The sequence below is a fragment of the Bombina bombina genome, chromosome 1 (genome assembly GCF_027579735.1).
Source record: "Bombina bombina isolate aBomBom1 chromosome 1, aBomBom1.pri, whole genome shotgun sequence".
Lineage (NCBI taxonomy): Eukaryota > Metazoa > Chordata > Amphibia > Anura > Bombinatoridae > Bombina > Bombina bombina.
The window spans coordinates 129,063,247-129,135,335 of record NC_069499.1 but is presented as its reverse complement, the minus strand read 5'-3'; positions in this window follow the sequence as shown (position 1 = coordinate 129,135,335).

The window sequence follows — 72,089 nt, the reverse complement described above, 5'->3', positions numbered from 1 at the left end:
AGCTCACTGGATAGGAACGCGTTGTAATCCCAATCAAGAGGGTTCCAGAAGATTCACCACCAACACCTATATGAGAATATAGTGCAAACTTCCATGAACTAGTACAGTCTGGTAAGGCAGGACGGTAAGATAAAATTGCACTTACAAGATGGAAAGCACCTCCAGGTGCAGTACAGGCAGACTGGGACTTCTCAGCCACCCAGCAGACTGAGCTCTCTTGCCAAACAGGATACACTCAGGTCCCAAAGCAAAGGATAATAACATCTATAACATTTATATTACACTTCATCACTAACCTGACACTCACCTATCATGTCTCGTTTTCTGGAGAAAATAGATTGGGTGAGTTTGTCTCTTAACATTTAGTGGTCACACTGTTTTATGTAGACATATCAACACAATATTAGTACATTTTTAGCAATACATTCATCTCAGATGGCTTTCTTGAGCAATTAGGATAATTGTATCACATTAAACATTCTAGTTGGTCCACCTACTCTGGGCATTTAGAGCTATTGCTCTGCTCTCTATCTGAAAATAAAGCGTTTGGTTGATTTAACGATGTATGGGGGGGGGGGTTGAGTCACACATAGCCATACAGCGATTCCGTTCCCAATCAGACCAAGCCCTTTTCAGCTTATCGGCCCTGACAAAGCCTTTCAGGTAAAACGATTGTTGGCTTCAACAAACTACGTCTACCCTTCCTGGTGGTTTTGAGAGGAGGACTCTTTCCTAACATCACGTACGCTGACAACCCTGACTTGTCTAATACCTGCCTCTTTCCATTACATCCGCATATTGGCCTGTGCACTGTGATCAGTAGAGCTGTGTGGAAGTACTCCTGCCCCTCGGCTGTTCGGCATTGTGGCAGCTCACCCCGCTCTCAACAAGCAACAATTAGGGGAGGGCTTACTTTGACGCAGTACTATCGTAGTCAGCGGTTATGAGACGCGGTAACATCTAGAATCCCTACATGATTCTGTGAGCATTGTGCTCAATTTCTCCAGCATTTTGATGTTTAGTGCATTGTTTTCCAGGAGCTGCTAAACAACGGAACATTATACCGGTGGGGATATCACCCAAGACTCAACAAGGACACTGCATCGGCAGCACTGGAACAGCATCGTATGTGATTTGGAGCTTCCCTGTTTCAGCCACTTTGTATCTCTCTTTTTTAGTTGGATCTTTCCCTTGATACATTTGGTGGCTATAGTATCATATTTTTAATATACCTCTTATGGACTAGGGTCTCTGAGTGTTATGCCAGGAACTTATTCTGTTGTTAATATGCACTATCACTAATGTTTTTGACACTGCTAATAAAACAGTTTATTTGGCATTGAGGTTGATATTGACTACAGGGAGTGCAGAATTATTAGGCAAATGAGTATTTTGACCACATCATCCTCTTTATGCATGTTGTCTTACTCCAAGCTGTATAGGCTCGAAAGCCTACTACCAATTAAGCATATTAGGTGATGTGCATCTCTGTAATGAGAAGGGGTGTGGTCTAATGACATCAACACCCTATATCAGGTGTGCATAATTATTAGGCAACTTCCTTTACTTTGGCAAAATGGGTCAAAAGAAGGACTTGACAGGCTCAGAAAAGTCAAAAATAGTGAGATATCTTGCAGAGGGATGCAGCACTCTTAAAATTGCAAAGCTTCTGAAGCGTGATCATCGAACAATCAAGCGTTTCATTCAAAATAGTCAACAGGGTCGCAAGAAGCGTGTGGAAAAACCAAGGCGCAAAATAACTGCCCATGAACTGAGAAAAGTCAAGCGTGCAGCTGTCAAGATGCCACTTGCCACCAGTTTGGCCATATTTCAGAGCTGCAACATCACTGGAGTGCCCAAAAGCACAAGGTGTGCAATACTCAGAGACATGGCCAAGGTAAGAAAGGCTGAAAGACGACCACCACTGAACAAGACACACAAGCTGAAACGTCAAGACTGGGCCAAGAAATATCTCAAGACTGATTTTTCTAAGGTTTTATGGACTGATGAAATGAGAGTGAGTCTTGATGGGCCAGATGGATGGGCCCGTGGCTGGATTGGTAAAGTGCAGAGAGCTCCAGTCCGACTCAGACGCCAGCAAGGTGGAGGTGGAGTACTGGTTTGGGCTGGTATCATCAAAGATGAGCTTGTGGGGCCTTTTTGGGTTGAGGATGGAGACAAGCTCAACTCCCAGTCCTACTGCCAGTTTCTGGAAGACACCTTCTTCAAGCAGTGGTACAGGAAGAAGTCTGCATCCTTCAAGAAAAACATGATTTTCATGCAGGACAATGCTCCATCACACGCGTCCAAGTACTCCACAGCGTGGCTGGCAAGAAAGGGTATAAATGAAGAAAATCTAATGACATGGCCCCCTTGTTCACCTGATCTGAACCCCATTGAGAACCTGTGGTCCATCATCAAATGTGAGATTTACAAGGAGGGAAAACAGTACACCTCTCTGAACAGTGTCTGGGAGGCTGTGGTTGCTGCTGCACGCAATGTTGATGGTGAACAGATCAAAACACTGACAGAATCCATGGATAGCAGGCTTTTGAGTGTCCTTGCAAAGAAAGGTGGCTATATTGGTCACTGATTTGTTTTTGTTTTGTTTTTGAATGTCAGAAATGTATATTTGTGAATGTTGAGATGTTATATTGGTTTCACTGGTAAAAATAAATAATTGAAATGGGTATATATTTGTTTTTTGTTAAGTTGCCTAATAATTATGCACAGTAATAGTCACCTGCACACACAGATATCCCCCTAAAATAGCTATAACTATAAACAAACTAAAAACTACTTCCAAAACTATTCAGCTTTATATGAGTATTTTGGGTTCATTGAGAACATGGTTGTTGTTCAATAATAAAATTAATCCTCAAAAATACAACTTGCCTAATAATTCTGCACTCCCTGTATATACTTCGGCAGAGTTCTTGGCGATGTGAGTGACAGTTGTTCTTATAACATTGCCACTATTGGTGTTTTTACACCGTTATTCTTGTGGCAAGAGTGCTAATTATAAGTAAATTTTTTCCTCTTCTTTTTCCTCCTTTTCAGCTTATGATTGGCTGCCAATGTACACACCCATTGTGGCTAAGTAAGAAGGACTGGGGTTTGATGGCGACATGATCGCTGAATATTATAACAAGTTTCCATTGGATTCTAAAATAGGTGCATTTCCAATATCCCCAATTAACACACACGGCTCTCATATGTGTACATGCAGTTAATATATATATATATATTTAGAGAAACTAGATTTTACCATTATTTATGATGATCCAGCACTCACAAGGGATCATATCATGTATTGTGCTTTTTTTATGATTGTTTTCAGTTATCATGGTCATCATATCAATTTATAACATCTTGCCTGGAGAATTTGTGCATATTAATATATTCATGCAAAGATGTATCATTATCATTTTATTATTTGGGTTATTTTTACAAAAATATTTGTATACTGTTATCATTTGGCTATGTTTACCCCTTTGTTAAATGTAACGCTTGTGGGATACTCCTCTATTAGACCAAACTCGGCCAGTAGTCTTGTTATCCCGGCATCGAGCCGGAATAAAAGGGAATATCCCAGAGCAGAGAAAGTTAGTGAGATGAGGATGGAGGCACTCACCACAGGCAGGACAGTCCCCAGTGGCAACAGCAGAGCAGTCCAAGGATGAACCACTAGAATGGTCAGGCAGGCAAGGTCTGGCAACAGCAAAGCAGTCCAAGGATAAACCACTAAAATGGTCAGGCAGGCAGGGTTTGGCAACAGTAAAGCAGTCCAAGGGTACACCACTAGAATGGTCAGGCAGGCAGGGTTAGACAACAGTAAAGCAGTCCAGCAGCTAAAGGGGTAAGGCAGGTAGAGAAGTCAGACAGGCAGATTCAGCAACAGTGATCAATCCAGCAGTTTCAGGGTTAAGGCAGGTAGAGTAGTCAGACAGGCAGGTTCAGCAACAGTTATCAGGCACAAGAAAGAACGATATGTCACACCCAGGAGCACACAAAGTAACACCTATACTTGGGCAGTGACAGATCGTTCTTTGGGCATTTAAATAGGCACAGATTCACGGCACAGAGCTCAGACGGGCATCCGGAGTGTGCGGCGATGATGACAGTGCCGCACGCACCCAGAGCCGACACTGCCCCTGGCAACGAGCAGGGAAGGAGACGCCGTGTCCCTAGCAATGGCTAGAGCGGTATGGCGTGACATAGCCCCCCGAACCAGAGCGGTGTGGCGTGACATAGCCCCCCGGGAACAAGAGTTGGCCTCAAAGGATGAGCAGCATGGAATCTGGAGACTAGAGATGGAGCATGTACATCACGGGCAGGAACCCAGGAACGATCTGCCACGGAGTAACCCTTCCAATGTATCAGAAACTGCAGTTGTCTGCGCCTGTATCTGGAGTCTAGAAACTTAGCTAACTCATATTCGGGGTCACCATGGACCAAGAGTGGAGGAGGAGAAGCTTGGAGCCGGGTATATCTATTCTTGATGTAAGGTTTCAGTAGTGAGATGTGGAAAACTGGATGTATGTGTAGGGTTTTGGGCAAGGCCACTTTGTAGGCAACAGGAGACAGTCTATTCAGGACTTGTTAGGACCGATAAACCTAGGCCCCAATTTGTGACAGGGTTGACGTAGACAAATATGTCGAGTAGAGATCCAAACACATTCACCCACTGGAATGGCACGTACAGAAGCCCTATGACAATCAGCAAACATCTTATATCTAGAGACAGCTGAACGCAGCTGAGAGCGAATATATTGCCAATGAGTGGTGAGTTCAGTGACGTGTCGGTCTGCGGCAGGGGCACCAGTGGACTGAGCTGAAAGAGGGAAGACACAAGGTTGATACCCTGCTGTGGCTTGAAATGGAGAGCTTCAAAGAGAAGAGTGCCAATGAGTGTTTCTTGCCAGCTTAGCTAGGGGTAGCAATTCAGACCAGTTGGTATGGCGAGCGTTGACAAAGGCTCTAAGGTAGGCTTCAAGATCCTGGTTTGCTCTCTCAGTTATTCCATTGGTCTGAGGATGGTAGCCAGATGACAAGGAAACATTGGTTCCAATCAACTTACAAAAGACTCTCCAGAAGGCAGAGATGAACTGTGGACCTCTGTCGGAAACAATATTCACAGGAATGCCATGAAGTCTCACGACATGCAAGAGAAAAAGGGATGACAATTCCTGGGCAGAAGGCAGTTTGGTTAGGGGTACGAAGTGAGCCAGTCTGGAAAAGCGGTCCACCACAACCCAGATAACTGTGTGGTGGTTGGAAGAAGGAAGGTCCACAATGAAATCCATTGTTATGTGTGTCCAGGGTCCAAGGAATGAACAATGGTTGGAGCAAGCCAGGAGGCAAGGATCGGGGAGTCTTGTTGGCAGCACAAATTGTGCAGGCTTTCACATATTCCTGAGCATCAGACCTCATAGTAGGCCACCAAACATGTTGGGAAAGACACCTAAAAGTCCTAGTCGAACCAGGATGTCCTGAGAGTTTGCTATCATGAGCCCATGCAAACACAGGGATATGTAGGTTCAGATGTACAAAGAGGATATCGGCGACCATGGGGGCACCAGGATGTTTACTAGACTGAGCATGTTGCAATCTTTGCAGAAGGGTGGTATTTAGTGGAGCGACTACACAGGAGGGGGGTATGATGTGTTAAATAGGAGCTTCTGAGGCATCACTTGAGTGAGGAAACTGACGGGAACGGGCGTCCACCTTCTTGTTCTTAGTCCCAGGAAGATAAGAGACCACAAAGTTAAAACGGGAAAAGAACAAGGCCCACCTGGCCTGTCGAGGATTGAGTCGATGAGCAGTTTCTAGGTAAGTCAGATTATTGTGGTTGGTGAGAATCTGAATAGGATTGCTGGTGCCATCTAACCAGTGACGCCATTAAGTCAAGGCCATCTTAATGGCTAAGAGTTCACAATTACCCACATTGTAGTTCCTCTAAGCAGGAGTAACCTTTGGGTAAGAGCTGCTCCAGCCCCTATCTCGGAGGCATCTACATCTAAAGTGAACTGAAGGTCAGGATCAGGATGGCAGAGCACAGGAGCTGAACAAAAAGCATTTTTCAGACAAGAGAAGGCATTTATGGCCTCAGGAGGCCAATGTTTACAGTCTGTGTTCTATTTTGTCAACTCAGTGAGAGGAGCTACTGTTTGAGAAAAGTTCTTTATAAATTTGTGGTAATAATTGGAGAACCCCAAGAACCTCTGCAATTCCTTTAAAGAGGTAGGTTGAGGCCATTTTAGTACTGCGGTGAGTTTAGCAGGATCCATGGCAAAACCCTCCTTCGAGATAACATATCCAAGGAATTGGATCTGGACTTGATCAAACTCACACTTTTCTAGCTTGGCTACAAAAGAATTATCTCTGCAATGAAGAAGCACCTGTCTCACGTGCCTATGATGCTCCTCTAAAGTGGAAGAGAAAAAAAGGATATCATCCAGATAAACGATGACAGTGCGGTTGAGGAGGTCACAAAAGACATCATTGACAAATGCCTGGAAGACTGCAGGGGCGTTACACAGCCCAAAGGGCATTACAAGGTATTTGTAATGCCCAGATCTAGTGTTAAAGGTGGTCTTCCATTCATGGCCTGGAAAGATGAGAATCAGATTGTATTCCCTATGTAAGTCCAATTTGGTGAAAAAGCGTGCATCCTGGAGTGAGTCATACAGTGCAGTGATCAATGGTATTGGATAGCGATTCTTGATTGTTATGTTGTTCAAGGCCCTGTAGTCAATGCAGGATCTGAACCCTCCATCCTTCTTACTGACAAAAAAGAAGCCAGCCCCTGCAGGAGAGGAGAAAGGGTGAATGAAACCTTTATCTAGGTTATCTTGGATATACACCTCCATGGATTTATTTTCAGCCTTGGAGAGTGGATAAGTCCTCCCTTTAGGAAGTGGGGCTCCAGGAAAGAGGTTGATCTTGCAGTCATAAGGATGGTGGGGTGGCAGCACGTCGGCTGCTTTTTTCTCAAACACATCCGCAAAGTCTGTGTATAATGAAGGAAGGTTTGAAGATTCTGTATACTGGCTATTGGAATACGGGACAGAGGAATTACTTTAGCAAGGCAGGAGTGGAAACAGGAGGTACCCCAGGAGGCCAGTTGTCTCTCAGCCCAGTTGAGCTGTGGATTGTGTACCCGAAGCCAAGGAAGACCAAGGATGACAGGCTGTGCTGAGCAATGAATGACCTCAAACCGGCCGAATGTCACAGTCCTTGGTGGGTGTTAGATCCACAATAAAAACATAATCTCAGTCTCCTTCTCTGCCTTCCGGACTCTGAAGGTTTGAAAGAGGAGAGATCCATAGGTTCCTCTACTGAGGTAACTGGAGCTGCTGAAGGGATAGCGGATGCTGCTGAAACTGGGCGAATAGGAGGACAGGAGGGAAGGACCCTCCTTGTTCTGTCTCTCTTGGCTTGCCTTTCCTGAAAGCGAGAGTCCAGATTGATACAAAGCGCTATAAAGTCATCCAAACAAGAAGGAACATCATGATAAGTGAGTTCATCTTTGATGCGTTCATGGAGACCCCTCCTAAAAGCTGCCTTGAGAGCACTGCCATCCCAAGTGGTTTCAAGTGCCAAGGTGCGGAACTAAATGGCAAATTGTGCCACAGTTTTATTGCCCTGGCGGAGATCCAGGAGAGAATATTCCACAGCAGAGGTATGGCCAAAAGTCCCATACACAGAAGATAAAGCAGAAATGAAGAAATCAGCATCATGCAGGAGTGTAGCGTTCTGGTCTAAAAGGGGAGAGATCCAGGCTAGGGCCTTGTCCTTTAGCAAGAAAATTATAAAGGTGACCCTTGACTGATAAGTTGTAAGGATCATTGCGGAAGTGCAGCCTGCATTGGTTTAGAAAGCCCCTGCAATCAGTAGTACCATCATACTTGTCAGGCAAGGGTATCCGGGGTATATTTCCAGAAGCAGAGGAAGAAGTCACAGTACTAGGAGTAGGGGCTGGTGGTGTAGCAACAGGAGCGGCATCCCTCACTGCAACTAGTAAGGAGAGTTGAGCAGTACTAGCCTCTAGCTTGGAATCCATATTCTGCAACTGTGTGGTATGGGTTCCCAACATCTGTCCCTGAAGATAAACAACTCATTCCACCTCATATGGTTGCATGGCCCAAGTATAATGTAACGCTTGTAGGATACTCCTCTAGCAGACCAAACTCAGCCAGTAGTCTTGTTATCCCGGTGTCGAGCTGGAATGATAGGGAATATCCCAAAGCAGAGAAAGTTAAGATGAGGAAGGCGGAAATCACCACAGGCAGGACAGTCCCCAGCGGCAACAGCAGAGCAGTCCAAGGATGAACCACTAGAATGGTCAGGCAGGCAACGTCTGGCAACAGCAAAGCAGTCCAAGGATAAACCACTAGACTGATCAGGCAGGCAGAGTTTGGCAACAGTAAAGCAGTCCAAAGGCACACCACTAGAATGGTCAGGCAGGCAGGGTTTGGCAACAGTAAAGCAGTCCAGCATTCTAAGGGATAAAACAGGTAGAGAAGTCAGACAGGCAGGTTCAGCAACAGTGATCAATTCAGCAGTTTAAGGGTTAAGGCAGGTAGAGTAGTCAGAAAGGCAGGTTCAGCAACAGTTATCAGGCACAAGAAATAATGATCTGTCACACCCAGGAGCACACAAAGTAACGCCTATACTTGGCAGTGACAGATCATTCTTTGGGCATTTAAATAGGTGCCACAGAGCTCAGACCGGCATCTGGAGCATGCAACGATGACGTCAGCGTTGCACGCACCCGGAGCCGACACTGCCCCTGACAATGAGCAGGGAAGGAGACGCCGCACCCCTAGCAATGGCTAGAATGGCGCGGCGTGACACTAATATTGTTTACTGCTTGGTAACCATGGTGGCTAAATAAAATGGAGACACAGTACACAGATGTAATTCATTACCCAATCAACCAATTAGAGGGTGGAACACCCCTTAAATAGCAAGTGTACTTTTTAATGTTTTATTATAGCCTGGGGAAACAGCCCTATAGAGGCTGAGAAACGCGTTGCTTTTAACATATAGATTTGTTTTTAATATATACACTTGCTGCTTTTTTGGATCTTTAGTATCCTTTGTGTTGGGACCTGGAGTGTATCCTGTTTGGCAGGAGAGCTTAGTCTGCTGGGTGGCTGAGAAGTCCCAGTCTGCCTGTACTGCACCTGGAGGTGCTTTCCATCTTGTAAGTGCAATTTTTTCTTACTGTCCTGCCTTACTACTGTACTAGGCCATGGGAGTTTGCTCTATATCCTCATATAGGTGTTGGTGGTGAATCTTCTGGAACCCTCTTGTTTGGGATTACAAAGGGCTCCTATCCAGTGAGCTGGACTACTGTGAAGTTCCAGCCTGCCTCGATAGCACCATTGTGTCAGACGATCTATGAATGTGATTTAAATAATATATATATATATATATATATATATATATATATATATATATATATATATACATATTATTATTTAATATATATAGATGGTTGTATACACCAAATAATTCATTTGTAAAACTTCAAATGTCACTGTGTGTAATTTAGCACCCACTTCTTTTGAGTACACAAGATACAGCATAAGCCTGTGTCCCAATCGTCAAAAGAAATTGTTTTCAAAGTAATCTTAGAAAAGACAATTGGCCTAGTTAATCTCAGACTGTCATTTCAAAGAAAGGCAAATTGCTTCAAAAGTAATGACCATGTATATTTTGTATATCATAAATCTTGGATCAAGCGTGAGCATACCCTTTCCTGATTACAATGCATTCAGGTGAGATCAAAGAAAAGACATATGGTCTAATCAGATCAGGCAGTTATTTTGAAAGAAGATGTCACCTTGTGGCTGCTCTGTTTGAAGTTGATTTCCGGCCCAAGATAATGATAACTTATCAGACCCTGGTAAATAAACAGACATGGCCCGTAGTGTATGCAAAGATATTAAGGGCCCCCTATTGTGTTTGAATACACGAAACTCAGACATACGTCTGGGGGAGGATAAAACCAAGCAGAGACACATATGACATTACAGCCTGCATAATTTAAACAATATAACATATAGCAATATTTAATCTGCTGTATTTTATATGAATATAAGGAGATGCTCAAATGAACATGAAGGCATGAGAGTTAAGATTTTAGCGTGTCTTAACCTATGTATATTATTTTTTTTCCTTTTTAACATAGAATATATTAAGGATTGAAAATGTCTCAAAATTAATAACACTATTATTTTTATTCCAGATCTGCATCTGGTATTGCCATGCATTCAAATATGCATTAGAAATATGAAATACATTGCGTTCCTATTGAGATACAATACAATATCAGGATACTAAATGCTATTTTAAATGGATTTTAAGCTAATCATTAGCAGTATAAATTCTTTATTAATATGATTATAAAAAATATGCTTATGTCTGATATTCAAGTGATCAGAGAAAATAGCACTATATGATCCTATGAATATTAAACACATAGTTTATTAATATCAAATTATAGTGTGCATATTAAAAATATACAATTTGTAATTTTCTGTTAGCAGTATAAAATGAAACTCTTTGTCTGTCTGCTGCCCCCGATGGCCAAAATCCAGTATTTCAGCCAGAAGGCCTTTGGCTGTTAAAAATGAAATTCCCCAGGGCCAATCCATGCTCAGCTCCGTAAGGGCGAATCACAAAGGAGATCCAGAGGGCCTATCCAATTCACCAATGATGGTACATAACAAAAAGGGGTGGGGTTATATCACATGATTTAACCCCAAGCATAGAGAGAGAAAGAGGCTGTTGGCTAAACTTGTAACTGGTAACTGAAATTTGCTGCTGGAACACTGTTACTATTAAGCTAATAGCTATTTTTATTCTCCATATGCAAAATACTCCCCTTTAGTATTCTGAGGTGAACTGGACGTACATTGGAAATTTTGGAAACAGGAAAATATTCTTTGATCCCCTGGTGATGTATGATTGTTCTAATTTTTGATATTTAAATCAAAGGTATTAGTAACTATAGTCAAATAGCAGATTTAAAAGAACAATTGTATTTTAAAGTTGTATTTCATAGTCCTATACAGTGTTAAAGGGACACTGAACCCAAATTTTTTCTTTTGTAATTCAGAAAGAGCATGCAATTTTAAGCAACTTTCTAATTTACTCCTATTATCAATTTTTCTTCGTTCTCTTGCTATCATTATTTGAAAAAGAAGGCATCTAAGCTTTTTTTTGGTTTCAGTACTCTGGACAGCACTTTTTTATTGATGGATGTATTTATCCACCAATCAGCAAGGACAACCCAGGTTGTTCACCAAAAATGGGCCGGCATCTAAACTTACGTTCTTGCATTTCAAATAAAGATACCAAGAGAATGAAGAAAATTTGATAATAGGAGTAAATTAGAAAGTTGCTTAAAATGTCATGCTCAATCTGAATCACAAAAGAAAAATTTTGGGTACAGTGTCCCTTTAAGGTTGTCTGTTGTATGTAAGTAATTAATCTTTGTAAATAATATAAACAGTTTCTGATGTTTTAAATTGGAATTATATAGGATAAAGTGTGGCTAAATAACTTAATTGTACCAGTCTGAATGTTAGTGACATATCTTGGTCTCATTATGGTAATTAAATACAATTCAATTGTGAATAAATAAGGTAAACATTTATGATCTTTGCATAGCATATTTTAATAAATTAAACGTGTATAGTATTGATTCACATCTGGCTTCCTACAAATATATTTCAATGTGTTTATAAATATTAACTAATAAAAAGAACTTAGGAATTTATATTAATTTTATGGTTTATTATATGCATTTTATTGGGGTTTAGTTTAAAGGATAATTATTAAATATATTGTGTTATAACCCGGCCATATACTGACAATTGGGTGCCCTATGTATGTGAGTTCCTTAATATTCTTTGGTTTAGTGGTACTAGGTCATTGTGGTGCCTCTGTTCTTTTCCTTTTAACAGATCATCTTTCATCAGGATTTGACCATCCTTCGACAGAGTGCTGCCTTGAGTTTGGAGATTATGGACTTTTGTTTGTATTATATTGGTTGACTGTGCTTATTTGATTGTAAGAATGTTGGTTAGGAAGCGCCCCCTATAGGACTTTTGCGTTAGTGCAACTTTCCTATTTTTTTTTATATTTTCTTGTCAGCTTTTTGCTGTTATGCTGCATCACTTTCAAGTGATTTAGCATATGAGTATTATGTCCCTTTAAACTACCAAATATCAGTTATAAACCTTTGAAAATCTGCATATTTATCTTAGAGTAGCACTTTTTCAAATGTAAATTATGTCTTAACCTTTGTCTTATACATATGCTTATATGTTAGCATATGCCCCAATGTTCAAGTGTGACCGCAGCAGAGTTTTTTACTTGTTTATGTGAAGCTGGTTCAACAACAGCCAGTAACCAATAACATAATCATTGGGAAGTGCCTTTCTATTCAGTTTTGTACTCATCTATCCAATGTTTTGTTCTGCTTGCTTTGGAATACGACACAATTGATCATGTACTGGTAAGACTATATTTATTGCACTTTTTACTCAATGCTCTGAAACATGAGTAAGGGGAAATGTTATAGCAATAAACTTGCCTCACTTTTTTCCACACTCGCGCTCTGAGTGCTAATTTATCACTTTTCATGAAGGATGTGCATGTTGAAAGTCAGTGGCCGGTGGCCAAGAATATGTTAGATGCACATTTATAAGCTTTATTGTGTATATATGTTTTCTTCTCATCAAATATATATATATATATGTGTCTATCTATCTATCTATCTATCTATATATCTATCTATCTATCTATCTATCTATCTATCATCTATCTATCTTCAGTTATGGCCAAAAATATTGGCACCCCTACATTTCTGTCAGATAATGCACCACTTCACCCAGACAATTGTTGCAATTACAAATGTTTAGGCATTCTCGTGTTTATTTATTTTGTTTGTATTGGTATCACAGAAAAAAGTGGAGAAAAAAAAGCCAAATCCGACACATTCCATGCAAATCTCCAAAATGGACTGGACAAAATTATTGGCACCTTATCAAACTTTTATGAAATAATTGCATTTAATTTGTGATGCTCCTGTAATTTGTAATTAAACTCACCTGTATCAATTAACAGTTGCTGACAATATAGAAATCCCACCGGCAACCATTTAAAATGGTGAAAAATGTACTCAACCTTTCTGTTGTGTGTCTCGGTGTGCCACACTGAGCATGGAGAAGAGAAAGAGCAACAAGGAATTGTCTGAGGATTTGAGAACAAAAATTGTGGAAAAGCATGGACAATCTCAAGGTTACAAGTCCATCTCCAGAGATCTTAATGTTCCTGTGTCCACTGTGCGCAACATTGTCAAGAAGTTTATGTACAAGAGATGCAAAGAGATTTGCAAAACAGGAGAAAAAAGACTGCCCGTCTCTAAAAGGGTTACATCAAAACCCAAATACAAATGGATGTGAAAGAAAGTGAGTGTTATAAAAATAGTCTCGTAAAAAAAAGAACACTTATACTAAATAACTTTCGGCTAGATTACGAGAATTTTGCGGTATGAGGGGTGCAGTACTAACTTGCATGTTATTGTCACCGCTCACTTACCTACAGCGCTGGTATTACAGGTTTTCCTAAACCCAGCGATAAAAGACAAGAAGTGAGCGTAGAGCAAAATTGAGCTTGATACCGCACTCCAATACCAGCCCTGCTTAAGTCAAGGGTGAGCTGGTTGTACGTGCTTGTGCACGATTTCCACATAGACATCAATGGGGAGAGCCGGATGAAAAAAAGCCTTACACCTGCAATAAAGCAGTGTAAAGCTCCGTAACGCAGCCCCATTGATTCCTATGGGGAAACAAAATTTATGTTTACACCTAACACCCTAACATAAACCCCGAGTCCAAACACCCCTAATCTTACACTTATTAACCCCTAATATGCCGCCCCTGACATCGCCGACACCTACATTATATTTATTAACCCCTAATCTGCCGCTCCGGACATTGCAGACACCTACATTATACTTATTAACCCCTAATCTGCTGCCCCCAACATCGCCGACACCTACATTATATTTATTAACCCCTAATCTCCCACCCCCAATGTCGCCGCCACCTACCTACATTTATTAACCCCTAATCTGCTGCCCCCCAACGTCGCCACCACTATACTAAAGTTATTAACCCCTAAACCTAAGTTTAACCCTAACACCCACTAACTTAAATATAATTAAAATAAATCTAAATAAAACCTACTATTAATAACTAAATAATTCCTATTTAAAACTAAATACTTACCTGTAAAATAAACCCTTAGCTAGCTACAATATAACTAATAGCTACATTGTAGCTATCTTAGGATTTATTTTTATTTTACAGGCAAGTTTGTATGTATTTTAACTAGGTAGAATAGTTACTAAATAGTTATTAACTATTTACTAACTACCTAGCGAAATAAATACAAATTTACCTGTAAAATAAGACCTAACCTGTCTTACACTAACACCTAACCTTACACTACAATTAAATCAATTACCTAAATTAAATACAATTAACTAAATGAAATACAAATACCAAAATTACAACAACAACAAAAACACTAAATTGCACAAAATAAAAAACAAATTACAAGATATTTAAAGTAATTACACCTTATCTAATAGCCCTATCAAAATATAAAAGACCCCCTCAAAATAAAAAAAAACCCTAGCCTAAACTAAACTACCAATGACCCTTAAAAGGGCCTTTTGTGGGGCATTGTCCCCAAAAAAATCAGCTCTTTTACCTGTAAAAAAAATACAAACAACCCCCAAAAGTAAAACCCACCACCCACACAACCAACCCCCCACATAAAACCCTAACTAAAAACACCTAAGCTCCCCATTGCCCTGAAAAGCCAATAGGATTGAGCTTGCATTCTATTGGCTGTTCCAATCAGCCAATAGAATGCAAGCTCAATCCTATTGGTTGATTGGATCAGCCAACAGGATTTAACTTAAATCCTATTGGCTGATTGCATCAGCCAATAGGATTTTTTCAACCTTAATTCCGATTTCTATCAGGCAATCAGAATCGAAGGGATGCCATCTTGGATGACGTCACCTAAAGGAACCTTCATTCGTCGTGAGTCATCGTAAGAAGAGGATGCTCCGCGCCGGATGGATGAAGATATAATATGCCGTCTGGATGAAGACTTCTGCCCGTCTGGAGGACCACTTCTCCCGGCTTGGATGAAGACTTCTCCCGGCTTCTTTGAGGACTTCTTGACACTTCGTTGAGAACTTCTCCCAGCTTCATTGACGATAGATGTCCGGTCTTCAAAACTGTAAGGGGATCTTCGGTGGTTAGTGTTAGGTTTTTTTAAGGGTTGATTGGGTGGGTTTTAGTTTTAGATTAGGGTTTGGGCAGCAATAGAGCTAAATACCCTTTTAAGGGTAATGCCCATCCAAATGCCCTTTTCAGGGCAATGGGGAGCATAGTTTTTTTAGTTAGGATTTTATTTGGGGGTTGGTTGTGTGTGTGGTGGGTTTTACTGTTGGGGGTTGTTTGTATTTTTTTACAGGTAAAAGAGCTTATTTCTTTGGGGCAATGCCCCTCAAAAGGCCCTTTTAAGGGCTATTGGTAGTTTAGTTTAGGCTAGGGTTTTTTTTTATTTTGGGGGGGGCTTTTTTATTTTGATAGGGCTATTAGATTAGGTGTAATTAGATCTTGTAATTTGTTTTTTATTTTGTGTAATTTAGTGCTTGATTTTTTTTTTGTAATTTAGGTATTTGTATTTAATTTAGATAGTTGTATTTAATTTAGGTAATTTATTTAATTGTAGTGTAAGGTTAGGTGTTAGTGTAAGACAGGTTAGGTTTTATTTTACAGGTAAATTTGTATTTATTTTAGCTAGGTAGTTAGTAAATAGTTAATAACTATTTAGTACCTATTCTACCTAGTTAAAATAAATACAAACTTGCCTGTAAAATAAAAATAAACCCTAAGCTAGCTACAATATAACTATTAGTTATATTGTAGCTAGCTTAGGGTTTATTTTATAGGTAAGTATTTAGTTTTAAATAGGAATTATTTAGTTATTAATAGTAGGTTTTTCTTTAGATTTATTTTAATTATATTTGTTAGTGGGTGTTAGGGTTAGACTTAGGTTTAGGGGTTAATAACTTTAGTATAGTGGCGGCGACGTTGGGGACGGCAGATTAGGGGTTAATAATATGTAACTACTAGAGATGTCCCGAATAGTTCGCCGGTGAATAGTTCCCGGTGAACATAGCTTGTTCGCCGCGGCGGGCGAACATGTGCGATGTTCGGTCCGCCCCCTATTCGTCAACATTGAGCAAACTTTGACCCTGTACCTCACAGTCAGAAGACACATTCCAGCCAATCAGCAGCAGACCCTCCCTCCCAGACCCTCCCACCTCCTGGACAGCATCCATTTTAGATTCATTCGGAAGCTGCATTCTTAGTGAGAGGAGGGACAGTGTAGCTGTTGCTGATTTAATAGGGAAATCGATAGCTAGGCTAGTGTATTCAGTGTCCACTATAGTCCTGAAGGACTCATCTGATCTCTGCTGTAAGGACAGCACCCCAAAAAACCCTTTTTAGGGCTAGAACATCAGTCTGCTTTTTTTTTTTTACTGTGTAATCTAATTGCAGTTGCCTGCCTGCCAGCGTGTGTGTCAGGATCACAGCGTATACTGTGCCCACTTGCCCAGTGCCACGACTCATATCTGGTGTAACAGTAGTGTACATTTAAAAAAAACAACACTTTTTTGACTGTGAAATAATAGCAGTCAGTTTCCTTCACACGTGTGCGTTTCAGGGCGTGCCAGGGCACAGTGTCACACCAGTGCAACTCATATCTGGTGTAACAGTAGTGTACATTAAAAAATAAACTAGAAATTTGACTGTGAAATAATAGAAGTCAGTTTCCTTCACACGTGTGCGTTTCAGGGCCTGCCAGGGCACAATGTCACACCAGTGCAACTCATATCTGGTGTAACAGTAGTGTACATTAACCCCTTAAAGACATGCATCGTACAGGGTACGTCTTGCACAAACTGGTCTTTAAAGACCAGCGACGTACCCTGTACGACGTTGGGGTTGAAAGCGGCTGGAAGCGATCCTGATCGCTTCCAGCCGCTATCCGGTTATTGCAGTGATGCCTCGATATCGAGGCATCACTGCAATAACATTTTACCCCATCCGATGCAGAGAGAGCCACTCTGTGGCCCTCTCTGCACCGGACATCGATGGCCGCAATCGTTGGTGGGTGGGAGCCGACGTGGGAGGCGGGTGGGAGGCCATCGGTGGATTACGTAGTGCAGAGGTGGGCGGGATCGTGGGCGGGATCACTTGGGGCACGCACGGACACGGGTGCGTACACGAGGGAGGCGGGCGGGCGCGTGCACGGGGAGGTAGCGGGTGGGAATCATTACACTATGGAACAGATTTTGTTTAAATTTAGAGGGAGAGAGGGGGGTATACAAAATTTAATCTAGATAATTGAAGTGATCTGGGAGGGGGTGGGGGTTTAGTTTTGGGGGGCAAGCTACACTACAGAAAAGTGGGGGGGGGAAATAAAATATATATATTTTTTTGTAAACTGGGTACTGGCAGACAGCTGCCAGTACCCAAGATGGCTCCCAATAATGTAGAGGGGGAGGGTCAGAGAGCTGTTTGGGGGGAGGGGATCAGGGAGGTTAAGGGGGATCCTACACAGCAGCATATGTAAATATGCTAAAAAAAATAATAAAAAAAATAAAAGATACCTTTTATTTTAGTACTGGCAGACTTTCTGCCAGTACTTAAGATGGTGGGGACAATTGTAGGTGGGGGAGGGAAGAGAGCTGTTTGGGAGGGATCAGGGGGTCTGATGTGTTAGGAGGGAGGCTGATCTCTACACTAAAGCTAAAATTAACCCTGCAAGTTCGTTACAAGATCCCTAATTAACCCCTTCACTGCTAGACATAATACACGTGTGATGTGCAGCGGCATTTAGCCACCTTCTAATTACCAAAAAGCATCGCCAAAACCATATATGTCTGCTATTTCTGAACAAAGGGGATCCCAGAGAAGCATTTACAACCATTTGTGCCATAATTGCACAAGCTGTTTGTAAATAATTTCAGTGAGAAACCTAAAATTGCGAAAAAATTTATGTTTTTTTAAAATTTGATCGCATTTGGCGGTGAAATGGTGGCATTAAATATACCAAAATGGGCCTAGATCAATACTTTGGGTTGTCTACTACACTACACTAAAGCTAAAATTAACTCTACATGCTCCCTACATGCTCCCTAATTAACCCCTTCACTGCTGGGCATGAAACACGTGTGGTGCGCAGTGGCATTTAGCAGCCTTCTAATTACCAAAAAGCAACACCAAAGCCATATAAGTCTGCTATTTCTGAACAAAGGGGATCCCAGAAAAGCATTTACAACCATTTATGCCATCATTGCACAAGTTGTTTGTAAATAATTTCTGTGAGAAACCTAAAGTTTGTGAAAATATTTGTGAAAAATTTAACAATTTTTTTTTATTTGATCGCATTTGGCGGTGAAATGGTGGCATGAAATATACCAAAATGGGCCTAGATCAATACTTTGGAATGTCTTCTAAAACAAAATATATACATGTCAAGGGATATTCAGGTATTCCTGACAGATACCAGGGTTCCAATGTAACTAGCGCTAATTTTGAAAAAAAGTAGTTTTGAAATAGCAAAGTGCTACTTGTATTTATTGGCCTATAACTTGCATAAAAAGCAAAGAACATGTTAACATTGGGTATTTCTAAACTCAGGACAAAATTTAGAAACTATTTAGCATGGTTGTTTTTTGGTGGTTGTAGATGTGTAGCAGATTTTGGGGGACAAAGTTAGAAAAAGTGTGTTTTTTTCCTTTTTTTCCTCATATTTTATAATTTTTTTAATAATAAATTATAAGATATGATGAAAATAATGGTATCTTTAGAAAGTCCATTTAGTGGCGAGAAAAACGGTATATAATATGTGTGGGTACAGTAAATGTGTAAGAGGAAAATTACAGCTAAACACAAACACCGCAGAAATGTAAAAATAGCCCTGGTCTTTAACCCCTTAATGACCACATCACTTTTCCATTTTCTGTCCGTTTGGGACCAAGGCTATTTTTACATTTTTGCGGTGTTTGTGTTTAGCTGTAATTTTCCTCTTGCTCATTTACTGTACCCACACATATTATATACCGTTTTTCTCGCCATTAAATGCACTTTCTAAAGATACCATTATTTTCATTATATCTTATAATTTACTATAAAAAAATTATAAAATATGAGGAAAAATGCAAAAAAAACACACTTTTTCTAACTTTGACCCCCAAAATCTGTTACATATCTACAACCACCAAAAAACACCCATGCTAAATAGTTTCTAAATTTTGTCCTGAGTTTAGAAATACCCAATGTTTACATGTTCTTTGCTTTTTTTGCAAGTTATAGGGCCATAAATACAAGTAGCACTTTGCTATTTTCAAACCATTTTTTTTTCAAAATTAGCGCTAGTTACGTTAGAACACTAATATCTTTCAGGAATCCCTGAATATCCCTTGATATGTATATATATTTTTTTAGTAGACATCCCAAAGTATTGATCTAGGTCAATTTTGGTGTATTTCATACCACCATTTCACCGCCAAATGCGATCAAATACAAAAAAATTGTTCACTTTTTCACAAATTTTTTCACAAACTTTCAGTTTCTCACTGAAATTATTTACAAACAGCATGTGCAATTATGGCATAAATGGTTGTAAATTCTTCTCTGGGATCCCCTTTGTTCAGAAATAGCAGACATATATGGCTTTGGCATTGCTTTTTGGTAATTAGAAGGCCGCTAAATGCCACTGCGCACCACACGTGTATTATGCCCAGCAGTTAAGGGGTTAATTAGGGAGCTTTTAGGGAGCTTGTAGGGTTAATTTTAGCTTTAGTGTAGTGTAGTAGACGACCCCAAGTATTGATCTAGGCCCATTTTGGTATATTTCATGCCACCATTTCACCGCCAAATGCGATCAAATTAAAAAAAACGTAAAATGTTTCACAATTTTAGGTTTCTCACTGAAATCATTTACAAACAGCTTGTGCAATTATGGCACAAATGGTTGTAAATGCTTCTCTGGGATCCCCTTTGTTCAGAAATAGCAGACATATATGACTTTGGCGTTGCTTTCTTGTAATTAGAAGGCCGCTAAATGCTGCTGCGTCTCACACGTGTATTATGGCTAGCAGTGAAGGGGTTAATTAGGGAGTTTGTAGGGAGCTTGCAGGGTTGATTTTAGCTTTAGTGTAGAGATCAGCCTCCCACCTGACACATCCCACCCCCTGATCCCTCCCAAACAGCTCCCTTCCCTCCCCCACTCCACAATTGTCCCCGCCATCTTAAGTACTGGCAGAAAGTCTGCCAGTACTAAAATAAAAGGGTTTTTAAAAATAATAAACTTTTTTTAGCATATTTACATATGCTACTGTGTAGGATCCCCCCCCCCCTTAGCCCCAACCTCCCTGATCCCCCCCAAAACCGTTCTCTAACCCTCCCCTCTGCCTTATTGGGGGCCATCTTGGGTACTGGCAGCTGTCTGGCAGTACCCAGTTTGCAAAAAAATATGTTTTTTTTTAATTTTTTGCCTGGTTTTTCTGTAGTGTAGCTTCCCCCTCCCCACAGACCAACCCCCACCACCTAACTGATTGCTTTTTTATCCGCTTTGTTTATTTTTTTATACTATTTTTTTCCATTTTCCAACACTATTTTTTCTGTGTGTAGCGGTTCCCATCCGCTCCCTCCCCATGCACGCGCCCGCCCCCACCCTCCCGTGCACGCGCGCGCGTCAGTGCGTGCCCCCTGGCATCCCCGCCCACAATCCCGCCCCCCTCCACACCACTAGGGCCATCGATGGCCGCCACCCGCCTCCCGGTCCGGCTCCCACCCACCAACGCTGTAAGCCACTGATCTCCGGTGCAGAGAGGGCCACAGAGTGGCTCTCTCTGCACCGGATGGCTTAAAACGGTTATTGCAGGATGCCTCCATATCGAGGCATCACTGCAATAACTGGAAAGCAGCTGGAAGTGAGCAGGATTGCTTCCAGCTGCTTTCCACACCGAGGACGTGCAGGGTACGTCCTCAGGCGTTAACTGCCTTTTTTTTGAGGACGTACCCTGCACGTCCTCGGTCGTTAAGGGGTTAAGTGAAAGAAATTGAAAAATGGCCTTGGTCCTTAAAGGGACAGTAAACCTTAAAAATAATGTTATATAATTCTGCACATAGTGCAGAATTATATAACATTATTTAAGTGCTATAGTTCTAAAAGCCTTTTTTACCTTTTAATATGTAAAAATGATGGCGCTTTTACAGACCCGCTCTCTGCTCTCTGCTGAGCAGGTCTGTAATATTTAGTCAGCGCATCGGGCCAGCTGTATAGTCACAGCCCGGGCCGACCGCGCCATAAGACTAAGTGCAGCTCGCTCCTGTGGTTAATTAGGGAGCTTGTAGGGAGCTTGTAGGGTTAATGTTAGCTTTAGTGTAGAGCTCAGCCTCCCACCTGAAACATCAGACCCCCTGATCCCTCCCAAACAGCTCTCTTCCCTCCCCCACCCCACAATTGTCTCCGCCATCTTAAGTACTGGCAGAAACTCTGCCAGTACTAAAATAAAAGCTATATTTGGGCTTTTGTTTGTTTGTTTTTTAGCATATTTACATATGCTGCTGTGTAGGATCCGCCCTTAGCCCCCAACCTCACTGATCCCCCACCAAACAGCTCTCTAACCCTCCCCCTCTGCCTTAATGGGCCCCATCTTGGGTACTGGCAGCTGTCTGCCAGTACCCAGTTTAGTAAAAAAGTATGTTGTTTTTTTAAATTGCTCTTTTCTGTAGTGTAGCTTCCCCCCCCCCCCCCAAGACCAACCCCCCACTCCTTCCAGATCCCTTAGATGGTTGTTTCAATTTTTTTTTTTTGCACTTTTATCAACTTTGTTTTTCTGTAGTGTAGCGGTTCCCTCCCGCTCCCGCCCCATGCACACGCCCGCCGCCCCCCGTGCACGCGTGCGTGCTCCCGTCTGTCACGCCCCCGATCCCGCCCCCTCCACTCTGCCCATCGATGGCCGCCCATCCGCCTCCCAGACTGGCTCCCACCCACCAACGATACCAGCCATCGATGTCCGGTGCAGAGAGGGCCACAGAGTTGCTCTCTATGCATCGGATGGCCAATGGGGGTTATTGCAGGATGCCTCGATATCGAGGCATCACTGCAATAACCGGAAAGCAGATTTTTCCAGACCAAGGACGTACGGCAAACGTCCTCGGTCGTTAAGTGTCTTTTTTTTAGGACGTATGGCATACGTCCTTGGTCGTTAAGGGGTTAAAAAAACCTAGAAATTTGACTGTGAAATAATAGCAGTCAGTTTCCTTCACACGTGTGCGTTTCAGGGCCTGCCAGGGCACAGTGATGTAACAGTAGTGTACATTAAAAAAATTTTTTAGAAATTTGACTGTGAAATAATAGCAGTCAGTTTCCTTCACACGTGTGCGTTTCAGGGCCTGCCAGGGCACAGTGTCACACCAGTGCAACTCATATCTGGTGTAACAGTAGTGTACATTTAAAAAAAAAATACAATTTTGACTGTAATAGATTGAATAGCAGTTAGTTGTCTGCAAGCGTGTGTGTCAGGCCTACAGCGTCTACTCTGCCAACTTCTGCAAGTGCACAGTGCCACTCATATCTGTTGTCACGGTAGCTTGCACGCATAGTACCACTAATCGGAAAAAAAATGACAGGCAGAGGCAGGCCACCCCGCAGGGGCCGTCGTGGTCGTGGTGCTGTGATTCCCTTTGGCCCTAGAATAATGCCAAGTGTTCAGAGGCCACGTACCCTGAACTCGAAAAGTTCTGAGGACATAGTTGACTGGCTAACACAGGACACCCAATCTTCTACAGCTTCCGCTCGGAACCTTGACGCACCATCCTCCTCCAGCTTAGCTTCGGGCACCTCTCAAATTACCACTCGCCCGCCTGCCGCCACCATCAACACTAGCACCACAGCCGCTTCACTTGATCTGTCAGAGGAGTTATTTACACATCAGTTGAAAGAAATGAGTGATGCGCAACCATTATTGCCAGAGGATGTAGATAACAGGGATATGTCTCAGTCAGGCAGCATTACACACATGGACGTACGGTGTGATGATGTTGTACCCGCTGCTGCTTCCTTTGCTGAGTTGTCAGATACAAGTGAAGCAGTTGATGATGACGATGTGTCCGTGGATGTCATGTGGGTGCCCGCTAGAAGAGAAGAAGAACAGGGGGAATGTTCAGATGGGGAGACAGAGAGGAGGAGAAGACGAGTTGGAAGCAGGGGGAGGTCGTCGCAAGCTAGTGGCACAGTCAGACAGCATGCATCGGCACCCAGGGTCAGCCAGACAGCACGCCAATCAACACATGCTGTTGCCACCACCAGAATGCCGTCATTGCAGAGCTCAGCAGTGTGACATTTTTTTTGTGTGTCTGCCTCTGACAACAGCGATCCCATTTGCAACCTGTGCCAATAGAAACTGAGTCGTGGGAATTCCAACACTTCCGAGGCTTGGATCAAGACTTCCGAGGACGGGTCGGTGAACATGGCATGGTGAAGATAAGGTAGGAAGATCTTCAGGGGCTTAGTGTTAGGTTTATTTAAGGGGGGTTTGGGTTAGATTAGGGGTATGTGGGTGGTGGGTTGTAATGTTGGGGGGGGTATTGTATGTTTTTTTTTACAGGCAAAAGAGCTGAATTCTTTGGGGCATGCCCCGCAAATGGCCCTTTTCAGGGCTGGTAAGGTAAAAGAGCTTTGAACTTTTTTAATTTAGAATAGGGTAGGGCATTTTTTTTTATTTTGGGGGTCTTTGTTATTTTATTAGGGGGCTTAGAGTAGGTGTAATTTGTTTAAAATTGTTGTAATATTTTTCTAATGTAAATATTTTTTATTTTTTGTAACAGTTCTTTTTTATTTTTTGTACTTTAGTTAGTTTATTTAATTATAGTTATTTGTAGGTATTTTATTTAATTAATTTATTGATAGTGTAGTGTTAGGTTTAATTGTAGGTAATTGTAGGTAGTTTATTTAATTAATTTTTTGATTGTGTATTGTAAGGTTTAATTGTAACTTAGGTTAGGATTTATTTTACAGGTAATTTTGTAATTATTTTAACTAGGTAACTATTAAATAGTTATTAACTATTTAATAGCTATTGTACCTGGTTAAAATAATTACAAAGTTGCCTGTAAAATAAATATTAAACCTAAAATAGCTACAATATAATTATAATTTATATTGTAGCTATATTAGGGTTTATTTTACAGGTAAGTATTTAGCTTTAAATAGGAATAAGTTATATAATAAGAGTTAATTTATTTCATTAGATTTAAATTATATTTAATTTAGGGGGGTGTTAGTGTTAGGGTTAGACTTAGCTTTAGGGGTTAAAAAATGTATTAGAATAGCGGTGAGCTCCGGTCGGCAGATTAGGGGTTAATGTTTGAATTTAGGTGTTGGCGATGTTAGGGAGGGCAGATTAGGGGTTAATACTATTTATTATAGGGTTATTGAGGCGGGAGTGAGGCGGATTAGGGGTTAATAACTTTATTATAGTAGCGGTGCAGTCCGCTCGGCAGATTAGGGGTTAATAAGTGTAGGTAGGTGGCGGCGACGTTGGGGGGACAGATTAGGGGTTAATAAATATAAGATAGGGGTCGGCGGTATTAGGGGCAGCAGATTAGGGGTACATAGGGATAATTTAGTTGGCGGCAGTGTACGGAGCTGCAGATTAGGGGTTAAAAAATTTAATTGAGTGGCGGCGATGTGGGGGGACCTCGGTTTAGGGGTACATAGGTAGTTTATGGGTATTAGTGTACTTTAGAACACAGTAGTTAAGAGCTTTATAAACCGGCGTTAGCCCAGAAAGCTCTTAACTACTGTTTTTTTTCTGCGGCTGGAGTTTTGTCGTTAGATTTCTAACGCTCACTTAAGCCACGACTCTAAATACTGGCGTTAGAAAGATCCCATTGAAAAGATAGGATACGCAAATGGCGTAGGGGGATCTGCGGTATGGAAAAGTCGCGGCTGTAAAGTGAGCGTTAGACCCTTTCCTGACTGACTCCAAATACCAGAGGGTGGTAAAAACCAGCGTTAGGACCCTCTAACGCTGGATTTGACGGCTACCGCCCAACTCTAAATCTAGCCGTAAGATAGCTACAATATAACTAATAGTTACATTGTAGCTAGCTTAGGATTTATTTTTATTTTACAGGCAACTTTGTATTTATTTTAATTAGTTAGAATAGTTATTAAATAGTTATTAACTATTTAATAGCTACCTAGTTAAAATAAAGACAAATTTACCTGTAAAATAAATCCTAACCTAAGTTACAATTACAGCTAAAGCTACACTATAATTAAATTAATTACCTAAACTAAATACAATTAAAAAAAATTATCTAAAGTATGAAAAAAACACTAAATTACAGAAAATAATAAAATAATTACGTTTTTTAAACTAATTACACCTAATCTAATCCCCCTAATAAAATAAATAAGTCCCCCAAAATAATAAAAAGCCCTACCCTATACTAAATTACAAATAGCCCTTAAAAGGGCCTTTTGCGGGGCATTGCCCCAAAGTAATCAGCTCTATTACCTGTAAAAAAAGTACAATACCCTCCCCCAACATTAAAACCCACCACCAACACACCCAACCCTACTCTAAAACCCACCCAATCCCCCCTTAATAAAACCTAACCCCTTGAAGATCACCCTACCTTGAGAAGTCTTAACCCATCCGGTGCGGAGCGGCTCCATCTTCAAGACATCCGACGCGGAGCATCCTCTTCCAACGAAGTCCAACTGAAGAATGAAGGTTCCTTTAAATGACATCATCAAAGATGGCGTCCCTTGAATTCTGATTGGCTGATAGAATTCTATCAGCCAATCGGAATTAAGGTAGAAAAAATCCTATTGGCTGATGCAATCAGCCAATAGGATTGAACTTGCATTCTATTGGCTGATCCAATCAGCCAATAGAATGCCAGCTCAATCCTATTAGCTGATTGGATCATTCAATAGGATTGAAATTCAATCCAATTGGCTGATTGCATCAGCCAATAGGATTTTTTCTACCTTAATTCCGATTGGCTGATAGAATTCTATCAGCCAATCGGAATTCAAGGGACGCCATCTTGGATGATGTCATTTAAAGGAACCTTCATTCTTCAGTTGGACTTCGTTGGAAGAGGATGCTCCGCGTCGGATGTCTTGAAGATGGAGCCGCTCCGCACCGGATGGATGAAGATAGAAGATGCCGTCTGGATGAAGACTTCTGCCCATCTGAAGGACCACTTCACCCGGCTTCGTTGAGGACTTCGGCCCGGCTGGCTGAAGACTTCTCAAGGTAGGGTGATCTTCAAGGGGTTAGTGTTAGGTTATATTTAGGGGGGATTGGGTGGGTTTTAGAGTAGGGTTGGGTGTGTGGGTGGTGGGTTTTAATGTTGGGGGGTATTTTACTTTTTTTTACAGGTAAAAGAGCTGATTACTTTGGGGCAATGCCCCGCAAAAGGCCCTTTTAAGGGCTATTTATAATTTAGTATAGGGTAGGGCTTTTTATTATTTTGAGGGGGATTTTTTATTTTATTAGGGGGATTAGATTAGGTGTAATTAGTTTAAAAAAACTTGTAAGTATTTTATGCCTGAGGAAACAGCCTGTTGGCTGAGAAACGCGTTGCAACTGTTTTTATGCACTGGGGTATTACTGTTTTTATCCCTTGAATTTTTAACAATTGATCAATAAATTGTTACTTTTTATGGAAGCCTAAGCCTGTTTATTGGACCCACTGGTCAACAACATCCTGCTGCAGTATCAGTGTAGCTGGGTCACTGTGATTCCCCAGCTTGTCTCAATCAGCACATAGGTGCTGCTTCCTTTGTGAGTATATCATTTTCACATTGATAAATTGTGCCATTTATCTTGCAATATTGCACTAGGAGGTGCTCCTTTTTTGTGATTTCGTCTCGCAGATTGTTTGCCTGGATACAGTGGATTTCATCATCCTGCAACAGGATCAGTGTAGCTGGGTCACTGCGATTCCCCAGCCTGTCTCAGTCAGTACATAGGTGCTGCTTCTTTTGTGAGTATTCAATCTTCACCTTTTCTATCTGTGCCATTTTTCTTGGAATATTGCACTAGGAGGCGCCCTCTCTTTTGTGATTCTTTTTCACAGATCATTGGTTGCTATGTTTGGTATAAGAGGAGCTGCCCCTCAAGTTGGATCACCTAACTACCAATTACATTGGATATTCTAAACAGGATTCCACAGAAGATTTCAGGACTTTAATGAACATTGGCTTAAGCTACCTTGCCTAGGTCAAGGACTCAGTTAAGTTTTTATTTGTAAGAGTCATATATTTGCATGTTACTTGCAATTTGTTTTATACTAAATATTGTTAATTTACATAATTTTTTGGTTTTTATAATAGTGCCCCCTATAGTTGGATACCTAGGTATCATCAACTGGTTCTTGTAAAATTTGAATTTATATTAACTAGGTAGCTATTTAATCATTAATAACTATTGTACCTAGTTAAAATAAATACAAAGTTGCCTGTAAAATAAAAATAAATCCTAAGCTATCTACAATGTAACTATTAGTTATATTGTAGCTATCTTAGGGTTTATTTTATAGGTACGTATTTAGTTTTAAATAGGAATAATGTAGTTAATGATAGTTATTTTATTCAGATTTATTTAAATTATATTTAAGTTAGGGGGTGTTAGGGTTAGACTTAGGTTTAGGGGTTAATAACTTTAATATAGTGGCGGCGACGTTGGGGGCGGCAGATTAAGGGTTAATAAGTGTAGGTAGGTTGCGGTGACATTGGGGGTGGCAGATTAGGGGTTAATAAATATAATGTAGGGTTCGGCGATGTTGGGGGCAGCAGATTAGGAGTTCATAACTATAATGTAGGTGGCGGCGGTGTCCGGAGCGGCAGATTAGGGGTTAATAATATTATGCAGGTGTTGGCGATGTCGGGGGCAGCAGATTAGGGGTTAATAAGTGTAATATTAGGGGTGTTTAGACTCGGGATTCATGTTAGGGTGTTAGGTGTAGACATAAAATGTGTTTCCCCATAGGAATCAATGGGGCTGCGATAGGAGCTTTACGCTGCTTTTTTGAAGGTTTATTTTCAGCCAGCTCTCCCCCATTGATTCTAAAAACCTGTAATACCAACGTTGTCTGTAGGTGAGTGGTGAGGGAAAACACCGCACAGCCTTACCGACAAAACTCGTAATCTAGACGAGAATGTCTTAGTAAATGGAGTACATTCAGCAGAGGGGGCTGTTACTAGTTGTGTTCCACATGGGTCGTCAGTTGTAATAGAGTAGATGTTCCAGGGGGGTAGACAAAATGAGAAGTGATATAACACAATTGAAGGATTGGACAAATGACTGGGATCTAAAGTTTAACATTGCAAAGTATAAAATTATGCATTTAGGGAAGAAAAATCCAAACATTAATTACAGACTCAATGACACTTTAATCCCCCTAATGAGGAACAGGAACTTGGGAATTATTATTTCAGATGATTTAAAATTTAGTAAACAATGTAGTACTGCAGCGAGTAAGGCCAGCAGAATGCTTGGATGTATTTTTAGAGATATTTGCAGCAGAAATAGTAAGGTTCTTATGCAACTTTACAGATCATTAGATAGGCCTCATCTTAAGTATTGTGTGCAGTTCTTGAGGCCATATCTTCAGAAGGATATAAACAAACTTGAATATGTGCATAGGAGGGCTACAAAAAGTGCATGGTCTAAAAAATAAAATGCACCAGGAGATGCTCGATTACCTAAATATGTATAGCTTAGAGGAGAGACCGGAAAGAAGTGACATAATGGCAACTTTCAAGTATATGAAAGGGCTTAGTAAAACTGAGCCAGTGAGTATTTTACATAAAAGAAAAATTCAAGAACAAGGGATCATGATCTCAAGTTGAAGGGTAGTATATTCAGGAGTAATTTGAGGAAGCTTCTTTACAGAAAGGGTGATTGATTCATGGATTAAACTTTGACAAGAGGTAGTAATGACAAACACTGTGTGGGACTTTAAGAATGTCTGGGATAAGCATAAGGCTATCCTTTGAACTAGATACGTTTGGGCAGACTTGCTGGGCCTATGGCTCTAATCTGCCATCAATATCTATGTCTCTATGTTTATTTTTACCTAAAAATATGTGATTATAATCTAATTTTTTATTTTATAATGTGGCCAGTCCTGCCATTAAAGTGATAGTAAATGTAAAGAGTATGTATATTTTAATCAAACGTGTTACCCATTATTGTGCCACATGACCCATTAAAAGAAATTCAGGTGCTCTCCCGTTTAAAATTCTAGTAGGACAAAGATGTAATTTCTAACACTGTTGATGAGCTACGCATGGAAGAGGCCAGTGGGCTGAATTATCATTGTGTGTACGGACATGATCCGCTGTAGCGGATCATGTTTGCCTCACATCGATAAATGCCGACAGTATTGCACAAGCATTTCTTGGCTGCAGATTTGCGGACAATCGGCTTCTAGCAGGGGGTGTCAATCAACCTGATTGTATCCGATTGGGCTGATTGCTGTCCGCTGCCTCAGAGATGGCAGACGAGTCAAGGAGCAGCGGCCAGAAGGCTTGCACGGAAACAGCTGCATTGAGGTCAATACGGGGCTTGATAAATTGGCCCCCAAATGTACTTATCCTAGGTAAGGTTTAGAGCAAATTACAATGCTCTAAAATACAGCAAGAAGTAAATGAAGGTGCTGGTATATTATAAATTGCAATAAATATACAGCTAGATTACGAGTTTTTCACGCTATAGAGAAATTAACGAATGCAACAAAAGTTATGTTATTTAATTTTCTATAGCGCTGCTATTACAAGTTCGCAAACATACGCCTTTTGCGTGCAATATGGTTGCGTTGAGCTCCATAACGCACACAATCAGAGCGCTGCTGAGACGTGCTCGTCCCCGATTTCCCCATAGACATCAATGGGGATAGCCGGCAAAAAAAAAACTAACACCTGCGATCGCGGAAACAAAAGTTCCGTAACGCAGCCCCATTGATGTCTATGGGGAAATTAAAATACCGTTTAAACCTAACACCCTAACATAAACCCTACGTCTAAACACCCCTAATCTGCTGCCCCTGACTTCACTGACACCTGCCTACAGTTATTTACACCTAATCTGCCTCTCCCGATATCACCACTACCTAAATAAAGTTATTAACCCCTAATCTGCTGCTCTCGATATCGCCGCCACTATACTACATTTATTAACCCCTAAACCGCCAGCCCCCCACATCGCAACAAGCTAAATTAAACTCTATTAATCCCTAAACCTAATCCTAACCCTAACGTAACCCTAACATAAACCTAACCCTAACACCCCCTAACTTTACACTTATTAACTAAATAAACCTATATTAACCCCTAAACCGCCAGCCCCCCGCATCGCAACAAGCTAAATTAAACTATATTAACCCATAAACCTAACCCTAAACCTAACCCCCTTCTAACTTTAACATAATTAATTTAGATCAAAATTAAATTTACAATTATTAACTAAATAATTCCTATTTAAAACTAAATACATACTTACCTGTGAAATAAAACCTAAGCTAGCTACAATATAACTAATAGTTACATTGTAGCTAGCTTAGGTTTTATTTTTATTTCACAGGTAATTTTGTATTTATTTTAACTAGGTAGACTAGTTAGTAAATAGTTAATAACTTTTTAATAACTACCTAGTTAAAATAAATACAAACTTACCTGTGAAATAAAACCTAACCTGTCTTACACTAAAACCTAACATTACCAAAAATAAAAAAAACCTATCATTACAAAAACAAAACAACAAAATTATCAAAAAAAAAAGATTAATCCTATTCTAATACCCTTAAAAAAACACCCCAAAATAAAAAACCCTACTCTAGAATAAACTACCAAGGGCCCTTAAAAGGGCCTTTTGTAGGGCATTTCCCTGAAATAACCAGCTATTTTACTTTAAAAAGAATACAAACCCCCCTAACACTATACAAACCCCCACCCCCCAAACAACCAAGGGCCCTTAAAAGGGCCTTTTGGGGGGGGGGGCTTAAAAGGGCCTTTTGTAGGGCATTGCCCTGAGATAACCAGCTCTTTTACTTTAAAAAGAATACAAACACCCCCTAACACTATACAAATCCCTACCCCCAAACTACCAAGGGCCCTTAAAATGGCCTTTTGGGGGGCCCTTCAAAAGGGCCTTTTGTAGGGCATTGCCCTGAGATAAACAGCTCCTTTACTTTAAAAAAAAAAAACACCCCCTAAAAATATACATTACACAAAATAACAAACAAATGATCAAAAATAAAAAAGAATTACACCTAATCTAATAGCCCTATCAAAATAAAAAAGCCCACCCAAAATAAAAAAAAATCTAGCCTACAATAAACTACCAATTGCCCTTAAAAGGGCCTTTTGTGTGGCATTGCCACAAAGATATCAGCTCTTTTACCTGGAAAAAAAATGCAAACACACCCGCTCCAACAGTAAAACCCACCAACCCCACAACAAATCCCCCCAAATAAAAACCCTAACTCTAAAATAACCTAAGCTAACCATTGCCCTGAAAAGGGCATTTGTATGGGCATTGCCCTTAAAAGGGCACTTAGCTCTTTTACTTCAACAACTGTAAGTGGATCGTCTTGGGGTTAGTGTTAGGTTTTTTGTAAGGGTTTTATGGGTGTTTTTTTTTTTAGTTTAGGGTCTGGGCAGTAAAAGAGCTAAATACCCTTTTAAGGGCAATGCCCATACAAATGCCCTTTTCAGGGCAATGGTTAGATAAGGTTATTTTAGAGTTAGGGTTTTTATTTGGGGGGTTGGTTGTGGGTGTGGTGGGTTTACTGTTTGGGGGGTGTTTTTTTTCCCAGGTAAAAGAACTGATATTTTCGTTTTTTTTTTTTTTTTTGTAGTTTAGTTATTTTTTATTTTTTGTAATTAGATACTTTTTGTAATTGTTAGAGTAGTATTAGGATTTTTTATTGGTAGTTTAGTTTTATTTAATTGGTAGTTAGTTTAATTTTAGTTTAATAATTATAATAGTTAAATTTTTTAATTTAATTTTTTAATCTTTTTTTTTAATTTAATTTTTTTTAATTTGACAGGTAAGTTTTAATTTAGTTTAAGCTAGGGAAATTGTAATTTTAATATAAAGTTAGGTGGTCGTTAGGTTTAGGGGTTAAAAGTTTCAATTAGTTTATTTCGTTGTGGAGGGCTTTTGGTTTAGGGGTTAATAGTTTATTTTGGTATATTTAGTTGTGGGGGGCTTAAGGTTTAAGGGTTAATAGGTTTATTATAGCGGTGGTGTGGGCGTACGGCAGATTAGGGGTTAATAATATTTAAATAGTGTTTTTGATGAGGGAGGGTGGCGGTTTAGGGGTTAATAACGTTAGTATAATGGTGACGATGTCGGGGAGCGGCGGAATAGGGGTTAATAAAAAAATGTAGTGGCGGCGATATCGGGAGCGGCAGATTTGGGGTTAATAAATGTATTATAGCGTTTGCGATGCGGCAGGGCCTCGGTTTAGGGGTTAATAGGTAGTTTATGGGTGTTTAGTGTACTTTGTAGGGTCTAATAAGGTACTTTTATTTCAGGACTTTTCATTTGAAACCCAAGCTAGATGCAAAGAAATGGCACCATTCTGCTCCCAATTAATAAGGGCTAATTTAAAGGCAAGCCTAGTTTACCCTGCCAAGATAATCTTGGATAAAGATGGTGAAACCCTTACCTTTACCAAAGTTGAGGAAATAAAGGCTTACTGAGTAAAGGCATAGAATAAAAGCCTAGATATCTGGTGTGAATATATATGGGCCATAACAAAGGGATGAGGGTATTGTTTATGAACGTAACAGGAGAACCAAGGTTATGCTCTTTAGTAAGTAATATTACGAGAATCAGGAGCAAATGTAATGAACGTGTATTACCTGTGGGCTCTAGACTTAAGAAGAGATGTGATCATACCAAAGGTTGAATTAGAAGCTACATAATGGGATTGACTATTTTTTCTGCTTTTGTATTTACAGATAGAGGGTGATGAAGGCCCCGTAATATGTTTTGAGAATACAATTAAGATATTATAACGGAGTCTGTTTAGAAGTCAAATGGATTTTGACACACAAGGATACGCCTCAAGGTTATGAACCCTTTGTTGTAGTACGATGTTGCATGATCATGTAATTTTTATTTTAATTGAACATAGAGATTAGTGTCACATTCATTTATGGGGGGGCATAGATTGTGTCTGTTAAGTAGAAGATAATTCTGAAATAATTATCTGGTTCTATGTTTGTTTGTTCTTTTTGTTACTACTGTGGCTAGATAGGAGATGAATATCTGCCATACATTTATGTTTATATAATGTATGTAACAATGTAACTGATCATTAAAAATTAAAAATGTAAAAAAAAAAGAATATAATTCTTGTGCTCACATTATAACATATATAAAGAAAAAAAAATCTTCTTAGAAATCTATAACACTAATCGTAAGAGATCCCAATTGTCTTGTTAACAAATAACCATAAATTTAAGTTTTACTAAGAAGTGCTTTAGCATTTATTAAAAATTTGTAGATTAACATGTAACTACTAGCAAAATATTTACCAGGTTATTATGTCCTAGTCTACAACATAACTCACAAATGTCCTCAACTACTGCTTTTTCACTTGGCAACTATCGTGTGGTAAATGACAGTCTTGGATGAGAACATATGGAATGATTTAAAAATCACCAAAAACAGTCTGCTTTATGATGGTCCACCTAGTGTGTACTGTTAAGGTTAGAATAACAAATACAGTGGCAACGTAACTAAGTTGGCTTCTTATTTGATGTAATACATTTAGGCACATCGAAATTCTCCAGCTGTTCAAAAAAACATAAAAAAGTATTTTCTTACCATTCCCTTTTTTTTTTCTAAGAAACATGGTATATCATAATAAGTGTAGGGAACGAAAAAGGAAAATAAAAGCGACTGGGAAAATGAATAAAAACATCCAGGAAATATCAGGTCTAAAATAATAATATAAGTGAAACAGGAACAATTGCATCTGTTTTTAGACTGAACGGAATTTGTTAAGAATTAGTATGGGTTAGCACGCAGCTTATTTTAACATGTTTAGTCATAATTATTTTATAGTTTTCCTTAAATTTCTTTAATTCTGCTTTCTCATTTCTTAAGCACTACAAATACATTAATTAAGATCAATTAATTAAACAAATACCTTTTATTTGTATTAAAGATTTTGTAGCAATAACCATCAATACTATATTTCTTAGAAATGCATTTAAATAATTCTAGCACTAGGTTTGTTCCATTTTGCATTTTTCGTCTTAAAGAGTGGAACAAACTTCAAGAATAGAATAAAGGGAACCAGTTATTTAAAATCTCAATAGAATTGTGATATAGAAACATACGCCTAGATTACGAGTCTTGCATTAGCCTTAAAAAGCAACGTTGAGAGGTCCCAACGCTGCTTTTTAACGTCCGCTGGTATTACGAGTCTGGCAGGTACAGGTGTACTGCTCACTTTTTTTCTGCGACTCGAGCATACCGCAAATCCACTTACGTCAATTGCGTATCCTATCTTTTTAATGGGATTTGCCTAATGCTGGTATTATGAGTCTTGGAAAAAGTGAGCGGTACAGCCTCTCCTATCAAGACTGATATCGCATTTAAAAGTCAGTAGTTAAGAGTTTTATGGGCTAACGCCGTAACATAAAACTCTTATCTAAAGTGATAAAAAGTAAACTACACCCATAAACTACCTATTAACCCCTAAACCGAGCCCCCCACATTTCAAACACTTAAATAACATTTTTAACCCCTATTCTGCCGACCAGACATCAACGCCACTTCAATAAATATATTAACCCCTAAACCGCCGCACTCCCGCCTCGCAAACATTAGTTAAATTTTATTAACCCCCTAATCTGCCGTCCCTAACATCGCCAACATCTACCTACATTTATTAACCGCTAATCTGCTGCCCCCAACGTCGCCGCAACTATATTAAATTTATTAACCCCAAAATCTAAGTCTAACCCTAACACCCCCCTAACTTAAATATAATTTAAATAAATAGAAATAAAATTACTACAATTAAATTAATTATTCATTTTTAAAACTAAATACTTACCTATAAAATAAACCCTAAAATAGCTACAATATAACTAATAGTTACATTGTAGCCATCTTAGGATTTATTTTTATTTTACAGGCAAGTTTGTATTTATTTTAACTAGGTACAATAGTTATTAAATAGTTATTAACTATTTAATAACTTCCTAGTTGAAATAATTACAAATTTACCTGTAAAATAAACCCTAACCTAAGTTACAATTACACCTAACACTACACTATAATTAAATAAATTAACTAAACTAACTACAATTAATTACAATTAAATTAAATAAACTAAAGTATGAAAACCTCCTCCCCACTAAATTACAGAAAATAATAAAATAATTACAATTTTTTTTAAACTAATTACACTTAATCTAATCCCCCTAATAAAATGAAAAAGCCCCCCAAAATAATAAAAATCCCTACCCTATACTAAATTACAAATAGCCCTTAAAAGGGCCTTTTGCGGGGCATTGCTCCAAAGTAATCAGCTCTATTACCTGTAAAAAAAAAGACAATACCCCCCCAACATTACAACCCACCACCCACACACCCAACCCTACTCTAAAACCCACCCAATCCCCCCTTAATAAAACCTAACACTACCCCCTTGAAGATCACCCTACCTTGAGACGTCTTCACCCAACCGGGCAGAAGTGGTCCTCCAGACGGTCCGAAGTCTTCATCTGATCCGGGCAGAAGAGGACCTCCAGATGGGCAGAAGTCTTCATCCAGACGGCATCTTCTATATTCATCCATCCGGAGGGAGCGGGTCCATCTTCAAGCCATCCGACGTGGAGCATCCTCTTCCATCCGACCACTAACACTAAATGACGGTACCTTTAAGTGACATCATCCATGTTGGCGTCCCCTCAATTCTGATTGGCTTATAGAAATCTATCAGCCAATCGGAATTAAGGTAAAAAAAATCCTATTGGCTGATTGGATCAGCCAATAGGATTTTTTCTACCTTAATTCCGATTGGCTGATAGAATTCTATCAGCCAATCGGAAGTAAAGGGACGCCATCCTGGATGAAGTAACTTAAAGGTACCGTAATTTAGTGTTAGTCGTCGGATAGAAGAGGAGGCTCCGCGTCGGCTGGCTTGAAGATGGACCCGCTCCGCTCTGGATGGATGAAGATAGAAGATGCCACCTGGATGAAGACTTCTGTCCGTCTGGAGGTCCTCTTCTGCCCGGATCGGATGAAGACTTCAGACCGTCTGGAGGACCACTTCTGCCCGGTTGGGTGAAGACGTCTCAAGGTAGGGTGATCTTCAAGGGGGTAGTGTTAGGTTTTATTAAGGGGGGATTGGGTGGGTTTTAGAGTAGGGTTGGGTGTGTGGGTGGTGGGTTGTAATGTTGGGGGGTATTGTCTTTTTTTTTACAGGTAATAGAGCTGATTACTTTGGGGCAATGCCCCGCAAAAGGCCCTTTTAAGGGCTATTTGTAATTTAGTGTAGGGTAGGGCTTTTTATTATTTTGGGGGGCTTTTTTTTTTTTTTTATTTAAACTTAAACCAACTTTTTTTGTACAAAACATTAAAGACTTTACATTTTTCTTACAATTTTCTATAAATAAAACTTTTTAATTTACTGTTTTACTGAAAAAACCCTGAATATTTGCTTTACATGGTGAGACTGTGCCGTATTCTGAACCTCATCAGTAGTAGAACACACATATATATATGGGGAAACCTTACAACTTTATCTGAACATTTTCTACTGAAAACACAAAGAACCTTGCTTCAGCATTTAACCTACATATCCTTTAATTTAGTCTTTAAACATTAGAATATTATACTTACTTTCTTTTTTATATATAAACAGGGACATAAATGTATAGAAATCCTAATATATTCAGTTCAACATCTTTGTCTCATTTGTTTTCTCTTGTATTGTTTCTGTTTGTTTTTTTTGTTTTGTTTTTTTTAATGAATTTTTATTCGGTTTTAGAATGAAAGGTAACACTTGGGGACACGCAGGACCCCTGTTCAAACATACACAAACAAAAGGATCGGACACGCAGGTCCGGTTGCAATAGCTGTTCAAACATTGATATATCATAAGTAAATTGCAGGGATTTGTGGTGAAAATAATTCACCAAGATGGAACCCTAGTGTGGGCTCTAGAAATAAAGGGGGGGAGGTGATACTTATAAATTAGATTTAATTCCAGAGACAAGTAAGATGCACATTGTATCTAGTACATACTTTACCCAGCACTTATTGTGCCTAACACCCACCTAGCCCTCATTACACCTAGCACATGCCGTACCCAGCACACATTCGCTGTACTTCACTCATTGTATTTAGCATACCCAGCGCACACAGTTCCCAGCACACAATATACCTAGCACACACTGTACTTAACACACATTGTACCTAGCACACATTGTACCCAGCATACATTGTACCTAGCACACATTGTACCTAGCACACATTGTACCCAGCACGCATAGTACCTAGAACCTACTGTACCTAGCACACGCCGTACCCGGCACCCACCTTGCCTAGCACACACAGTACCTAGCACACAGTGAACCTAGCACTCATTGTAGCCAGCACTCATTGTATCTAACGCGCACTGCACCTAGCACACATTGCACCTAGCACGCATTGTACCTAGCACACACTGTACCTAGCACACATTGTACCCAGCACACATTGTACCCAGCACACACTGTACCCAGCACTCATTGTACCCAGCACACATTGTACCCAGCACACATTGTACGTAGCACACATTGTACCTAGCACACAAAAAACCTAGTACCCGCTGTACCTAGCTCACACTGTACCTAGCACACGCCGTACCTGGCACCTCCCTTGCCTGGCACATGTAGTACCTAGCACACATTGAACCTAGTACACATTTAACCTAACACACACTGTACCTAGCACATATTGTATCTAGCACACATAGTACCTAGCACACAGTACCTGGTACCCGCTGTACCTAGCTCACACTGTACCTATCTCACACTGTACCTAGCACACGCCGTACCCGGCACCCCCCTTGCCTGGCACATGCAGTACCTAGAACACATTGATCCTAGCACACATTGAACCTAACACACATTGTACCTAGCACACATTGTACCTAGCACACATTGTACCTAGCACACCGAGTACCTAGCACACAGAGTACCTAGCACACAGAGTACCTAGCACACATTGTACCCAGCACACACTGTACTCAGCACACACTGTACTCAGCACACATTGTACCCAGCACACATTGTACCCAGCACACATTGTACGTAGCACACATTGTACCTAGCACACAAAAAACCTAGTACCCGCTGTACCTAGCTCACACTGTACCTAGCACACGCCGTACCTGGCACCTCCCTTGCCTGGCACATGTAGTACCTAGCACACATTGAACCTAGTACACATTTAACCTAACACACACTGTACCTAGCACATATTGTACCTAGCACACATAGTACCTAGCACACAGTACCTGGTACCCGCTGTACCTAGCTCACACTGTACCTATCTCACACTGTACCTAGCACACGCCGTACCCGGCACCCCCCTTGCCTGGCACATGCAGTACCTAGAACACATTGATCCTAGCACACATTAAACCTAACACACATTGTACCTAGCACACATTGTACCTAGCACACCGAGTACCTAGCACACAGAGTACCTAGCACACAGAGTACCTAGCACCCACTGTACCTAGCTCACACTGTACCTAGCTCACACTGTACCTAGCACCCACCGTACCCGGCACCCACCTTGCCTAGCACACGCAGTACTTAGCACACATTGAACTTAGCACACATTGTACCTAACACTCACAGTACCCAATACACACTGCACACATAGTACCCAGCACACACTATACCTAGCAAAAATTGTACCTAGCACACATTATACCTAGTACACACAATACCCAGCACACACTGCACACGTAGTACCCAGCACACATGGCACCCTGCATACACGGCACCCATTACACACTGTACCCAGCACATACTGTACCCAGTACACATTATACCTAGCACATACTGTACCTAGCACACATTGTACCTAGCACCCACTGTACCTTACTCACACCGTACCTAGCACACGCCGTACCCGGCACCCGCCTTGCCTAGCACACGCAGTACCTAGCACACAGTGAACCTAGCACACATGCTACCCCGCACACACGATGCCCAGCACACACAGTACCCAGAACACCCAGTTCCGAGCACACACAGTACTTAGATCTTAAAGTGCAAACTGCATTAATACTTTTGAATGTAAAGTGAAAGTAAAAAATGGTTATATTGGGCGTAGTGCACTAGAGGGGCATAGTTAATTTAATGAGTTATAGCTGACAAGTTGAAATATATAGACCAGTGCTTTTCTAGGGGAATCAGCAATAAGTATCACTCATCTAGGTTTAGAAAGGGTATGGGAAGAGCAAATATTTGTATAATGGGCTAAAATATGTAGTTATATAGGAGAAACATCCTAGATGTAGTTACCATTAAAGAGAATGTGTAACACAGATTGTACAGCACATGTAGTACATAGCACACACAGCACCTAGCACACACCGCACCTAGCACACACCGCACCTAACACACACAGCACCCAGCACAAACAATGCCTAGCATACGCAGTGCCAAACAGACACAGTCCCCAGCTCGAGCAGTACTTAAAATATGTGAAACCCTAAAGGTCCCCCATACCCCATACGTATAAATTAGCGGCTTTTTTATTTTATTAGGGGGATTAGATTAGGTGTAATTAGTTTAAATTTTTTTTAATTATTTTATTAATTTCTGTAATTTAGTGGGGTTTTTTTCGTACTTTAGTTTATTTAATTTAATTGTAATTAATTGTAGTTAGTTTAGTTAATTTATTTAATTATAGTGTAGTGTTAGGTGTAATTGTAACTTAGGTTAGGGTTTATTTTACAGGTAAATGTGTAATTATTTTAACTAGGAAGTTATTAAATAGTTAATAACTATTTAATAACTATTGTACCTTGTTAAAATAAATACAAACTTGCCTGTAAAATAAAAATAAATCCTAAGATGGCTACAATGTAACTATTAGTTATATTGTAGCTATTTTAGGGTCTATTTTATAGGTAAGTATTTAGTTTTAAATAGTAATAATTTATTTAATTGCAGTAATTTTATTTCTATTTATTTAAATTATATTTAAGTTAGGGGTTGTTAGGGTTAGGGTTAGACTTAGATTTAGAGGTTAATAACTTTATTATAGTGGTGGTGACGTTGGCGGCGGCAGATTAGGGGTTAATAAGTGTAGTTAGGTGGCGGCGACATTGGGGGTGGCAGAGTAGGGGTTAATAAATAAAAAGTAGGTGTCAGTGATGTTGGGGGCAGCAGATTAGGGGTTCATAGGGATAATGTAGGTGGCGGCGGTGTCCGGAGCGGCAGATTAGGGGTTAATAATATAATGTAGGTGTTGGCGATGTCGGGGGCGGCAGATTAGGGGTTAATAAGTGTAAGATTAGGGGTGTTTAGACTCGGGGTTCATGTTAGGGTTTTAGGTGTAGACATAAATGTATTTTCTCCATAGGAATCAATGGACCTGCTTTAGGAGCTGAATGCTGCTTTTTTGCAGGTGTTAGTTTTTTTTCAGCCAAATCTGCCCCATTGATTTCTATGGGGAAATCACGCACGAGCATGTTTGGCCAGCTCACCGCTACCGTAAGCAGCCCTGGTATTAAGGTGAGATGTGGAGCTAAATTCTGCTCTACGCTCACCTTTTTGCGGCTGACGCCGGGTTTAAAAAACCCCCGTAATACCAGCGTTACTTTAGGTGAGCGGTGAGGGAAAACTGTGCGTTAGTCATGCACACAATTACCGACAAAAACTTGTAATCTAGCCGATAGAATTTGACAGTAGATAAGAACCAAAAAGGCCCATCAAGTCTATCCATATTAAATGTTAAATTTTTCTTAAGATAGATTCATGCATGTCCCAGGCTTTTTTGAATTCCTTTACAGTCTTTGTGTTTACCACCTCTATTGGAAGTTTATTCCATGAATCCACCACCCTTTCTGTAAAAAAATGCTTCCTCAAATTTCTCCTGAATCTGCTACCCTCTAACTTAAGATTGTGACCCCTTGTTTTGGCATTAGTTTTTTTGTGGAAAATGATTTCAGCTTCCACTTTATTAAGTCCCTTCACATCTTTGAAGGTTTCTATCATGTCAACTCTTTCCCTTATCTCCTCTAAACTATACATATTTAGGTCATAGGGTCTTTCTTTGAACATTTTATATTTTAGACCATGTACCATTTTAGTAGCCCTCCTTTGGATAGTTTCTAGTTTATTTATATCTTTCTGAAGATATGGTCTCCAGAACCGTACATAGCATTCCAGATGAAGCCTAACTAATTATCTGTAAAGTGGCATAAGAACCTTGCCATTTCTGCTACGAATACCTCTCCCAATGCAAACAAGTATTTTACTGGCCTTACAAGATGCACTGCTGCATTGTGCACCACATTTTAAATCACCTAAAACAATAATTTGCAAGTCATGTTCCTTTTTAGTTACAGTTGTGTACCATTTAGACTATAATTGACCTTTAGGTTTTTGGATCATATAAGCATTATTTTTTTCATCTTGGTAAACCTATGGATCCTATATGCATAATTTTGCTCTTGGCAATTGTGACGACCAGGGTTAACCAACCCTGCACCAGTCACTTGTTTGGCACAGAAAGGGTTAACAGACCCTCTCCACATTAACCAATATGTCACAGTTCAGCCACTCCAGGCAAGCATTTGGCTTAGAACAGTGTGTGCAAGGGTTAACAACACTCTCTAGTCTGTCCTAGACTCAGAAAAAAAATGCCCCAAACTCCCCTTTAATGCCACCCACACTAAGCTATCTCTAAGCTGCCACCACTTAAGATTTATTATATGGGAAATCTTAAGGAAAACCCAGATTTAACAAATTAAATCCCAGAATACAATTTAGCAAAAAATAATCTAAAATCACAGTAATAATACTATCAGTCTCGTGGTTCAAATATTAGACAAAGGCAAAACTTAATAAAGGAATTATTTATTATGCAAAAAATTATGCACAGAGAATTATTAATAAAAATATGTTAACAAATAGAATTATATACAAGCAAACAGTTTTGTTTTTTTAAATAAAGGAGAAATAACAGAATCCAATACTTATAGCGCTGCGGAATCTGTTGGTGCTCTACAAATAACTGATAATAATAATAATAATAATAATAATAATACTTTACTAGCTTTAGATGTCTGTGCCAGGGAGATTGGCAAGAAAAGATGGTCACTCACGCTTTAACAGCCTCACATGTAGAATGAACCACTTGTAATGTTATACCTGTTTCTCTGATATCAAATTGTTTGACCAAACCTTTTTCCAGAGGGGTTAGCAAACGCCCTCTCTTTTTACCACATGTCATCAAGCTCAGAATATTTGGCTGAAATTATTTAACATCTTATAACTTTTGATATGTACATCTATTTCATATACACAGATAGGCAATTCCTTAGTGATGTTGTGAGGAGTATTGTGATACCAAACACCGTATATTTTACATTCTTATGTTTCTAAGGCATAGACACAAAAAAGTATAGTTGCAAGGCTGGTTGTCCTGTCAATGACCCCAGTCCAGTGGCTGGATAGAGGCACTGTGTTTCATCATTCTCTGTGCTGAAAGGTTGGGGCAATAAACTGACCATAAAGTAAAACACAGCAACACATTTCTTCTGACAAAACAAATGTTTTTAGCACACAAGCTAAAAAAATGTAACCCATTAGCATCTAAATCATGAGGTATTCATGACATCTTCCCCAAATAAGAGATGCAAAGGGAGGTGGTACACAAGTCACTCCAGGTGCAGATAAATAGGGACCCTGGCATGAAAAACCATCAGCGTTACCATGCATATTGCCCTTTTTATGTTGTATGGTAAGCTCATGTTGTTGTAGAGCTAGGTTACACCTGAGGAGTTTACCAATTGACCCAGCTACCCTAAGTAACCAGTGTAAAGGGTTGTGGTCAGTAATCACTGTAAACTGGTGTCCATACAGATAAGGCTGTAGCTTTTGCAAGGCCCAAACTATAGCAAGGCACTCTTTTTTCACATTTGCATATGCCACTTCTCGTGGAAGTAATTTCGTGTTAAGGTACACAATTGGGTGTTCTTCACCTTTCTTATCCGCCTGACTCAGAACAGCCCCTAGCCCATAGTTAGAAGCATCCGTTTAAACTATGAATCGTCTGTGAAAACAGGTGCCTGTAGCACAGGGGAATCAGTAAGGGCAATTTTCAATGAATTAAAAGCCCTGTCACACTCAGGGGTCCATTTAACTGTTTAGGGTAGTTTTTTTTTTGTTGTAAGGTCTGTTAGTGGTTTGGCTATGGTAATATAGTGTGGCACAAACTTTCTATAGTACCCTGGAAGGACATAACCTGTTTTTTGTTTTTGTTTTAGGGGTAGGACAAGCTATTATGGCTTCAGTTTTACTTGGCTCTGGGTGCAGTATCCCTCACCTCAGCAGGTGATCCAAGTACTGGACCTCCCCAATGCCCAGCAGACACTTATCTGGCTTTATTGTTAGCCCAGCAATGGCTATCCGGTCCAATGCACTGGCTAAATGTGTGAGATGTTCCTCCCAGGTATCACTGAACACTGCAATATCTTCCAGGTACGCAAATTCATGCACCTCTAACCCCTCCAACAAGTGGTTAACGAGTTGTTGAAATGTGGCAGGGGCATTTTTCATCCCAAGGAGCATCACCTGGAATTCATACAACCCAAAGGGAGTGATAAAGGCAGACCTCTCTTGTGCTTCTGGGGTCATAGGGATTTTGCCATTATTCCCTGCTGAGATCCATGATGCTAAGAAATTTGGCCCCAGCTAGTCTGTCCAATAGCTCATTTATGCAAGGCATAGGATAAGCATCAAAAGCAGTCATCAAATTAAGCTTTCAGTAATCTACACAGAACCTAGTGGTTTTGTCCTTTTTGAGGACTAGTACTACTGGGGAGGCTGTCTGACTGGGAAATCACTCCCAGGAACGATTAACCAGGAAATGACCGGAAAGTTGACAGGCCAGAGGTCAAAACAAACGGTTACAGGAAATATAGTTCAAAAGCGTAGTCAGGGAAATCCAAGATCAACAAATAGAGTGAAATCAGCAGGCAGAATAATGGTCAAAAGAGGTCAGAGTCACAAGCGAAAAACGATTTCCAAAATATTAGTATAAGGCACACCCACGAGTAAAACTCAATACTAGGGCAATGAGAAAGATAATCTGAATGGAATTTAAAGGAAAAAGGGCATCAAAGATGATGCGAGAACGATTGAGGCGAGATGTACGGCATCATAACTGACGCAACGAGGTAACTCAAAGTCATAGTAATCCAGCACTATAGCAACCCGGAGTCAAGGAAATCTTGTGTCATAACAACAGCATGGTTTCACTGCTGGAAGATGTCAAAGTAATCTAATTGATTTCTTTTACCAGGCAGAGGGTTTAAATTAATGGAGTAAGTGACCATTAATGGAGTGAGTGACCATATTTTCTTGCCAATCTCCCTGACACAGACATCTAAAGCTAGTAAAGTTTTGGATTATGTTATTTCTCTTTTTATTTTAAAAACTGTTTGCTTGTGTATAATTTTATTTGCTAACATCTTTTTATTAATAATGCTCTGTGCATCATTTTTTGCATAATAAATAATTCCTTTATTAAGTTTTGCATTTGTCTAATATTTGAACCAGACTACTGAAAGAGGCTGGTACTATTATTACTGTGATTTTAGATTATTTTCTGCTAAATTTTATTCTGGGATTTAATATGTTAAGTCTGGGTTTTCTTTAAGATTTCCCATATAATAAATCTTAAGTGGTGGCAGCTTAGAGATAGCTTAGTGTGGGTGGCATTAAAGGGGAGTTTGGGCATTTTGAGTCTAGGACAGACTAGAGAGTGTTGTTAACCCTTGCACCCACTTAACTAAGTCACAGGCTTGCCTGGAGTAGCTAATCCTTGCTGTGCCAAACAAGTGACTTGTGCAGGGTTGGTTAACCCTGGTCATCACAAATTGGTGGCAGTGGTGGGATATTTTTTTTATTAGCTTTTAGTGCTTTGTGGATTTGCAACTTTAAAAATACCAGTACTAAAAGAAATTGTGACTCTCACAATATCCAAAGGCTAAAACTCATTATATAGTTACACATTGCAAACAGTCCCCTTCCCTATTCTCTGCTTTTCTTTTCTGTTTAATTCTTTTAATATGGAGACATGCCAGCAACAGACCAAGGGAATGCTGGCATGGTTATGTCAGGAGAGAGAGGCTCTGGCTGCAGAGAGACAGGTGGCTGAACGACAGGCTGAGAGTATCAGTTACAGTTTGCACGGTTGGAGAGAGACTCCTCTGTACTCAGACTGCGTGCAGATAATTTCCCTAATCTGGAGAAAGATGGAGATTTGGATGTATTCCTGTGCAGCTTTGAAAAAGTTTGCAGACAGTTCCAGTTGTCAAGGTAGCAGTGGGCCAAGTATCTTACCACTGGTCTCAAAGGTCAGCACTGGAGGCTTTTGCAGAACTACCTCCAGAGTTTGATCAGGACTATGATGCAACAGTTATTAATAAAAAAAATGTTAGCAAATAAAATTATACACAAGCAAACAGTTTTTAAAATAAAAAGGAAAAATAACATAATTCAAAACTTTACTAGATTTAGATGTCTGTGTCAGGGAGATTGGCAAGAAAAGATGGTCACTCACTCCATTAAAGGTCACTCACTCCATTAATTGAAACCTTCTGCCTGGTAAAAGAAATCAGTTAGATTAGTTTGAAATCTTCCAGCAGTGAAACCATGATGTTGTTATGATGCCAGGTTTCCTTGACGCCGGGTTGCTATGGCGCCGGGTTACTATGACTCTGAGTTACCTAGTTGCATCAGTTACCTAGTTGCCGTACGTCTCGCGTCAATCGCTCTCGCTTCATCTTTGATGCCCTTTTTCCTTTAAATGCCATTCAGATTCTCTTTCTCATTGCCCTAGTATTGAGTTTAACTCATGGGTGTGCCTTAGACTAATATTTTGGAAATCGTTTTTGGCTTGTGACTCAGACCTCTTTTGACCATTTGACAAAGCGTTAAAAAACACGCAACGGCCCGCATGAAATAACTAAAAAACACTTAACCACCCGCAAGAAATAAAAAATAAAAAAAACAAGCCGCCCGCTCGAAGTATTAAGAAAAAAACCTAACCGCCCGCACGAAGTATAAAAAAATACAACTAACCGCCCGCACGAAGTATTAACAAAAAACTAACCCTTAAATCGCTAAACTTCCACAACAGAAAATAAATTACAATATTAACCCCTAAACCGCCAAACCCTACAGCGCCAACTAATTATACTATTAACCCCTAAACCGACAAACCCCCACATCGCAATAATCCTAATTAACCTATTAACCCTTAAACCGCCAACCCCCCGCATCACAATAAACCTAATTAACCTATTAACTCCTAATTCGCCAACCCCCCACAACACAAAATCTAATTTAATTACTAAGCCTCCTAACCTAACACCCCCCTAAATTAACCCCAATTACTACTAAATTACACTTAAAATAAAAAATCCTAACATTAAATTACAAAAAATGTATCTAATATTACAAAAATTAAAAAAGACTAACATTACAGAAAAAAATAAACAAAATTATCAAAAATAAAAATAAATAAACCTAATCCCTATGAAAATAAAAAAGCCCCCCAAATAAAAACACCCGCTAATCTAAACTAAACTACCAATAGCCCTTAAAAGGGCCTTTTGTAGGACATTGCCCTTAAGTTAAACAGCTCTTTTACGTTTAAAAAAATACTAAGTCCCTCCTAACCCACCAAACCCACAAAATAAAAAAACCTAACACTAAAAAAAACTAAACTTAACCTAAACCTAAAGGGGCATTTATATGGTACATTGCCTTTAAAATGGCATTCAGCTCTTTTATTGCCCTTAATAGGGCATTCAGCTTTTTTAAAGCCCATTAAATCCCTAATCTTAAAAAAAAATTCTAAAACTAAGCCCCAAATAGGTACTCACCATTCCTGAAGTCTGGCGGAGAAGGTCTACTTCCAGGCGACTCCATCATCTTCTATCTTCATCCAGAGCAAAGCCGGCACAGAGCAGAGGTTGCAGAGCTGGCTTCCCCAATGCACGGATCCTCAGTGGCGGTCTTCAGCGGCGGCAGACATCAGTGGTGTGGAGGCTCCTCTTCATGCGATCGTCCATCGCACACTGAAGATTGAATGCAAGGTACCCCATATTTATTGGGGTACCTTGCATTCCTATTGGCTAAAATTTTGAAATCAGCAAACAGGATGAGAGCTACTGAAATCTTATTGGCTGATTTGAACAGCCAATAGGATTTCAGTAGTTCTAATCCTTTTGGCTGATTTCAAAATTTCAGCCAATAGGAATGCAAGGTACCCCAAAGTGATTGCGGTACCTTCCATTCAATTTTTAGTGTACACCAGAGATCGGATGAAGAGGAGCCTCCACGCCACTGAGGATCGCCACCGCTGAAGACCGCCACTGAGGACCACCACTGAGAACCACCGCTGAGGACCGCCACTCCGGATCCGCGCATCGGGGAAGACCGCTCTGCACCTCCATTCCATGCCGCCTTTGCACAGGATGAAGATAGATGATGATGGAGCCATCTGGAAGAAGACCTTCTTTGCCAGACTTCAGCAACTGTGAGTACTTATTTGGGGCTTAGTCAGTATTTTTTTTTTATTTTTTATTTTATTTTTATTTTTAAGATTAGGGATTTAATGGGCTGTAAAGGAGCCCATACAAATGTCCCTTTAGGGGCAATGGATAGTTTAGGTTTTTTTAGTTTTAGATTTTTTTATTTTGGGAGGGTTGGTTGGGTTGGGGATTTTACTGTTAGGGGGTAAGTAAAAGAGCTGTTTAACTTAGGGCAATGCACTACAAAAGGCCTTTTAAGGGCTATTGGTAGTTTAGTATTAGATTAGGGGGTTATAGGCTGGGTTTTGTACCCTTGTAGAACTTTGACATTTTCCAGACCATTCTGGATGTTAATAGGCTCGTAAGGGACCTTACTCTTAGGAAAGGTAGGGTTACTCTTAGGTAATGGTAGGGTTTTTCATTTTCTGTAATGGTAGTTTTTTCTGTATTTGTAGGGTTTTATATTTTCTGTAATGGTAGTTTTTTTTATTTTCTGTAATGGTAGGGTTTTTTATTTTCTGTAATGGTAGTTTTTTTCTGTATTGGTAGGGTTTTATATTTTCTGTAATGGTAGTTTTTTTATTTTCTGTAATGGTAGGGTTTTTCATTTTCTGTAATGGTAGTTTTTTCTGTATTGGTAGGGTTTTATATTTTCTGTAATGGTAGTTTTTTTATTTTCTGCAATGGTAGGGTTTTTTATTTACTGAAATGGTAGGGTTTTTTAATTTTTGTAATGTAGGTTTATTTTTGTAATATAGGATTTTTATTTTTTGTAATGCTTTTTTTTCAAGTAATGATAGTTTTTTTTATAGTTTAAGCTTAGCTTTTAATTTTCTTTTACAAGTAAGTCATTTTTTTAAGGTAGTTAGTATATTTTTAATTTATTGTATGTGTATTTTACATTCATGAAGAATAGGAAGGTTTCTACATTGATAAAAGACAATGCTTTTTATAAGAAAGGTTGATGTGTAAACATAAGTTGTTTGTTTCAGAGTATATGAGGGTTTGGCTTTGGAGTGCATCTTTACTTTTACTATGGGTTTAACCCATCTACAGAGGTTAAATAAGAAGCACAGTAAAAGGGGGATTATTAAAATAACATGTTTTTAACAAAATGCAAAATTTAATTTTTTACACTAGAATCTCCTTTTAACTCTATGGCCCCATTATCCTATTCAAATATTATATCTGGCACAACCTGAGTCCTTGAGCCTATTAAGGGCTAGATTATGAGTGGATCCCTAACAGTTATGCACAAGCAAAAAGGGGTTTATCGTGAGTGTTTGCGTGCATCAGGTTTTTCGTTTGTATTACAAGTTGAAATTATACGTGATCGCTTGAGTGCAATTGAAGTAAACGTGCGTTGGGTAAGTACGACCTCAGAGCTCTGGCTAACAGTGTCATGAACCACATCAAAAATAAATCACAGAGTACACTTACACTCATAATAACTCCATCTACTAAAAAATATTTTATTTACATGTATATGTATGTATGTATATATATATATATATATATATATATATATATATATATATATATATATATATACAGTATATATGTCTAAATATGTGCACATATGTATTTATGTATTTATATGTGTGTGTATATATTTACAGACATATATACACATATAAACATATAAATACATATGTACACATATCAACATAAGTGCATTGGAGTCTGTTGCAGTTAAGTAGATGAAAGTATGAAAAAACACATTTATGCAATATTCATATTTAATAAACGTTTTAACTTTATTTACTGTAATTATTTGACATTTGAATGTTCTGCACATAGCACAATATGTTCTAAGTAATTTTAAATTGATATTCCTATTTATATATGTATATATCTATACTTATATATAATCAATAAATATATATTTGTGCAAAATACCACCAGCTATATGTAGAAATATGTATTTATGAATAAATAGAACATATTTTGCTACGTGAAGAACGTTGGAATGTGAAATATTCATATTTTCATGTTGGGTTAGTGCACTTGAAAATATTTAAAGTTCCGCTTTATATGTGCGTTGGGATAGTGCGCAGTTTACTTTCAACTTGTAATATGAGCGCAACCCGACGAGCAAAAAGCTAACTTTTAGTACAGTTAAAGATCGAGCAGGAACATTGTATAGCACTCCATTTGTAATCAAGTCCTAAATAAGAAATCATATTACCATTATTAAAAAGCATAATTTATTTTACCCTGAGAAAATAGTCCCTTATCATTGACATTAGCTAATTAGTTAAATAAGTAATTATCCTGTGGCGTAAGGAACGGAAGAATATTTTTATAGTGTTTATTTTTTCCCAATCTCTGTATATATTCTCTCATGCATGTTTATAAGTTGTATTTCCACAGAAATAGGAGAAGGACATAACAAATGAACTTGAGTTCTTTCGCGTGAAAAAAATGAAGATGATAAATAAATGGCTACTGCTTTAGAACACACAGAGACAGGAAATAGATATGGCTCAAAATGACAACCTTCATACCAAGTATGTCCTAAGATGCAATAAAAATACTGACACAGAATAAGCATATCCTTTTGTCTCGTGGGAGGAGAAGCTTTAATTACAAGTTATAATACAGTTACATGAGATCACTCTCGGCCTGTAGCCATCTTTCTGAACATAGCAGGTTCTCATTTGTATTTCAAACAATATAATATATAAAATGGGGGTGAAGCATATAACTTTATTTTGAGAGTGTGTGCCCAAATTCACTCTATGGAAGCTTATTGAAAATTTAAAGGGACATTACGAAAACAGTTTATTTTTCCCCTTAAAGGATCTTGAAACCTCATTTTTTTCTTTAATGATTCACATAGCGCATGCAATTTTAACCAAATTTCCAATTTAATTCAATTAGCAAATTTACTTAATTCCTTATATTTTGTTGAAGGAGCAGCATTGCACTACAGGAAGCTAGCTGAGCACTCTGGGTGAACTAATGACAAGAGGTATATAAGTGCAGCCACCAATCATCAGTTAGCTGCCGGTAGTGCATTGATGCTCCTGAGCCTACCTAGGTATTCTTTCTACAAAATATACCAAGACAAAAAAGCAAATTAGATAATAGACGTAAATTTGAAAATTGTTTAAAATTGTATGTTCTATCTGAAACTTAAATGAATTTTTTTGTATATAGCAAAATGTAAACCTTAAAGGGACATTAAACACTTTGAGATGGTAATATAAAATGATAAATTGTATATAATAAAACAACTCTGCAATATACTTTCATTATTTATTTTGTCCTCTTTGCCTTTAATTCCATTCTGAAATTGTGAACTTTTCAGTTCCTGTTAGAAATGGAAGTGCAGAACACTGTTAAATCGAGCACAACCATTGGCTGCACACTCTAGTGACCTATTTATAACTGACCCTAATTGGCCACAGCAGAGAAGGTAACACAAGTTACAACATGGCAGCTCCCAGTGTTTTATAGACACTAAAACTTTACACTTATTTTGTCACTTTTTAAACAACTAATGAAACTTTAAAAAACACATCTACATGTTATTCAAGGACTAATCTTTTCTTTGAATGCATCATTCTATCTAGCATGTATTTAGTGTTTAATGTCCATTTAATTAATGACATATAGCATGCATTGATAATGTATTAATCACTAGCAGCCAATTAAATTAAATAGAGTACCAGGAAAGCACCATCTTGGGCTCTAGTGCTAACCTTGCTTTAGGTAATATAGGTGACTGACTAGGGGCATGCCTTACATGTTTTGCTACTTCCATCATGGGAAAGGGAATGCTAGTGAGGTTCTGGAGTGATCAAGGGACAAAGCTGGGACCTTCTGGCATCATGGCCATGACACCAGGGGAGAAGACAATGCAGTCTGGATGTAGGGGCAGGCTGATAAAAATACTTGTTTGGGCATTCAAGCTTTAGGTTACACCTGGTTTCATTTTGGAGTGCCAAGACATAGAAAGACTAGAAGATTTCCTGGGAGGACAGTGGGGAAGAGCTTCCAATAAGGGAACTGCCTATAAAAAGTGGATAGCTCAGTACCAGACCTCTCTCTCTCTCTTTCTTTCTCGGGCCCCAATGTTCAAAAAATGGCGGTGCCAGCGAGAGGCAATGTCTCTCCCATAGAAGTCAATGTAAGCGTGAATTCACCAACCACATCATCGATATCGCCACTAGTCTGCATTTTGCTGCATTGGGAGGGGAGGCCCTATTTGAAGTGGGCTTTTTTTTTTCAGCATTACCTGCATTTAAAATTTATAACATAAAAATAGTTTCTGTGTAGGCCGGTGAGACCTAAATTTTACTACACCTACACTACCTCAGGCGATGTAGTCTCGCCAGCTGATAGCTGTCCGCTCCTTTCCCATTGATTGCTTATATTTGTTTTGTTTTTTTGTTTTTTTTCTAGGTACAGAACTTAGTTTATGGCAACAGGATTTATACAGTTTTTTTGTTATGGAGCCAGGATGCTTATATTTGACTTCCATTTAAGTCTCCAAAATGCCAGCAAAACTCCTGCTGCATATAGGTATTTGTATGTTACCCAAATAAAATGTAGGAAATACAGATGTTTCAGAATTATCAAAGATGCATTTCAGGCAGCCTAACACATCCAAATAGCCGCTCTTCCCAGGGAATGAAATACAGCTGGTAAGAATACCTAAATGAGGCAAGCTGACCGGCAAAATTTAAAAAAATCAGGATATTATTATAAAATGTATTTTATTCTCAAATGCCTCTAACGCAAAAATACAGCCTTTTACATAATATCCACAAATTCAGAAAAAGTAACTTGGAAGAGAAAACTTGGTTAGATTATGGAATTTTGAGAATAAGTTGCGTGTTTCTCCAGAACATCAGAGAAACGGAACACCCACCTGTAATCGCCCACACAACTCACTTACAGACTGTTTTGTCTGAGAGTCGACATAATCTTTCCTGCAAGTAGGAGATTTGAAAATTGATATCAAGAACCTCCCCCCAGCTCACCACTTTAAAAGTAATTTTTTTAAAAAACATTAACTTTTTGACATTGTTCTCATTTATATAATGATGGCTAGGAAAGTTGCGTTTACACCACATATAACAGAGGTCTATAATTGGCAGGCATGCAGGGATGGGAATAATATCATATGTTTCTATATTTAAATTCCATGTGTCATTTCATTTTTAAACTGTACTAGAAAAATATACTGTACTATCAGATACCTGAAAATACTTTTCATATGTGGTCACTGACATACGGACTCACTTAGAATTTAAAAATCTAAGACATGAACTCAGATAAAAAATTAATTTTGGACAAATAATTTGTCACTTTGAAAAAAAACAAAAAACGTTCCATATTGGATTATGGAGTCATTCTGTTCTAAAGACGAAATAATGTCATAAAACACATTTAGAAACGTTTTTCTGCATGTTCCACTGTCTTGGGTCTGTTGGCTTTATTGCTTATATAGGAGCTCACCAGAAAATAAAATAGATAGAGCATAAGAGAGGGGGGAGAGAGCAAAAGAGAGGGGAGAGAGAGCAAAAGAGAGAGGGAGAGACCGAGCAAAAGAGAGGGGGGAGAGAGAGAGCATAAGAGAGGGGGGAGAGAGAGCAAAAGAGAGGGGGAGAGAGAGATAGAGAGCAAAAGAGAGGGGGAGAGAGAGCAAAAGAGAGGGGGAGAGAGCAAACGAGAGGGGAGAGAGAGCAAAAGAGAGGGAGAGAGAGCAAAGAGAGGGAGAGAGCAAAATAGAGGGGTAAAAGAGACAGAAAAAGAGAGGGGGAGAGAGATAGAGCAAAAGAGAGGGGGAGAGAGAGAGCAAAAGAGAGGTGGAGAGATAGAGAGAGCAAAAGAGAGAGGAGAGAGAGCAAAATAGAGGGGGGAGAGTGAGAGAGCAAAAGAAAGGGGAGGAGAGGGAGCAAAAGAGAGGGGGGAGAGAGAGATATCAAAAGAGGGTGGGAGAGAGAGCAAAAGAGAGGGGGGATAGAGAGCAAAAGAGAGGGGGAGACAGCAAAAGAGAGGTTGGAGAGAGAGCACAAAAGAGAGGGGGAAGAGAGAGAGAGCAAAAGAGAGGGGGAGAGAGAGCAAAAGAGAGGAGGAGGGGGAGAGAGCAAAAGAGAGGGGGAGATAGAGAGCAGAAGAGAGGGGGAGAGAGAGAGCAAAAGAGAGGGGAGAGAGAGCAAAAGAGATTGAGAGAGAGAGCAAAGAGAGGGGGGCAAGAGAGCAAAATAGAGAGGGGGAGAGGGAGAGAGCAAAAGAAAGGGGGGGGGGAGAGGGAGCAAAAGAGAGGGGGGAGAGAGAGTGATCAAAAGAGGGGGGAGAGAGAGTCAAAGGGAGGAAGAAGAGAGAGAGAGCAAAAGAGAAGGGGATAGAGAGCAAAAGAGAGGGGGAGAGAGAAAGCAAAAGAGAGGGGGGAAAGAGAGCAAACAAGAGGGTGAGAGAGAAAGAGCAAAAGAGAGGTGGAGAGAGAGAGAAAAAGAGAGGGGGGAGAGCAAAAGAGAGGAGGGAGAAAGAGCAAAAGAGAGGGGGGAGAGAGACAGCAAAAGAGAGGGGGGAGAGAGAGAGAGAGAGAGCAAAAGAGGGGGGAGAGAGAGCAAAAGAGAGGGGGTAGAAAGAGCAAAAGATAGGGGTAGAGAGTGAACAAAAGAGAGAGGGGAGAGAGCAAAAGAGGGGGGAGAGAGAGAGAGCAAAAGAGAGGGGAGAGAGAGAGAGCAAAAGAGAGGGGGTAGAAAGTGAGAGCAAAAGAGAGGGGGGAGTGAGAGACCAAAAGGAAGGGGGGAAAGAGAGTAAAAGAGAGGGGGGGGAGAGAGAGAGCAAAAGAGAGGGGGAGAAAGAGAGAGCAAGAGAGAGGGGGAGAGAGAGAGAGCAAAAGAGAGGGGGAGATAGAGAGCACAAAAGAGAGGGGGAGGGAGAGCAAAAGAGAGGGGAGAGAGAGAGCAAGTGAGGGGGGAGAGAGAGAGCAAAAGAGAGGGAGAGAGAGAGAGTAAAAGAGAGGGGGAGAGAGAGAACAAGAGAGGGGGAGAGAGAGAGAGAGCAAAAGAGAGGGGGTGAGAGAGAGCGCAAAAAAGAGAGGGGGGAGAGAGAGCAAAAGAGAGGGGGTAGAGAGAGAGCAAAAGTGAGGGCTAGAGAGAGAGCAAAAGGGAGGGGGGAGAGAAAGCAAAAGAGAGGGAGAGAGAGAGAGAGAGAAAAAGAGAGGGGAGAGAGAGCAAAATAGAGGAGGGGAGAGAGAGAGAGAGAGAGCAAAGAGAGGGGGGAGAAAGAGCAAAATAGAGGGGGGAGAGTGAGAGAGCAAAAGAAAGGGGAGGAGAGGGAGGGAGCAAAAGAGAGGGGGGAGATAGAGAAATCAAAAGAGGGTGGGAGAGAGAGCAAACGAGAGGGGGAGAGAGAGAGGAAAAGAGAGGGGGAGAGAGAGAGAGCAAAAGAGAGGGTGGAGAGAGAGCACAAAAGAGAGGAGGAAGAGAGAGAGAGCAAAAGAGAGGGGGAGAGAGAGCAAAAGAGAGGGTGTGAGAGAAAGAGCAAAAGAGAGGTGGGGAGAGAGAGAGAGAGAGAGCAAAAGAGAAGGGGAGAGAGAGAGGGGAGAGAGAGAGCAGAAGAGAGGGTGTGAGAGAAAGAGCAAAAGAGAGGTGGGGAGAGAGAGAGCAAAAGAGAGGGGGAGAGAGCAAAAGAGAGGGGAGAGAGAGAGGAAAAGAGAGAGAGAGAGCAAAAGGGAGGGGGGAGAGAGAGCAAAGAGAGGGGAGCGAGAGAGCAAAATAGAGGGGGGGATACGGAGAGAGCAAAAGAGAGGGTGGAGAGAGAGCACAAAAGAGAGGAGGGAGAGAGAGAGCAAAAGAGAGGGGGAGAGAGAGCAAAAGAGAGGTGGGGAGAGAGAGAGAGAGAGAGCAAAAGAGAGGGGGAGAGAGCAAAAGAGAGGGGAGAGAGAGAGCAAAAGAGAGAGAGAGAGCAAAAGGGAGGGGGGAGAGAGAGCAAAGAGAGGGGAGCGAGAGAGCAAAATAGAGGGGGGGAGAGTGAGAGAGCAAAAGAAAGGGGGGAGGGAGCAAAAGAGAGGGGGGAGAGAGAGAGCAAAAGAGAGGGGGAAAGAGAGCAAAGAGAGGGTGAGAGAGAAAGAGGAAAAGAGAGGTGGAGAGAGAGGGAGAGAGAGAAAAAGAGAGGGGGGGAGAGAGAGAGCAAAAGAGAGGAGGAGAGAGAGACAGCAAAATAGATGGGAGAGAGAGATAGAGAGCAAAAGAGAGGGGGGAGAGAGAGCAAAAGAGAGGGGGTAGAAAGAGCAAAAGATAGGGGGGGAGAGAGAACAAAAGAGAGGGGGGGAGAGAGCAAAAGAAAGGTGGAGAGAGAGAGAGAGAGAGAGAGAGAGAAAGAGAGAGAGAGCAAAAGAGAGGGGGAAAATGTGAGAGCAAAAGAGAGGGGGAGGGAGAGAGCAAAAGAGAGGGGGGAGAGAGAGCAAAAGAGAGGGGGAGAGAGAGAGAGCAATAGAGAGGGGGAGAGAGAGAGCGCAAAAGAGATGGAGGAGAGAGAGAGCAAAAGAGAGGGGGAGAGGGAGCAAGTGAGGGGGAGAGAGAGAGCAAAAGAGAGGAGGAGAGAGATTAAAAGAGAGGGGGAGAGAGAGAGTGCAAAAGAGAGGGGTGAGAGAGAGTGCAAAAGAGAGGGGGAGAGAGAGTAAAAGAGAGGGTGGAGAGAGAGCACAAAAGAGAGGAGAAAGAGAGAGAGAGCAAAAGAGAGGGGAAGAGAGATCAAAAGAGAGGGTGTGAGAGAAAGAGCAAAAGAGAGGTGGGGAGAGAGAGAGAGAGCAAAAGAGAAGGGGAGAGAGCAAAAGAGAGGGGAGAGAGAGAGCAAAAGAGAGGGGGAGAGAGAGCAGAAGAGAGGGTGTGAGAGAAAGAGCAAAAGAGAGGTGGGGAGAGAGAGAGCAAAAGAGAGGGGGAGAGAGCAAAAGAGAGGGGAGAGAGAGAGCAAAAGAGAGAGAGAGAGCAAAAGGGAGGGGGGAGAGAGAGCAAAGAGAGGGGAGGGAGAGAGCAAAATAGAGGGGGGAGAGGGAGAGAGCAAAAGAGAGGGTGGAGAGAGAGCACAAAAGAGAGGAGAGAGAGAGAGAGCAAAAGAGAGGGGGAGAGAGAGCAAAAGAGAGGTGGGAGAGAGAGAGAGAGAGAGAGAGAGAGAGAGAGAGCAAAAGAGAGGGGGAGAGAGCAAAAGAGAGGGGAGAGAGAGAGCAAAAGAGAGAGAGAGAGCAAAAGGGAGGGGGGAGAGAGAGCAAAGAGAGGGGAGTGAGAGAGCAAAATAGAGGGGGGGAGAGTGAGAGAGCAAAAGAAAGGGGGGAGGGAGCAAAAGAGAGGGGGAGAGAGAGAGAGCAAAAGAGAGGGGGAGAGAGAGAAAAGAGAGGGGGGCGAGAGAGCAAAATAGAGGGGGGAGAGTGAGAGAGCAAAAGAAAGGGGGGAGGGAGCAAAAGAGAGGGGGGAGAGAGAGAGAACAAAAGAGAGGGGAGAGAGAGCAAAAGAGAGGGGGAGAGAGAGCAAAAGAGAGGGGGGAGAGAGAGCAAAAGAGAGGGTGAGAGAGAAAGAGGAAAAGAGAGGCAGAGAGAGAGGGAGAGAGAGAAAAAGAGAGGGGGGGAAAAGAAAGAACAAAAGAGAGGGGAGAGAGAGACAGCAAAAGAGAGGGGGAGAGAGAGCAAAAGAGAGGGGGGAGAGAGAGCAAAAGAGAGGGTGAGAGAGAAAGAGGAAAAGAGAGGCGGAGAGAGAGGGAGAAAAAGAGAGGGGGGGAGAGAAAGAGCAAAAGAGAGGGGAGAGAGAGACAGCAAAAGAGAGGGGAGAGAGAGATAGAGAGCAAAAGAGAGGGGGGAGAGAGAGCAAAAGAGAGGGGGTAGAAAGAGCAAAAGATAGGGGGAGAGAGAGAACAAAAGAGAGGGGGGGAGAGAGCAAAAGAGAGGTGTAGAGAGAGAGAGAGAGAGAGAGAGAGCAAAAGAGAGGGGGGAAAATGTGAGAGCAAAAGAGAGGGGGAAGGAGAGAGCAAAAAAGAGGGGGGAGAGAGAGCAAAAGAGAGGGGGAGAGAGCAAAAGAGAGGGGGAGAGAGAGAGAGCAAAAGAGAGGGGAGAAAGAGAGAGCAAAAGAGAGGGGGAGAAAGAAAAAGGAAAAAGAGAAAGGGAGAGAGAGAGCAAAAGAGAGGGGGAGAGGGAGCAAGTGAGGGGGAGAGAGAGAGAGCAAAAGAGAGGAGGAGAGAGAGAGAGTAAAAGAGAGGGGGAGAGAGTGCAAAAGAGAGGGGTGAGAGAGAGTGCAAAAGATAGGGGAGAGAGAGAGAGCAAAAGAGAGGGGGTAGAGAGAGAGAGCAAAAGTGAGGGCTAGAGAGAGAGTGCAAAAGGGAGGGGGGAGAGAGAGCAAGGGGTGGGACCGCTTTACTACAAAAAATGGCCCATGTACACAGGCTTTAGGACTAGTTTATTATAAGGGAAAAATGTGTTGCATGCAAGTATAAAAAGTGTTGCTGCCTTAGCTCTATTTGCTCTATTACTTATGTTGGAGTTTCCCAGCAAGGAGTTGGAAAAAGGGGTTACGTATTTTGTAAAGAATTTGTGCTCCCGATAATATTTTTTAAATATTTTTTTTTGCCCCCCCCCAAAAGTAACTTAGTAACAATAGTAATAATATGCAGGCTACACTGTATAATGATTTGAGGATAAATAGATGGATGGATGATAGATAAGATTTGCCTGCAACCTGCACTAATATAATGCTCTCCTGTTCTAGGATTGTTCATTCTGCAAACTCCTATGTATAGATTAACTGCAATGGGCCCCCAAGAACTTGAGCCCTGGTGCCACTGCACCTGCTGCACCAATGGTAGTTTTATCCCTGCCAAGGGTGTAAAAACTGCAAACCTCCATTGTTTCCTGCAACCCTTCTAGGGAAGTATGACAATATACCCACACTACCTCTGGCATGATACATGTATTTAAATAGCAAATGCTGCATTTTCACTTGTTTCTCACTAATGTTTACTACTACATTTGATTTTGAATAGCGCTGTGTATGTTATTAGTATTTTTTTTTTTTATTTTTTTTTAATTAAATATTTTTTTATTATATACATAGGTTATCACAACTCTTTCAAACGTTACAAATATGAAGTAAACACAGAAATCACAAGAATGGTATCTCGCATTACATTGATATGACATAGATATTACATAAGATAACCAGGTTTTCATCTCCATTCCTAACAGATCCAAAGGTCAAACTATACCTGAGTGGGAGGTGAAATGAGGAGTGAGTAGGAGCGTTTACAGGTTAGGAGAGTCGTTGTCAGTTGGTAGGTTAAGGTTTTGGCGTTTTTTCCGCCTTTTGATCTGCTTTATAAAAGCGGAATTACGCTAGTAGTCGGTTGTTATGTGGGTATTGCCTGTATAGGCAGTTGAGCGGATGCGAGGGGCCAACAAGGGCCACCGCTCCAAAGGAGTGAAATCAAAATTCAGTCGTCCTTGCGCTATCGTGGGCTAAAGTACCCCCTTTGAGGGGGGAGAGGATATTAGATGAGGGGGGGGGAGGGGCTCATTGAGTGGAGGGGGGGGGGGTGGAGGGGGGGGGGGAGGGGTGGACAGACCGTCCTGGTCCCGTATCAGGGGCCAGTGACACTAAGGGGCAGGGAATCCTAAGATTTAGCTCTGAGGCTCTGTAGGTAAGCTTCCCAGGGTTCCCAGACAAGACAGAAAGTATCCGACTTGCGCCGGACTCTGTAGACAAAGTCTTCCATGGACTTGACATAATTCAGGTATTCCATTACACTCCGCCATTTTGGAGGGTGTACTTTTTTCCAGTTCCTGGCAATTGCCATTTTAACTGAGGTGAGTATGTATATAAGAAGAGTTCTCTGGTGCGGAGGCACTTTCTCCAAACCCAAGTGTAGAAGAGCCATTCCGGGTCCTTTATCTCTGGAAGACCCATCGAGCAACAGATCTTACTGGTCTTACCCAGAGTGTCTTTAGGTTGGGACAAGTCCACCAGGTGTGTAGTGGGGTGCCAATGCCACCACAGTTTCTCCAACAGGAGGGGGGGTGATTAGGATAGAGGGTCTGCAGTCTGGTTGGGACCAGATGCCACCTAGTGAGCATTTTAAAGTAGAGCTCGTACATCGTGGTGCAATATGTTATTAGTATTTTATAATGAAACAGCTAGTAAATTGCACAATACTGTACATGTATTCATAGCTCATTGAATAACATAAATAAGAGACTTACGCCATAAGATTCTGAAACATTTTAACCAACTTGTAATACCTGATAATGCATTATTGTTTGTGCAAGGCCTAAGCTCAAAATAAAGAAATGGGCTCGCGCACAAACATTGCTCAAAGTAAACTTCTAACACGGGAGATTAGTGTGCATATTATAAGTTGAAAGTAAATAGTTTGCTCACAAATGAAACATGATGCATGCTAAATTCATGGTTTTGGATATTGGAACCACATTAACTTTCTTATATATATACTGTATAATTAAAAATATTAAGAACATTTTTCTTCCCAGTAAAGAACATTAGAATGTAAAATATTTATAATAAATATATAGTAAAACACATTATAAAATATTTAAAATTCATAAAAAATATTTTTTAAAGTAAAGTGTATGTATATATATATTTATATATATATATATATATATATATATATATATATATATATATATATATATATATATATATATATATATATTCAGGTGGCCCTCGTTTTACAACTGTTCAATTTACACTGTTTCAGAATAACAACCTTTTTTCCAGTCATGTGACTGCTATTGAAAAGCATTGAGAAGCAGTGCATTTATTAAAATAGCCAGTAGGTAGAGCTGTCCACTTGTGTTGCAGCAAAGCCAAGCAAGCTGAAATTAATCAGTTTAACCAGACCTGAGCTATCGAGCAGATTTCAAAGAAACAATATCTCCCTGTCCATAAATCAGTCCAGATTGGAATGCATAGAAAGAACTGTTTGCAGAAAAATGCAAGTGAAGTCTGTGTTGTGTGATTATTTTATTAGGTTTATAATGCTGTTTAGCATTTAAAGTCTTCATTTCAAAGCTTTAAAAATAATGTATTAGGTGTTACTTATGACAATTTTGAGAGGGGCCTTGAACCTATCTCCCTTACTTCCCCATGACTTACATTATAAACTGGGTTTCAATTTACAACGGTTTCGATTTACAACCATTCCTTCTGGAACCTAACTCTGGCGTAAACTGAGGGCTACCTGTGTATATATATATATATATATATATATATATATATATATATATATATACTGTGACCTGTGTTAACATTAGCATTACACTTGTAATCTAGCCAAACGGTGTGTTATCAGATGCACTCAATTTGTAATCTAGACTACATTGTTTTAGTGTATTTTGTTTATAGCATAAAATATGTTACAGTCATTTATATTCACTGCCATATCTCCCGTTGAACATATAACACAACATTTTAAGTTTTTTGTTCCAGTGCCAGACTGACCTGGTGCAGTTTGTGAATAGATTATATGTGTTTTGAGCAGGATCACTGTGTTCTATGGGTAAGTGGAGGCAGACGATGGGCTGGGCATTTCAATCAGCCAATCAGATTCAAGTTCAATCTGATTGGCTGATCCAATCAGCCAATCAGATTGAGCTCGCATTCTATTGGCTGATCGGAACAGCCAATAGAATGCAAGCTCAATCTGATTGGCTGATTGGATCAGCCAATCGGATTGAACTTGAATCTGATTGGCTGATTGAATCAGCCAATCAGATTTTCTTACCTTAATTCCGATTGGCTGATAGAATCCTATCAGCCAATCAGAATTCGAGGGACGCCATCTTGGATGACGTCATTTAAAGGAAACTTCATTCGTCGTTCAGTCGTCGGGCCAGCTGGATGTTCCGCGTCGGAGGTCGGAAGAAGCCGGAAGAAAGAAGATTGAAGATGCCGCTTGGAGGAAGACTTCGCCCCGATAGAGGACCTCTTCTTTGCCACTTGGATGAAGACATCACCGGGATGGAAGACCTCTTCTTTGCCGCTTGGATGAAGACATCGCCGGGATGGAGGACCACATCTGGATGAAGAGTTCGGCCCGGCTGGGTGAAGACGACTCAAGGTATGGAGATCTTCTGGGGGTTAGTGTTAGGTTTTTTTAAGGGGGGTTTGGGTGGGTTTAGAGTAAGGGTATGTGGGTGGTGGGTTGTAATGTTGGGGGGTGGTATTGTGTTTTTTTTTACAGGCAAAAGAGCTGATTACTTTGGGGCAATGCCCCGCAAAAAGCCCTTTTAAGGGCTGGTAAAAGAGCTGGTTACTTTTTAATTTAGAATAGGGTAGGGCATTTTTTTATTTTGGGGGGCTTTATTATTTTATTAGGGGGCTTAGATTAGGTGTAAGTAGCTTAAAATTCTTGTAATCTTTTTTTATTTTTTGTAAGTTAGTGTTTGTTTGTTTGTTTTTGTAATTTAGTGTATTTAATTGTATTTTAGTTTAGATATTTGTATTTTATTTAATTTATTGATAGTGTAGGCGTATTTGTAACTTAGGTTAGGATTTATTTTACAGGTAAATTGGTAATTATTTTAACTAGGTAGCTATTAAATAGTTATTAACTATTTAATAGCTATTGTACCTGGTTAAAATAAATACCAAGTTACCTGTAAAATAAGTATAAACAGTAAAATAGCTACAATGTAATTATTAATTATATTGTAGCTATCTTAGGGTTTATTTTATAGGTAAGTATTTAGATTTAAATAGGAATAATTTAGTTAATATTATTAATATTATTTAGATTTATTTTAATAATAATTAAGTTAGGGGTGTTAGAGTTAGATAATAACTATATTAACTATATTAACCCTAATATAATTAGGGTTAATATAGTTAATATATATAATATAATAACTATATTAACTATATTAACCCTAATATAATTAGGGTTAATATAGTTAATATAGGTGGCGGCGGTGTAGGGGGATTAGATTAGGGGTTAATGTATTTAATATAGCTGGCGGCGGTGTAGGGGGATTAAATTAGGGGTTAATAATTTTAATATAGCTGGCGGCGGGGTAGGGGGATTAGATTAGGGGTTAATAATTTTAATATAGCTGGCGGCGGGGTAGGAGCTCACATTAGGGGGTAGGTAATGTAGGTGGCGGTGGTGTAAGGAGCTCACATTAGGGGGTAGCTAATGTAGGTGGCGGCGGAGTAAGGGGCTCATATTAGGGGGTAGGTAATGTAGGTGGCGGCGGTGTAAGGGGCTCACATTAGGGGGTAGGTAATGTAGGTGGCTGCGGGGTCCAGGAGCGGCAGTATAGGGGTTAATAACTTTATTAGGTGCGGCGGGGTCCGGGAGCGGCGGTTTAGGGGTTAATACATTTATTATTAGGAGAGTGAGGGGGGATAGCGGATAGAGGGGTATACCTGTCAGGCTATGTTTGGGAGGCATGTTAGACAGTACGGGAGATTTAATACTTTAGTCAGTTTTTGTAGGCGCCGGCAGTTTCTAAAGTGCCGTAAGTCACTAGCGACTCCAGAAATTTGTACTTACGCAGATTTATGGACATTGCTAGTTTGTCAGACTTACGGCACTTTAGCATCTGACAGCGCCGTATATGGGATAGCTCGAGTTGCGAGCTGAAACTACGGGCGGCGCAGGTTTCCACGCTTGCGCCGAAACCTGCGCCGTATATTGGATCGCGCCCCAGTAGTGCACTGTTGCTCCTTCAACAAATTATACCAAGAGAATGCAGCAAATTTGATAATAGAAATAAACTGGAAAGTTGTTTACAATTTATATGCTCTACCTAAATATTGAAAGACAAATTTGGGGTTTCATGTCCCTTTAAAAACAATTATCTCATGCAATAGAAAAAAACCTTAAATCATGTTGATTTTTTTTTTAATAATAAAAAAACACTTAAAGGGACATACATAAGCAAATAGATGCTATAATGTGTTAGAGCATTTTATTTTTGCTTTATTATTTTCATATTTAAAATCAGCTTTAGAGCATCTATGCACTAATGGGAGCTAGATGAACATATCTAGTGAGCCAATGACAATAGGCATATGTGCATAGCCACCAATAACCAGCTAGCTCCCAGTTGTGTATTGCTGCTTCTGAGTCTATCTTAATATATTTTTCAACAAGGGATCCCAAAAGAACATATAATTCCTAATAGAAGTAAAAAGAAAAATCTCATGGTGGCGGACTGCAATCATCCCGATCAGATATGATCTGGATGATTTACACCTCCTGCTAGCAGCCGATTGGCTGCGAATATGCAGGTGTCGGCATTGCACAAGCATTTCACAAGATATACTTGTGCAATGATAAATGCAGACAGTCATATAATGAATCTGCCCCATAGTCTATACTAAAATATAACTTCCACAATTGTCTTAGAATGGCTATTTGCCTGTGATGCAGTTTACTATCAAAGAACAGCTGCAATAGACACTTTTATGAAAAACAGAAACTTACACCATAACTCCATGAAAGATACCTATGTAGTATTGCTAAACAGGTTAAAAACACAGCTTGTGGAGCCAGTTAAGGTATCTTGAGCGGTCAGTGGTTACTGGTTGCTATTCATTTGTGTGTCTCAATTGGCTTTTATTCATTTTTTCATAGCCATTACCCTGTTCAAGAAATATGCCTCTATAGGGTTTTATGCGATCATCGTCCTACAAATTGCTACAGAGATGTAAAGAAGCATCGTAATTTTGTTCTTGTTCCAAACGATTTGTCTACAGCCTGCTTATAAGATCACAAAATGTATGCATGTAGTGGGCTGGATTGATTTAGCAGACAGTATCCAGCTGTTGCATACACAGTCTCTGAGGGGTAGGCACTGTATTGCATTGTGTGAGTTCATAAGATGGATTTGATTAAGGAAGATCTGTAAGTATAGTTTTAAGTGATGTTGCCAGACCATTGCATTACTGTGCCATTCTGGTTTATATTATCTAATTATAACATTCTGTATCTACTCTGGTTGGTCACTGCATAGTCAAATCTCATGTCAAAGTTCAGAATGTTTGTGAAGAAAACCTGGCTGGGAACATTGTGCTCTCTTGGAGGTTTAACATTCATATGGTTTTAAGAATATGCATATTTTCCATGAAGTTGCTAGTTTACACTGTAGGCAGGTTGTTAAATAGACCCATGGTATGTTTATGAAATATAGACAGCAAATGCATCATTTTCAACTTTGCTTTTACCATCAAATGCCATGGGACTTTCTATAATGTGTTCAAATGTGTTTGCTGTGAAATTAGAATTCAAGATTTCTAAAGTAAGCAAAGTCTATTAAGGTCACAAAGCTTATTTTAGCCAGTCTGAGTTATAAGACAGTGATTCCTTTTCCAGGAAGGTTGAATCTCCCCCCACCCGGCATTCAATTCCAAATTTTTAAGTATTTGATAATGTCTACACTTTGAGTTTTTTAACAGTTCATTTTTCAATGATTACAGTTAACAAATTTAAACAACCATAAGTTTTTGAGACACGTATCTATTTTTAAACAGCAGTGACATCAAGTTTTGTGATGCGTAGGGTCGCCAGGTGTCCAGTATTCTTCTGGAAGGTCCAGTTTTTTTTTTATTTTTTTTCAGGATGACCAGAAAAATCTTCACAAAAATACCGGGCACTTAAATGTCTTTGAGCGTTAGCTAAATTTAAAAGCCTCCTATGTTTCAACACACTATAAATATGGCCCAAAGAAAGAAATGAGGGACAATCAAGAGAAGGTCAAATCACTTACGTGTGTTACTGTCAGCCAAACAGGTAAAATAATTTATTTGTATTTTACTAGCAAGCAAGGAGTAAAATAACTTCTCAGTAGTAAAAAATATGTATGGTGGAATCAAAAGTGGGAGCCAAGTTAGAGCTTTGGGGGGGCATTATGTGACCTCCACAGAACGTAGTTCTCAGCCACAACAGGTTTCCAATTTTTTTAGTGTTTTTGCGGAGGACAACTTTCAACCCTAGCGATGCCTGTAATGTTAAAAGTATTGTTTATTGGAGGGCGGAGCCTGCAAGCAAGGAGATGCAGACGTGTATGCTTGGAGCTCCACTGTTATAACTGGTTAAATATGGACAAATACTTAATTTTGTAACAGCCTAAACTTTTAAAATGCACAGAGATTAAAGGTAACTGCATCTGCCGGCATTTTGAGGAGCAGAATTCTGAACTGTGGGCTTTGGAGCTATCTCAGTGGCATTACGATCTGGGGCCTACAACATCTCACTAGGTGGTGTGGATAAGATTCCCCCCTAACATTTGTGAAGCTTTCTCCTCTTATTATCTACTAAATGGATCTAGAGGCTGCACTACACAAGTTTGAGGATTATGCCTTTGGGATTCTAGACGATCATTTTTCAGTAATGAGCCGGCAATTAGCGCAACTCCTTGAACAGTTGTACACCCTACATGGCAGGCAAGATGGCGGCAACAAATTAGGACCCAGTATGGCAACTCATTTGCAATCCCTACATATGCCGAAAAATTCTGTACCTTTGGAAGCATCTGATGTCCTGGCAGGAGTGTGCGAGCATTGTTGCGGCTCAGACGGTGGGAGATTACAGGACAGCATAAGAATGCCGGATCTTGAATATACCACACCGGACTTTGATGCAGTTAAAGATGCAGAGTTGAGCATTTATTCCGGATGACCCCAGGAGAGCGACACCACACAAGATGATCCACATGGCAAATCTAGGCTTTCCACCTTATGGGTGGATAGATATGCACAACTCCCCAAGCTTGTGTTACGGAAGCGCTGTGTGGGACCTAGGTAGCTGGCTCTATGTGTTCTTCATTCCAGTGCAGCTGTCAGAGATGAGAGTTACACCTGCTATGGGCATCGGTTAAAGGTCAGATTTCAGGGATATCGATAACATCACAAATTGAATCTGAGGGTTTATGTGATGAGACCCCTATATGTGTGCTACAATCTATATTATGATACCGCATATTTGGAACACTATATATAGCCACCCCAAGTGATTTATATTAGGGTATATTATCTTATTTCCAAACATATTTAAAGCGGACAAGGTTTAAATATACGAAATGTGGACATCTACTAACACTGGGAGCTATTTATGATGGCAGTAATGTCAGATGTATTTGTCTCCCCAGTTAGTTCGGGACAGTTACTTTGATCTTAGTTATTTGTCTGTTGTTCTTTTTCCAATCAGGTTCTATGTTATATGATGTGTCTAAATATAGATAAATGTTTGACTTAGGTTATACACGCTGTAAATGAACATTACACTGTTTACGTGGTCTATAGATAGATTGTATACATAAATTATCTGTGTTGGATTATCACTAATATATGATGTAATTAATATTTACCGCCACTAGAGGGAAGTCACAGTTTAGTTACCGCTGGATCTACACGGCAGACTTATCTGATTTTACAGCCTAGGTCATTTTCCTTTCTCCCCCTGAACTCCCTACCTTGGGAATGAAGATTTATCACCCATAAACACCCTATGAGCATAGACTCAGTTCATCACTAGGAACTTCAGAAATAATGCTTCAGGCATCTGGAACCAGCAGCTGGTATATATTATTTATTTATTTTTTTTAAGCATATTATGAGTAAAATGGGCTCATTTGAAGCTACTCTAGCTATGTTGCAATTTTATAAACACCTAGATACCCCAATTGTTAGACTACAGATTGAAAATAAGGTTTAGGGGCCCATGTACCCTCCTAAGCGCTGGTTAAACTAGTTCTCTATACCACCTTTTCGGCCTAGAGTATCACACCTATACAGATACCCACATCTCAATATATACCAAAAGAGTGCCAACTTTGGAGTGTGCGCCATAACAGATGGACTGATAGATACCTGTTTTATCTCCTTATATCCAGACCTGCCCATGTTGTTCCCTATTTGGCTTTTATAAAAGTTAGTGTTACATAGATCAGTATTGTGAGCCCAGTGAGCCCTCAACAAGCCCTGAACTTCCTACTATGAATCCTTCAGTGTTCTAATGACCCTCCTCTGCCCAAATCTTAGTCAGCAACGCATATCAATGCCACTTTTAATATCTAGGATATGACCCTAACTGATATATGTCCTGGCTATTTAGGGAATAATATAGCTGCTCTCTACCTCTCTAAATTTTCATAAATCTTATTGCAACTTAGCAATGTATAGATGGCTTTATTATAACGTACAGAGTGATACACTAGGATTCCCTTTGCAATTCAAACTAACAGTACTGTATCCTAGACCTACTTAGGTATCGTCACATTACAGTGGGATGCAAGTGTTACATTATTTGTTTGGAGAAGGGTGACAGTATCCATAGCAACTATATCATATACCTGTATAAATGTATAACTGTCTATTCTGCCTAGATTGGCCCTAACACTGGCTCATCCAAATGTTTTGTGTTCGGCTTACCTAAGGCAGGGCTGATTAATAGTATAGCAACCACTCACACTTTGATATATATACCTTCGTAGTCATAACTATATACGGTATATGTATATGAGGGTGCTCTATTCTCTGCTTTTAACTCCTGCGCTCTGCAAGCGGCCGGGGTGAAGATGCAGGCACAGTTTGAAGATACATTAGCTCCTTCAATTCTATTCTATTTACTAATGCATCTTAATAACATGAGTATATCCCCAAAGATACCGCAAAGTTAAATATCATCTGTACTTGTCACCCTAGTCAATTTTGCGTTGTTAGGCTTCATTGCATTTTGTATAAGCTCAAACTACTAACTACTAAACTAATATATAATATGTTATCTAAGTGCTTATATTGTGAAAGAGGCCAAAACATTTCTCAGTTCTCCATCATTACTCATTGCATAAACAGGAGATATCCTTACTTGTATTGCTCTTGAAAGCTCAGAGGCCCAAAAGTGCTTTCTAATATGACATTCTAACCAGCTCCGCCCTCCCACCCTCTCCCTTAATTCATTTGGAGCGGCTCTTCCCCGCTGAATTCCCCGTCCCCAAAAAACCATAAAACTAACTCCCCCCTGGCCCTAATTTCACTAGAATGGATAACCTAATCTATATTACCTATGGCAATGTGGGGACCATTTTTATGTTTATTCTTTTCATGATATTATATTATAAAACCGAAGTCTCTGTATAGATAACCCAAATTCTTTGCTAACATTTTAGATAAATCAGTGCATAATGTCTCTTCTACTTGTTTTTTTTTGCCTAGTTGGCCTCATTGTCCCTTCATTCCTCCTGCCAAACATAGCCCCCTTATTTTGATAACAGCTACCTTTGTGTACCACACTTTAATTTCACAAATATATTGTAAGTAGGCATAACTTGTATTAGTGGACAATATCTCTGTAACGGCAATATGTATTTCCTTATCTGTTAATGTGTTGGGATGTATATTTTATGCTACATCTGTTTATGACTTCAATAAAAATTATTAAAAAAAAAAAAAGTATTGTTTGTTTAAATCTTTCTTGAATACAATTAAACTTTAATTTAATAATTTCAAACAGACAGTAAAACATTTGTAGAACATTTAAAATCTGCGTAGGTAAAGGATGGGATATTTCTATGGCACACGTGTCCAATGTATCAAATTAAAATATTGCTGGGTTTACCTCTTTATTTACCATAATACTGCCCCCATTCACTACCTGCAGCAAAATGCAACCGATCCTACAAAATCATTTTAGGCCAAGCCTGGGATCTACAATTCTTATATATGTAATAGTTCAATAAAATGTTCAGGAAACACTTTTTATGAATGAGAATTTCTTTCTTTCTTTCTCACTATCTCTTTCTCTCTCTCTCTCTCTCTCTCTCTCTCTCTCTCTCTCTCTCTCTCTCTCTCTCTTTCTCTCTCTTATCTCTCTCTCTCTCTCTCTCTCTCTCTCTCACTCACTTTCTCTCTCTCTTTCTCTCTGTTCCTCTTTCTCTCTCTCTATCTCTCTCTCTCTCTTTCTCTCTTTCTCTCTTATCTCTCTCTCTCTCTCTTTATCCCTCTCTCTCTTTCTTATCTTTCTCTCTCTGTCTCTTTTTCTCTTTTCTTTCTTTCTTTCTCTCTTTCTCTCTCTTTCTCTCTTTATCCCTCTCTCTCTTTCTTATCTTTCTCTTTCTCTTTTCTCTCTCTCTCTCTCTCTCTCTCTCTCTCTCTCTCTCTCTCTCTTTGTTCCTCTTTCTCTCTCTCTTTCTCTCTCTCTTTCTCTCTCTCTCTTTCTCTCTTTATCCCTCTCTCTCTTTCTTATCTTTCTCTCTCTGTCTCTTTTTCTCTTTTCTTTCTTTCTCTCTTTCTCTCTCTCTCTCTCTCTTTGCTGAGATGCACCTTGAGATATTTTATTTTATGCTTTAAATACAACTTTTTTGTTATTTAGTAATACTGGTGGTCCTTTATGATTTTACCTCCCTCCAACTCTTCATCCACTGTTGGCACAGCTGGAATAGATTGTTCATATTGTTTAATATCACATCAGCATGGATCCATGGCAGGATATGAACACTTTTCTTTTTTTTCATCTAATTTCATAACACCTTGTTAAAACACACACAACCTGAGAGCATTTTCTTGAAAGCACATAAATATTTCAGTGATGGGGAATCTATGACATGAGGTTCACACTCGTCTAATCTTCTTGGTGATTTATGGTCATTTTTAAGTTGTAATTCTCTGTCTGTCATGAGCTTTCCTCAATAGCCAGATGACAGGCTCAATAGTGTTTAGACATTCCTTTGAGAATATCAGCTTTTGTTGTGTCTCCCTGTCCTGTGCAGGAATTCCATCTATTGTATCCAAACTGAGTTACAGCAATAAATGAATCTTTTCCTCTTTAGTTCCTAATCAGTCTGAAATGGAATGAACCGTGTCATGTTAGTGAAAGAGCAATTTTAATTAGTTCTCGGGTACAGCAGGGGTGGCTGGACTCTATTAATTAACATTTAACGGCAGGAAGTCGTGTTACTTATATTGGCAACTATCTCCACGGCCCTTAAAGGGACACTAAGGTTAAATTAAATTTTCATGATTCAGATACAGCATGTAATTTTAAACAACTTTCCAATTTACCTCCATTAAAAAAAATGTGCACAGTCTTTTATATTTACAATTTTTGAGTCACCAGATCCTACTGAGCATGTGCAAGAATTCACAGACTATACTTATATGCATTTGTGATTGGCTGATTGCTATCACATGGTAGAAGGGGAGCGGAAATATACATAACTTTGAAATTTGTTATAAAAAAATCTACTACTCATTTGAAGTTCAGACTAAGTGCTATTGCATTGTCTTGTTATCTTGCATTTGTTGATTATGCAAATCTAATGTGTTGACTGGTCCTTTAACACATTTTTATCAATATATAAAAACAAAACACTTTACGCCTGATTTTTAAATTACATTTTGAAAGTGAGTACTTGGTGCTTTGTAAGACAGCAAAGCTACATACATGTGCAAAAAGAAAATGCTCTAGTGCGTTACAACATGTTATTTTTGCATTATTGCTTGCCTATAAATATGAGGTTATTCCAGGGGCGTAAATGTGAGCTTTTTATTTTTACAAGGGCCACACAGAGGGTCCAGACATGATGCAGGTGGAATCTGGGTCCCATCAGGTCCCTCTGTAGCAACGCCACTACTGATTGCAGGGCCAGAGGGGCTACCTAGAGGTGCAGGCCCATTCTCAGTTGAGTCCCCTTTAGTTTCGCCACTTGGTTGATAACAATCTATTGTTAGATAATTGTCAGCATGTTAAGGGCTGTTACTGAGCCCTATCTCGATGTTAATTCAATCACAATCAACCATTTTTACTGTTTATCGGCAGCATTTTTTTTTTGGCTTGATGAAAAATTGTCCTATACTTAACATGTGCCTGTCCTGTTTTTTCACAATCCCTATGATCTTGCTATTTAATGACACATATACTGGTCCATTTTAACTTATCAAATTCCACCGCTTAAATCACTTGATAAACTCCAACAACAATTTTTGGTTTATTACCAAGTACTGCAAAACATTTTTTGAAAGTAACAATGGTTTTGACACCATTTTAGAAAACATTAGAAAGCAACATTATCAGATATAAGCACTAAAAGCCCAATTATCTAAA